Source organism: Anastrepha ludens, chromosome 6 (assembly GCF_028408465.1).
Source record: "Anastrepha ludens isolate Willacy chromosome 6, idAnaLude1.1, whole genome shotgun sequence".
NCBI classification, from domain to species: Eukaryota; Metazoa; Arthropoda; class Insecta; order Diptera; family Tephritidae; genus Anastrepha; species Anastrepha ludens.
Genome location: NC_071502.1, coordinates 46,778,264 through 46,850,352, shown reverse-complemented (window position 1 = coordinate 46,850,352; position 72,089 = coordinate 46,778,264). Strand labels below are relative to the sequence as shown.

The 72,089-nt window shown below is 34.9% G+C and overlaps 3 protein-coding genes and 4 non-coding genes across 8 annotated transcripts; 5 read left to right on the top strand and 2 right to left on the bottom strand.

Moving 5' to 3' along the window:
• The first annotated feature begins 14,881 nt into the window (after window positions 1-14,881).
• Window positions 14,882-14,955, top strand: Trnat-agu (transfer RNA threonine (anticodon AGU)). The gene has a single exon. It is a non-coding gene; the product is annotated as a tRNA-Thr (tRNA).
• A 4,750-nt stretch (window positions 14,956-19,705) lies between these two features.
• On the top strand, window positions 19,706-19,779 carry Trnat-agu (transfer RNA threonine (anticodon AGU)). Its single transcript has one exon. It is a non-coding gene; the product is annotated as a tRNA-Thr (tRNA).
• A 2,964-nt stretch (window positions 19,780-22,743) lies between these two features.
• Trnat-agu (transfer RNA threonine (anticodon AGU)) lies at window positions 22,744-22,817 on the top strand. The gene has a single exon. It is a non-coding gene; the product is annotated as a tRNA-Thr (tRNA).
• Window positions 22,818-23,734: 917 nt separating this feature from the next.
• Window positions 23,735-23,808, top strand: Trnat-agu (transfer RNA threonine (anticodon AGU)). Its single transcript has one exon. It is a non-coding gene; the product is annotated as a tRNA-Thr (tRNA).
• Window positions 23,809-26,118: 2,310 nt separating this feature from the next.
• Window positions 26,119-30,514, bottom strand: LOC128867982 (uncharacterized). The gene is made up of 3 exons (XM_054109649.1): window positions 30,365-30,514; window positions 29,890-30,219; window positions 26,119-26,429 (listed from the first exon to the last, which is right to left on the bottom strand). Exons 1-3 carry the CDS (start codon window positions 30,391-30,393, stop codon window positions 26,264-26,266), a joined length of 525 nt encoding a protein of 174 aa, XP_053965624.1. The 5' UTR covers window positions 30,394-30,514; the 3' UTR covers window positions 26,119-26,263.
• A 13,215-nt stretch (window positions 30,515-43,729) lies between these two features.
• Window positions 43,730-52,907, bottom strand: LOC128868075 (protein late bloomer-like). The gene is made up of 5 exons (XM_054109807.1): window positions 52,707-52,907; window positions 48,033-48,200; window positions 47,670-47,837; window positions 47,370-47,564; window positions 43,730-43,834 (listed from the first exon to the last, which is right to left on the bottom strand). The coding sequence occupies exons 1-5, from the start codon at window positions 52,800-52,802 to the stop codon at window positions 43,769-43,771; spliced, it is 693 nt and encodes a 230-aa protein (XP_053965782.1). The 5' UTR covers window positions 52,803-52,907; the 3' UTR covers window positions 43,730-43,768.
• A 9,320-nt stretch (window positions 52,908-62,227) lies between these two features.
• On the top strand, window positions 62,228-71,873 carry LOC128866642 (protein late bloomer). 2 transcript variants are annotated; one of them, XM_054107538.1, is made up of 5 exons: window positions 62,228-62,476; window positions 62,752-62,921; window positions 62,999-63,148; window positions 66,169-66,366; window positions 71,669-71,873. In XM_054107538.1, the coding sequence occupies exons 2-5, from the start codon at window positions 62,763-62,765 to the stop codon at window positions 71,738-71,740; spliced, it is 579 nt and encodes a 192-aa protein (XP_053963513.1). In that variant the 5' UTR covers window positions 62,228-62,476; window positions 62,752-62,762; the 3' UTR covers window positions 71,741-71,873. The 2 variants fall into 2 exon arrangements, with proteins under 2 accessions (XP_053963513.1, XP_053963512.1); XM_054107537.1 differs by having other exon boundaries at window positions 62,748-62,921.
• Window positions 71,874-72,089: the final 216 nt, after the last annotated feature.

Genomic DNA, 72,089 nt, shown 5'->3' with positions numbered 1-72,089 from the left:
TTCTTCAATGTTTTCCCAAACAACAGCGATATTTAAAATTGAATAAATCCGGGGGCGGTTAGAGAATCCCCTCATGTTTCTGTGTCTTTTATCGAGCCAGTCGACTCAAAAATTTTCAAATAAGTTTTCTTATTCCGGGCTCTTGTGGACGATTATAACGACCGAAAATATCACCCATTTTGTGAAGTTTAAGTTACATAGATATCCAATTTCCGTGGTGAATTTTGAATATTTTTATTTTGCATACGCGCTTGCCAAATTGAGCATCTGTAAAAAATTTAACATTCAAACAATAAATCGACCTTGAAAATCCGTTGGAAGCTGAAAGTTTGTTAGTAGTTTGGAACTAAAATCGATAGATGAGATATAAATATATAAGGCATGCCTGTTCTTTTTTCCAACAGTTCCAAACCAATTTTGAAAAAACAAATTAAATCTATGGGGGGGAAAAAAGTTATGCCAAAGTCAATGTATGCATCTTTTTCCGGAAAATACAAAAACTGTTTTCGCTTGTGAATTCAAGGGATGGGCATACCTGCTAAAGACCGATGCAATAATCGATAAGGTAGAGCGTTCGATTGTGCGAGCAATTAAAAGAGGACAAAGGAGGTAGGTATTGCGAGGAGAGTTTGCTCCCGTGAGGATGGGGTTTAGTTTACTTAGAATTGGTGTTATTTTTTTAATTCTTAAAATTATGAAATTAAGTATTATAAAATGTCTTCTCTTAAATATTTAGCATTGACCGTCGAGAACTAATTTTTGAAAAACCGAAAAGAAGAACATATCTTTTGAATGACTTGATGGACTTGGCTGAAATTTGCTTTAGTAAAGGGCAATCGACAATAGCTTACCAACTTGAAAAACATCATTTTTGATCGAATCACCAAATTTTTTGAATATATCTATTATTCTATTTTAATAACTAAAATATAAATAATTAGGAGGAAAAATTTTGTATTTAAAGAAAAAAAAAGTGTAAAGGTTTAAAAAAAAAATTGTATAGCTCAGATTTTTTTATATTATATTTTCATTTATAGTAGTTTTAAGTTTTCTATCTATATATTGTAATATTTAACACTAACGAGCAATTTGAAGTGAGTTTGTATAAAACAAGTTATTATTGGGATACTAAACTTAAATATTATGGAAGTAAATAAACAAGGTTAATTTTTTTTAATTGACCAAGTCTTGTGCCGTTTTGCGCTTAAGTCTTCTTCTCCATTTATTTGTGTCAGCAAGGATGTAAACCTCTGTGTTTATGAGTCTATTCAGTCTCTCTTTGGTTATCTTCTTTATTGTATCTGGAACTGAATCAAGAACGAAGTCACGTTCGAGATCAGAGTTACGGACATACCAAAGGGCACCAATTGCACATTTTAGCTCTTAAGTTTAACATCTTGGAATTAGTTGAATATTGCAATAGCCGGAACAACCCCATATCTGAGCTCCGTAAGGCCACACAGGTTTTAGTATTTGCTTATACAAACGTATCTTATTTCGAGCAAATAGCGGAGAATGCTTACGCATAAGCCAGTACATATTTCTATATTTAAACTCAAGCTCCTCGTTTTTGTTTCTTTACGCGTTCCCTGCATCTGAACTTACCATCCAATGTCATGCGTAAGTACTTTGCTGTATTTGACTACAGAATTTGAGCCCCATTTATGTATATAGGAGAACATAGAATTTTGTTTTCTGTAATGTACATATGACTTTGTTTCATTAAGTCGAATATGCCGTTTCTTTGTCCAACCGTAAGTGTTGTTAAAGAAAGATGTAAACAGTAAATACAGGAGTGAGCCAAGCACACTTCCTCGACTTCCTTGAGGAGCTCCAGCCTTTATTTTTTGAGGCCTGAATACGTATCTTCTTGTTTGACACAGAAGTAACGATCGGATAAATAAGAACGTAAAATATGATAGTACTGACTTGGTAATAGTGATTTTATTTTGTTTAGGACCCCAGAGTGGCATACTTCATGAAACGCATTTGACACGTCGAGGAATCCAACAAGCTGTAATTTTCTCTGGAATGGTTTCCAAATTTCATCAAATTTATACAAAATACCGTCAATTGTGGAAATGTTTTTTTTTTCACTGAGGCCTCATTCCTTTTCTTCTAAACAAGGCACACTTGCTCGAAGGTTTTGTATATGGAAGAAAAAGCTTTGCCCGTCAACTAAATTCAGCTTCAATCAGTAATGAGCCAGTAGCAAACTGCAAAGTCAGTTCATATTCGTACTGAATACGAAGAACCTCCCCCTTCCTTACATAGGCTTACTTTCTACTTTTCGACTTTGATAATGTTACACTTTGCAACAAGACGTTTCTAAAAAAGAAATGATTTGGAGCACTATTATAATACTAACACTAAAGCAGATTTTTTTCACTACTGTAAAACTTTTCCGGCAGGGCGTGCTCGTATAGTTAGTAAATGGAACGAACCAAAAGCCCACCAACTGACAATACCCGAATGAATCTTTCAGGCTTTAAACACTACAAATGATGGTATTCAAGCCCGTTTCACTAACTTCAGACGCACAGATAAATAGCTTTGCTAAGATTTTTATCATTGGTTAGAGGTCGTTTTGTGGTATGGAAATATTTGCTTTGTTTGTAAGTGTGTTGAAAGGTGTTGCAAGGCGCTGTCAAACCGCAAACTAAAACTGAAATTGAAATGGAAATGCGTACATAGAATTACCACAAACATTCATTCATGCTAATACTCATACATAGAGAAGTTATTTGCTTATTGCGGCGCCGTATTGGAATTTTCAGAAAACTAAAACCGCTTAGGCAGGGCTTAAATGAGAGATTTGTGGCACATTGAGAGGAAGTGAAAGGTATTTATCTGACTAAACAAAGACCTACATACCCTTATCTAAATATAAATATTTATGTGTATGTGTGTACGTGTATCTTTAATGCAGGTGTATACACTTTGCCGCCGCCATCAGTGTAGACTTTTGTAAACCTTCTGAGAATTTCGCAATGTGTGGCCTCAGAGGTTATCGGTATACATGGAATTGGATTTGAGTTAGTGAAAGTTTTTATTGTAGAAAAAAATTTTTCGATTTATTTTTTTCTGCAGAAAATTTTAGTGTCAAACTTTTCACCTTTATCCACTTGCTCTGTTTCGTTTATTTTATTTCTTATTTCAACGTTTTTCCAAGTCAACAACTTTCAATGCTGAGCTTAACTAAAAGCTAAAAACACAAATGGCGATATTCCCACCAGGATAAGCTGCGAGTAGGCGGAAATTCATACTCGTAGGCAGTTGAACGATGCTTGCGCACATTTACCATACAAGATTGCACTTATGTACGTTATATTTGTAAAATTCTATGTATCGAATAATCAAACATGAAATATTTTATACATATTTTTCGATGCACTCGATTATTAAAACAAATTCTTAAGGCCTATCTTCGGTCAGTTTTAGTCATTTTCGCTTCGCAAGCCTATTTAAACTGAGTTCGTTTGTCACATTAATGGAAGCCAAGCTCAGCTGCGCTAATCGGGCAACGAAATATTTTTTATATATTAACTGGATCAAAATTTCAACACAGACGATCCTCAGCATTCATCTTTTTTCCTTTGACCCTGCAGCTGCTTACTACTCGTTCGCAGAGAAGCCCAGTCGCTGATTATGTTTCACGATTAGTTGGGGCTTCGTTATAACACAGACAATTCTACTCTATAGAAAATCATTACAGTTAGATGAGTTCCTCAGATACAGTTTTGTCACCATCTGAATTCTGACTGATCAGGAAAATGTAAAAAGAATCTAACTTGAAAAAAAAAAAACGATAAAACATTGTTACATATAATAGGAAATATTTTGGAAAACAAAATTTAAGCCGAAAGGCTCGTTAACAAGACAATGTTCCCTTAGCGGCTCCTCTCCAAACATCACGATTTTGACTGGCCTCCTCGCTGGCCCGTTTTTACAACACCGGACCTTTTCCTGTGAGGCTACTTAAAGAGGAAGAGTACATTAATACATCTGAAACATTCGACTTTTTGAAGGCCAATATTCGCGACAAAATCGAAAATGCTTCGAAATGATAGGAAAAATTCAGAAAAAACAACTGAAATATACTGGGAATGGTGACCATCCTCTCGATATTGTTTACGGTCAACGACTCACATTGCCCGAAGTTAGAAGAGGAACAGCCCTTTTGTATCGTTACAACTTATCACTTAATCGTAATCTTACGAAACAGTTTAGTGTTTTTTTATTTTTATTAATCCCGAAATGTACCAATTTCTTTCGAGTGTATTCTCTGCATAGCAGCCCGTGTCAACTGTTATGCCTCAAAAGTGTGTTTAGCGAAACGCAAAAGCATATCTTCAATTACGCACAGACCAAAGGAAATCTGATAAAAAGAAAAACAACAAAGGCGCAATAACACTTGCTGAGCAAAAAAATCGCACAAAATAACAATAAATAAGACAACATAACCAAAGGTTACCAACAACAAGAATCTTCATAGCTGCACAGATAAAGACGTAGTAATATTGGCAGCATGTCAGCAAGAAAATACCAGCAACAACAATGTGCGAAATCGCATCACATTGCCGCGCTTAGCAGTGACAACAAACGAACGATTTGCCATTTTGTTCGAACCAATCGTTGCAGTGACACGCTGACGGCGAAGGCTAAGTGGAGAGATTCAAACGGCAGTTGGGAGCAGCATTAAGTAGAGGCTAAAAGTAGCAAACGACAGTGGAGAATTTATTGGTTGTTGCTGATAAGCAGTCAACAGGGCCAAATGTTTAAGTACATGCCTATAAACTGGCAGACACACGTACATGTGTACATATGCATGTGTATGTGTAAATTTACATATAATTCATACACCTGTGCTCACAATAATAGCAGCAAGGCATATGCAAAATTTTGACTATTTATTTTTTTTTATTTAATTTTTTTACACTCTTTTTTAGAAAAATGTAGTTAATTCTACAACAAAAGCCATGTAACTCAACGTTTCAAACTTTGTGCAGAATTCAAAAAAATTTAACAAATGTTTATTAAACATTTTCAAACTTTTAGATAGGATTTTAGAAAAAGTCTGGGTCCACATTTTTATAGTCCAATAATTTGGGTATAATAAAGTGTAAAATTCAAATGGCTCGCATTAATTTTTTAATTTTTTTGGCGGTATTGTGCATTTTATCACATATACGGAGTGCGGGAAACTTTTTATATAGACAAAATTAACGAGACTGCCAGTAAAATAAAATTTTCTAAAATCATAGTGATTATTTGCCCTTAACCAAAATTCAATGGGCTATAGAACTGCATACTCGAATTCTTTCTAAAAACTGTTATTAAAAAGTTTGAAATTTTGAGGGAAATTTGTTGGATTTTATTCAATATAAAATTTTTCATTTTTCTATTTAACAGAAGAAAATTTTTTAATTAAAAAAAAAAGTCAAATCTTTGTAAAATTTCAGATATATAGAGGAATTCGCAAAATCTGGAAGTTCTAATAACAAATTTTATATGAAAAATGCTAATTATTTATTTTGATTTTTTTGTTTTATATAAAAAGCCCTTATGGGTATTGAAATATTATTAATTTCTATCAAATTTGTATATCTCTCCCTAATAAATAATAATCGACTGGAAATACACTTAAAAACTGTAAAAAAAATTTCACGCTGCTTTTATTGTGAACACAGCTGTATGTGTGTGCATTTGTGTGAATAATTTTGATTGTATATGTATTCATGTACATATACATGTATCTACCCAAGTCCTTAGCATTACAAACAGGCGAACATGTGAAGATAAACATAAAAACGTATACAACAAAGTCAATCGTCCAAAAAACAAACAACAACAAATACAAAAGCCGAACAAGCATGAAAAAGTTGACTTAAAAAGAAATCACAAAGAGGAATGCGTACGCAGGAAACGCATGGCTACCAAGTCATTAAGATAAAGATGGGACGTGTATGAAGGCCACAACAGCAGCAGGCGCAGCAGCAGCAGAAAATGAAGAAACAACAAGAAAAACATCTGTACAAATAAATACGCACACAATGAATTGGCAAATTGTCGCACAAAACGTCGCAGATGTGTGTTGGCAATTAGATCGACAAACGCCGATAGGCGAACAAATGTACGCACACACATACACCCCGCGACAAAACGATGGTATATCAACATTTTAACCACTTTTATTATTCTGTTGGAATGTTCATTAGTTGTGTATAAAAGTATATCTCATTGATTAACAAAATCCATATAAATCCAAGTTTCAAACTTTATACAAAAATTAGAAAAATTCACAAACTTTCCAAACAAATTTCATCGTTTTTAGTTAGAGTTTCTTGAAAAATTTTTGGCACGCAGGTTTGTAGTTAATTTAAGTTTGGCTTAATTAAGCGGAAGTTTGAAGTTACTAGAAAATTTTTGTTTTAGAGTTTTTTCCTCTATATAACAAATGCACGATATTTTTTTGTTTTATGCAGAAAATGTGACATGAGATTCTGAGAGAAATGAGAGAATGAGAATTTTGAGGCGCTTCAGACTTGCACTTAATTATATTAAAATTCAATGGGCTATAAGATTGCATATTCGAAATTTTTTTAGCAATTTTAATTAAAAAGTTAGAAATTTTGTTGAAAATTTTTGGAGTATTTTTTTTATTTGGAAAAAATTAAAATTTTTAATTACACGTTATTTGTTAAAGAACGAGCTATATTTGTACTTCTTATTTATATATTTTTATATTTTAGCCAAAACTGGTCCAAACGTTCATGCCATCATATGTCGCGTGCTGTATAATTGCTTACGCGTGTGTGTATTTATATCTGCAAATGTACAAATTATTTGAATGTATTTCATTTGGATGATTATCTACAAGTATTTGCATCCTTTGGGCATTTTCTGCTTCTGACATAATGTTATTTCATGCTTCATCGACTAATCGAACAATACGAGGTAATTTTTATATTGTTGTTGTAGTGAACTACTTGATACAAATTGTATTTGCTTTGCCATCAAATAATGGCCAACTAGTTATTTTCCAGGTCAGGAAAGCTTTAATAAATCTTGTAGATTAATTCAAAGTGATAAAAAGAACGAATGAAAATTCATTAATTTCACTTTTTAAATTAGAAAATTTGTTCCTGTGCAGAGTATGAACGGTTTGATAAGCAAAGATTTGCAAAACTGATACATTTTTCGCAGACGTAGTGATTTCTTAGCATTTTATTTTTTATATAAAATGTCAAGCATTTGAGATATCTTCTAAATTGCCCTTAAATTTCATCTCATACCAAAATAAATGGAACTGCTTATACTCACATTCCAACCAACCCAGCCAAACCAACTCATAATACCATAATAAATAACTCTTTAGATTCCCATGGATGTATTTGCGGCATTGATTTTTGAAGCGCAATTAAAAAAAAATGTCTCAGACACCTCCTTAATGATTTCGCTCTTTTATAAGGAAGGATCAAACTTAATTAAAATATTGTTTTTTGTATTTTTTTTTTGCAAGAAAATCTATGTACAACCTTTAAAAAATATCGGGAATTTATTTAAAAAGCGCGCGTTGCACATATGTCTAGTTTTTTGAACGTTAAGTTTTGAACGGAATTTCATGTGCCGAATCGTCGAAAATGTTCCAGAAAGCCTATGGCGAGTGTGCTTTATCAAAAACACAGGTCTACTAGTGGTATACGACTTTTGCGGAAGGCTGAGAAGACGTGGAAGATTATCCCGATCTGGTCGCCCATCAACGTCTTCAACGGATGAAAACGTCGACAAAGTCAAGGAAATGGTGCTGGAAAACTGGTGTCTCACGAATCAATTCACAACATTTTACTCAATCAATTGGGCATGAGACGAATGGTTGCTCGACTCGTTCCAAGAGAGTTGAATTTCTTTCAAAAAATTCATCGGTAGAAGGTGGCTGAAGGCATGCTTGAGCAAGTGAATTCGAATCCAACGTTTATCCAGCGCATCATAACAGGTGATGCGTTTGACGGTATATGAGTTTGACATGCAAACCAGTCAACAGGGGGCTGAATGGGGCTATCCTCATGAAACGAAACCCAAAAACCCACGTCAAAGTCGGTCAAAAGTGAAAGTCATGCTACTCGTTTATTTGATTATTATAGCGTTGTGCACTCGAAATTCATTTCAAATGGTTCTACGGTAAATAAGGAATTTGATTGGAAGTCTCACCGTCTCACTAGGCTCATATTGATCAAAAACTCGACAAATATCATCGAACAACCACCCTATTCACCGGATTTAGCCCCCTATGACTTTTTCCTTTTCCCAAAACTTAAATTGTCACCGCGCGGACGCCGCTTTGAGTCGATGGAGGCCATTAAGTAGAATTCGCTGAAGACGCTGAAGAAGATCTCTTCAAACGCGTTTAGAAGGAGCTTTGATGACTCGACTAATCAGTGGCATATGTGTATTGCTTCGAATGGAGCCTATTTTGAAGGCGACAAGATAAATTTTGATGATTAAAAAATTATTTTGCGTTTTATTGAACAATTCCCGGCACTTTTTTAACAGAATGTATGTTGCCCGTAACATGATTATTGAACAATAAGAAAATAATTTGTTTACGCATACAACAAAAGATTAAAAAATAACTTTTTTTTTAATAATAATTTTATTCATATTTAATTTATTTTTAATATAATAAAAAAAAATTTTATTCATAATTTATTTTTTCTAATATAATAAAAATTTTTTTTTATTTATATATTATTTAATTTTCTTTTTTAACAATTATAAATTTGATATTATTTCTGAAAGCTTTTATAAATTGCTTTCTTTTCTTGGCCTAATATTTTTCGATTCAAAAAATTTTCAAGAAGGCATTTCTTTGAATTTTAACATTTTCAATTGTGAATACTTAACAAAAGGTACACAAATTTGCACCGCAAGTACTCCAAAACTACGAATTCTTAGAAAAATCTGTGATCTAATGTTTCTCTTTTCTATGAAATTGCCACGAAGTTTACTCAATATGATCCGGGCACAAGCCGGCTGGTGTTTGGATATGAGATTTCACAAAATGAAATTACACATTTCATTAAAACAAAGGCGATAATTCTAAATCGGCAATCGGCGCACTTTCACTTCCACTGCCACTTTCAACAAGGAATGTAGCTGTTGCAAGAAACAAGATAGGTACATACATTACTCTAGACTAGATTTCTCAGCGTATTTTACATTTTTCTATTAGTTTCCATTTTTTCCTTTTGATGATACTAAAAAGTTGGATCACATCAGTTTCGTTTGGGAATTTCTTAATTTTCTTCGAGTAAGCCCACTTGAAATGCATTTACCTTATCAGAAAATCCATTGTAAAAATCTGCCATTGGCATTTGTCGTTTTGCCAAAATGTTACAATTTACATTTGCATATGGTAAAGAACAATAGTAAAAGCAGTAAGCGGATTTCGCTATATTCGCGTATCTGATGGCACTTACGGGTAGCTGTAAAGATCTGAGTATATTATACACAGCAATGGAAATATAATGATAGAACGAACTTTAAGCCAGCTACCAACTTAGCAGTGCGGCTCAAAATAACAAGAAGAAAGCGATAGCTGCTGCTCCTACAACTGTGTCACAGATACCCGCACTGAGTATTTGCACAGAGATATTCATTCTTACTCCCCAAGTATACACACACAACTCGTTTATTGGTGCAACATACGACATTGCATTGTTGCTGTTGATATAACAACATAAATATTTTAAATGGCTTCTTATTACAATTTTTCATTATCACGCCAAATCTGACAACTAGCGAGGCAAAGTCAGCCAACAACAGCCAACCAACAAGTCAACAAGCTTTGCCAGTTACGCTCGATTCTCTTATTTTGATTCCGCTTGCCGCTTACCATAGCATTTTATAGCAATTTTCATAAAGCGAGAATCATTTCTTTATAACAACGAATGTTATCAATGAAATTTGCATTTTCATATTACCAAGCGCACAGCCAAGCGGCTACTGTTTGAGCCAGGAATACGAACTGACTAGAAAGAAAGCAACAGCAAAAAAGGTAGCAGTAGAAAACTAAAAGAAATAAATTACAGAAAGAGCCTGTGGCAAGAATGGGATAACAGTGTTCGTCGGTGATGGGAGCCAAGGCACGGAAACGACATTTCACGTTGCATAACTTTAAGCGAAATAATAAAATAAAATTGGAAAAAAATTCTCAAATGAGGCTAAAAACATGAATGCACACACACACATACACACGAGTATGCAGATACTGTAGTGCCAATAACAACAACTAAGCATATGCGCTTGTACAACACAGAATAAGTAGGTACGCTTACATATACCCGATACAGAGATACATTTGCTCTGATAAATGTGGCAAGTAGAAATTTTCTCGACTTGTGGGCTAAATAAAACAAAAGCAAGGAATTGTGAAGTCTTGAAAAATAAGAAATATCCAAAGCACCAACAATGGCACAACAAAGCTGGAGGCACACCAGCTACTGCTGCAGCCTCTGTAGAATTGTGGGACGTTGTTGTTGTGGCTTATAAATGCAAATGAACTGGCGAACATGGCAGGAAGACAGTGAATGTTGGCAAAGAAATGCAAAAATAAAAGAAAGTAGAAATAAAGTAAAAAGTTTGCCAAACGTAAGATATAAAAAACTTTTCGCAAAATTTGTTGCTCCAATTCTTTACTGTCGAAATGGTTTTTGCTGAGAACTGAGAAGATATTTCGTACATCGAACGGGAGTTTTTTGTTAGCTAAAATAAATTGCTTGGGGCTAATTGCATATCTGAGACCTAAGATGATGTACAAATTAAAAAAATATAATTAAAATTTAAGTAAACATAATGCAATTAAAATAAAGAGATTAAAATATATTAAAACAATTAAAAAAAACCATAAAGAAATTAAAATAAAGAGATTAAAATATATTAAAACAATTAAAAAAAACCATAAAGAAATTAAAATAAAGAGATTAAAATATATTAAAACAATTAAAAAAAAACCATAAAGAAATTAAAATAAAGAGATTAAAATATATTAAAACAATTAAAAAAAAAACCATTAAGAAATTTAAATAAAGAGATTAAAATATATTAAAGCAATTAAAAAAAAAAAGAATTAAGAAATTAAAAAAAGAAAATAAAATAAAATAAAATTAAATTAAATTAAATTAAATTAAATTAAATTAAATTAAATTAAATTAAATTAAATTAAATTAAATTAAATTAAATTAAATTAAATTAAATTAAATTAAATTAAATTAAATTAAATTAAATTAAATAGAATAAAATAAAATAAAGTAAAATAAAATAAAATAAAGTAAAATAAAATAAAATAAAATAAAATAAAATAAAATAAAATAAAATAAAATAAAATAAAATAAAATAAAATAAAATAAAATAAAATAAAATAAAGTAAAATATATTAAAATAAGCTCTTTATACTTGTAAGAAAGCTATAGGCAAAACCTGGGGTTTTTCACCTCGCATCATTTATTGGATATATACCTCGATCATCAAACCGATACTCTTCTACGGTGTGGTTGTATGATAGACAGCACTCGAAAAACGGTGTCGAGTAGCCACAATTGATCGAGTCCAAAGAACAGCCTGCCTCCTGATAACAGGATGCTTAAGTACAACATCTACTAAGGCTCTAAATACGTTGCTTCACTTGTTCCCTATCGATCTGGCTGGCAAAGCGATTGCAGCGAAAGCAACGACACGCATGAATGCTATATCGAAATGGAATAAGTATCATGGCCATTCGGCCATACTGAACAGGAACACTGTTATCTCTTCCGACATAGACTATCATGTAAGTCTTCCATCACCACCCCTGCTATTCTCCTGTTCACTCGCAACTAGGGAAGAATGGAAGACAAATCTTACCGAAATCGATGGCCCTCTTATTATATATACAGATGGTTCAAAACAAGACGGTAAAGTGGAATCTTTTCAAATTCCCCTCACATCAATCTATCATTTAGATTACCCGACTACTGTAGCGTATTCCAAGCGGAAGTATGCGCTATCTGGTATGCTGCGAAAACTCTCTTAGAAAATAGAATATCACTAGAGGATATCCGCTTTTTCACCGACAGTCAAGCGGCCGTTCGAGCACTCAGCTCCTCTTATACCCACTCAGATGTGGTTCGATCCTGTCTCTTATCTCTTAACGAGATGAGTGTTCAGAATTCTGTCCAAGTTATCTGGATACCGGGTCACAGTGGATTCGAAGGTAACTGCAAAGCTGATGAGCTCGCAAGAGCTGGAGCTGCGCAATCAAATGTTAGTAACTTACCCACAATCCACATTCCGCTCTCAACATGTAAAATGATCATTGATCGAGAATTTCACAGCATTGCTGATCGGAGGTGGCGAGTGGAAACTACTTGCATTACGACCAGACAAATCTGGCCATCCTACAATCTGAAACAGACAAAAACCCTTATAAGTCTTTCGAAACACGAACTAAGGCATATAACATCTCTTATCACCGGCCACTGCCTCTTGGGCACTCACGCACGTCGGCTCGGGGTTCCTCAAAACGACCTGTGCAGATACTGCGAGGACGAAGATGAGGAAGTATCGAGCAGACATTTGCTGTGCAGTTGTCCGGGTCTAGCCAGAAGTCGACTCGCTCTTCTAGGCTCTCAAACAATTGACAATCTTTCAGTACTCTTGAACCTGAAAATCGAATCTCTCATCAAATTCTCGAAACGAATTAATATCTTTGACCAAAATCTACAATAAAAATCTCGGTTAGGTGGGGAAATCATTTAAAATAATGAGCTCTAGGGCAACACAACGGACCCAACTTGCGGTCTATGTGGCACTCCGATGCGGGGTCACCCTTAAACCAACCAACCAACCAAGTTAAAACAATTTAAAATGAAACAAAAATAATAAAATTACGAAATATAAAATCGACTAAAATAAAATAAATTAAAACAATCTAAAATAAAAAAATTAAATAGTAAAGTAAAAATAATAAAATAACACAGTGCTACAAAAAAAAATCGAAAGAACTCTTCAAGTGATAATTCAAAACATCCTCAATTTTTTTATTTATTGTTAAAACCCGATTTATGGTGTTTCGGATGCAGTAAAAATACATAACTAACCCATTTTTCAACCGATTTTTTATTTCAATATGGGCTTGGGAAGGGGAGTGTATGTGCGTTATGAATGTATATAATTCTAAGATTGAACGATTGGAATTTTTTGGCCACTATTTCCCAACGGGCACCACAAACATATACATATGTAGTTTTAAACTCCAATAAAATATGCTCAAAACAAGCTATTTTTCATCTTTTTTCTTGTAACTGTAAAAGTTACGATTTTGTTTTTTAAGTTTTTTTCCACATTTTTAAAAATCCAGCTGAACCGAGACTGCGAGAAAATACCGCATCACCGATAGTGCTTTACTGCTCATTGTGGTTAATTTTAAAATACAGCAATAAGTTTACATAACTATGAATACATCTAACAAATCAAAACTCATTATAACCCAAGCTTACCTAATCCAAACTGACCAACCGAAGCTTACATGACACAGCAGAACCGTTTGCAATTTGCTGGTAAGCATGCACAATTTAATGAGTGTGAAAAATCATCACTCTTGAATGATCAAGAGATTGTCATTTTAATTTTTGAATTAAAAAAGTAACTTTTAATAAAAATTCAAAAATGTTTAATTTTTTAACAGTATATTGTGTTCAAATTTTAATTTTAGAATTAAGAAAGTAACTTTTAATAAAAATTCAAAAATGTTTAATTTTTTAACAGTATATTATGTTCAAATTAGCCACTCTTGTATTGCATGGAAAAAACTCAGCTCAGGTTGCGTTAGATTCGTTCAGATTAATGAAGTTTAGTTAGGATGATTTTAGTTACGAATTTCCTGTAAGGTTATGTTATTTTGTGTTATGCTAGGTAAAGTTACGTTTATTTATAGATGTTTTGAATCGAGTACACATAGAAGTACAATGCAGGTTGAATTGTGTTACGTAGGGTTCTATTTAGTGAAGTTTGGATAGGTTGGCATTGTAAAATAATCAAAATGACTTCCTTTTGCAATGCAGAAAAGCAGCACAATGGGTTCGATTGTCTCACATTGTGTACGGTTGGATTGATTTCGATAACGTTAGGTTAGGTGAGGTTTAGTTAGGTAATACTACATCCGGGTAAGTCAGAAAATTGCAAAAGTAAGTCAGCAAATTGCGTTATTTTTTGCATTATTATTATTTTTTATTTTTTTTTGACGTTGTAATACTCTTCTACGGTCTCTGTTCAACTCGAGAATCTTCTGTTTTTACTTTATTTCTACAAAAACGTTCTTCAGTTGGAAAATTTCTTATCAATTTTGATGAAATAATGCTTGCTAGATTCGGAATGGTCAATATACTTAATTATACATACATATTTCGCGAATAATAACGGAGAACCGCATTAAATTTGCAAATATGAAAGTAGTGAACAAAACTTTCAGTTTACTGATTTTTTTGTTTTATAAAAAAATCCGTTACTTCGACACATTTTGATCGATTTTTGAAATTAAATGTTTTTTACATACGGATTAAACACAGCTATAAGACTACTACCTACTAATAAATAAACCTTTCATTTCAATATTATCGACAACATCTCGTTAAACTCGCAAAAATTGGAAAAATTTACTACAGTTTAACAAAATATTTGCTTTATTTCATGTTGTTGTAGCATGCTATTACTTCATTAATTTGCTCAGTTGTTATTACTCACAAATCTATTCCTCTGACTGCTAGCAGAGAAATAAAAACAAATAATCACTTAAAGACAACAGCAAAAAACCATCGAACGCGAAATAAAAACGTTCAAAAGTAGTGGCGCCGTGGCTTAGTTGGTTAAAGCGCCTGTCTAGTAAACAGGAGATCGTGAGTTCGAATCTCGCCGGGGCCTTGAGTGCAGAGGTAGTTGCAGTGCACTACATTTCAGAACTTGTAAATATTTTTAAAATATTGTGACGAATTATTAGCATAAGTAAATTAAGAGCGTGAAGTGATTGATTGCGGAATAGAATAAGAGTGATGACTCGCAAGAGTAGATAGATATAGATAGATACACGCATATAAGTATACGAACATGTAAGGGGGGTGGCAGGTATATCTTATGGGTCCGAACTATTGCCTACCATTCAATCACATTTTCTTAAGTGTTTAAAAGATTTATAAGATTGTTATATTTAGATATATTTGGAGATTTATATCGTCATTCAAGGAATTCTTACGTAGAACAATGGATTTTCAAAGAAATATCACAAGAAAAATTACTTACCGGAAAATAACAGATAAAATTAAAAAGAAAAAATAAAATTGCTCTCAGCAAAATGTCGGTACTTGGAGCATGGCACATGGAGCAAGTATAGGGTTATTCAATAGGTGTGCTTCAACTTTTTTCCGATAGGGAGGGCGAACGACGCAATATTTTTTATTTTTCGCTTGTCATTTGTAAACTTCATTAGTATACATTTCATCATGGAACGCTACACACTTGAGCAACGATGGCAAATCCTGCAAATTTTTTATGAAAATAATCGTTCTATTGCTGCTACTTTAAGAGCATTACGGCCATTTTACGGTCGATTTAACTAGCCGTCCCGTTTTGGGGTTATGTGAAGTCATTGGCCTACAGTAACAAGCCGGCGACGATTTGTGAGCTCAGAGCCAATATTGAACGCGAAATTGCTGGAATTTCGACCGATTTATGCAAAAGAGTGGTCGAAAATTGGGTTCAACCATTGGACTTCGTAAAACGTGCACGCTGTGGTCATGCAAAAGAAATCGAATTTCATACTTAAATGTATATGTTCAAACTCGATAATAAAAAAAAAATTAGTTAAAAATGTCAAACCGTTTGTGTTTTATTCAAAAAAGTTCAAAAGTTGAAGCGCTCTTACTGAAAAACCCTATAGTTAGTAGTAGAGCAAAAACAACACGGGCAATGTATTTTGTTTTTGCTGTTGGACCCTAGAATGTCAAAATCTATAAGCAAATATTGACAGTTTATAGTAATTCAAACAAAATTTGACAATTTAGAGACCAAATAAATAGAAAACAATTAAATCAGCGGCTCTGCTGAGAAAAAAAGATGTAAATGCTCTCACATCAAAAATAGTCGAGTTGCCGCTTTGGATTTTCTTTCAAATATATTTAGTATTATTTGGCGCTTTTTTTTTTAAATTCATACAAATCAAAGAAAGTGAGTCGTAAATTAATTAAATAAAATTCATTTAATTGCTTTCTTTACCGACGGCTCGGCTTATTTCGTCAATGTGGGCTGATAGTCTTAGCTACTAGTACCTTTCGTAATGTAATAAAATTATTTGTATTATTTATAATTATATTTTCAATAAATAAATTAATAAAATAAGTATTTCCTTAATAAGTTGTTTTTATTTTCATACCATAGCGTATTTAGGCACAATTGTAATGTAGCGTATTTAGGCACAAAAAATGTAATCCATTAACATAAATAAAGTTATTTTATTGGTTTTTAAAATAACAAGTGAGGGAGGACTGAATTCGGACCACTCCGAACTCTATATCTAAACATTTAGTAAAATTGTATTTGGGTCTGGCTGTTAATTTTTGTAACCAAACAAGTTCAAAAAGAATGAGAGTTAACTTCAGAAGGATGGACAGAAACTTAGTCTTAGCATATAAAAAGTGGGCGTGATTTTTACCCGATCTCATTATTATTTATGTTGCATCTAAATGAGGTAGAGAGCAATTTGTGTATCAAGCATCTTCTTCTTGGTTAAGGCGATAACGGCCTAACCGAGTTTACCAAAGTCAGCCAGTCGTTTCTTTCCCAAGCTAATCGGCACCTGTTGAACACACCAAGTGAAACGAAGTCCTTCTCCACCTGATCTTTCCAACGCAGGAGAGGCCTTCCTCTTCCTCTGCTACCACCAGCTGGTATCGCATATACTTTCAGAGCCGGAACGTTTGCATTCATTAGGACGACATGACCTAGCCCGCGGAGTTACTGGATCTTTACTCGCTGCGCTGTGTCCATGTTGTTGTAAAGCTCGTACAGGTCATTGTTCCATTGTCTACGACACTCGCCGTGACCAATGTGAAAATTTCCAAAAAATCCTTCACTCCCTTCTCATCGGATTTTGTCATTGCCCATGCTTCGGCGACATGCGATAGGACAGGCATGATGGGAGACTTTAAAATGTTAGTTTTGTTAGTCGAGAGAGGACTTTACTACTCGATTCCTTAGGCTGTAGATTTCAAGGCTGGCATTGTTATCGATGTTAATGCTCTTTGCTAAATACACGAAGTCTCATACAGAGTGCGAAGACTGTTTGTTTGATGACAAGAGATGCTTCGTCATGTTCTCGTTCACTATCTGTATTCCAGTTTCGATGAGGTTTATTAAATCGTTATTAAGATACACGCATTTATACAAAAGTGGGCGTGGCTTAGTCGTTTTTTTTTTAATTTACAAATGGTATTTTTTTTTTGGCTCATTATTTGTACCAGATGTTAGTAATTTTGCTTAATACTTCTGCTCTTTCTTTTTGAAAATTACCGTTATATGGGAAGTGTCTGCGATTATTGATCGATTTCACTGATTTTCAATGCCAACCTACCTCGTAATATGTAGTCAATTTTCATTGACCTATAAAAACAAAATTATACTTGGCGTGTACACTTCTGCTAGGTGTTTCGCCGAGCTCCTTCTCCTATTTTTCCTGTCTGTATTGATACTGTTCTACAAATCCAGAGACCTACAGTTTTAAACACACTACGAACGGCAAATGGTTTTCTATGAGGAGCTTTTCTATGACCGAAATACACTCGGAGGTTTGTCATTCCTTGCCAAGGGGCGACCGCTATTAGAAAAAACTTTTACCATTATTTGATGTTCATGCAAGCACCCCTGAATGGGAGTCCCGCACCAACACATTGGGCTACGGCGGCTCTATACTTTACTGAAATATATTTGTAATATTAATTTTTATTCTAGTTATCGGGCGTACGAAGAGAATTGGCTAAATGGATTCCTTTCATCATTCTGAGTATTTTCGTGTATGTCTATAAATGCCATGATTATTTACGCTATTACAAATAACTGTTATGTGAACAGAAATATACGACCGCTGGGCATGTTTTTCATATAAAATACTTCCGAACATGTGTTTTATATAGGAGAAAACTCAACGCCGATAATTTTAATTTAAAATTTAAACTCCATACCAGGAATGTTTCAAAAAATTCTGTTTTTGTCAATTTTGATGATAATTTTTTGAAATTTGTTCAATTTTTGAGAACTTTTGTAGAAAGTTTGAAACTTTCATTTGTAAAATTTTTGTTATGCAATGCGTGAATTAAATTTTTATAAAAACTTAACGAAAAAAATTTAGCATGACAAATTTTGCGAATATTGTAAAAAAAATGCCTTATATACGTGAGCACAAGTGTATGTGAATTAATTAAAAATATACTGATATTAACGTATGATATAGGCTGACCAGCCTATTAAGAAGCTGCAGTAAACAACTACCAAGTCACAGCTTACATACTCGTATTGCCATCCAAATGCGCTCAACAATAAATAGCAAATTTTCATAATGAACCAACTACACCCACCGTTTTTGCAAAAAATCGGAAGTCGACAGCAGCAAAAAATCTATCCACTCATAAAAATAACAATAAAGTTGGTACTTGAATTTTAATCTGAGTCCCAAGTACTTCACTGCCTGCGCACCAGTCTTCTGCACAGCAATAAAATAAACCACGCGACAGCATTTAACGCCGAGCCGAACTACGACGTACTAAATAGACTACCACTCAGCGTGCGGACGTACGTATATATGTATGTACATACTTATATACATACAAAAACATACACACGTATTCGCTTGTTCTCACACTCGCTACCGCCTGACTGCCTCTTTCCTGTTGTTAGCAATAAGTACCTACATACAATTTTGGTTGTTGGTCGTATTTGATGTTTGCTGTTTGCTGCTTATGCGAAACGCAAAACGACACTCCAAGCCAACTGACGCTTTTGTTGCTGAAGCAGCAGCACTTAACATGTTGCAATTGCCTCAATAATTGTTTCAATAATCGTAAAAATCACGAAAATGGCGAATACTCCATGGACTCAAAATGGGCTGGCTAAGCGTGGCGGAAAAGTAAGTATTAACTGATGTTACGTATACGCAACCTAAAATCCGCAATGGCATTAGGAATAGGGGATTTTTTGATGCGTCACAAGGCTACTAACATATGAATGTATGTGTGTATATCCACTGGCAATGGTGGGTTACTGAAGGGGAAAATGAAATAGAAACTTGCCCTTCCTACCTGTTTGGATAACTTATACAAGTAACGACGCAAATAAATTTACTCTCTATTAACTTTAAATGACTTTCCTTAAATATTTCAGTATTCGGTGTATTCTAGAAAACCCGAAAAATTGTTGATATCTCGCAAAAACTTTACTCATTAACGGGCACTAGTTCGTTATAAAAATTACCTGCAAGGTCATGTTATCTCTTGATAGCAATTTAGTTGTGATTTATGAATCTTCCTGAAATTTTGATTTATATATCTTCGATATTATTTGAAAACATTTTTTTGCTTTATGTCGGCAATTTACTTTTGTTATCAAATTCGCGCGAATGTGTCAACTGGGCGCCGTGGCTTAGTTGGTTAAAGCGCCTGTCTAGTAAACAGGAGATCGTGAGTTCGAATCTCGCCGGGGCCTACGGTGATCGATGGGTTGAAAGTCACTGATAAGAATTTTTTAAAAGTTCATTTTTAATAAAACATAAATAATTTTTAATTAGTTCAAATCGAAAGTAAAAGTTTCAAGTTAATGCCAATTTTCATCTAAATATTTTTTATTCTAACTTAGCCGTGCGACAAATGTTAATAATGCTAAAACAGAGTCAAATAATTAAAACAAAAATTGTGAAATATTTTACTTTAAGTATTGTAGATAATTATGGCATCAGAGACTATAATAAAAACAATTTAGAACATAAAATGGAAATAAAATTTTGCATCTTTATTGTCCAGTGGAGTTTCACGGTATATCATACCCCACAACTAGCGAGCCAATTGGTAATTGGGGAACGTTTTTAGCGTAAACGTATTTTAAAATTAAAAATAATAAAAAGTATTAAATGTTACCACATTAGGCGATTCTTAAATCATTTCCAGCTTTTATCGATTTTTTTATACTCGTTATCGATTTTTTTTAGTAATGTTTTGAGTACATTATTATTCAGTAGTATAAACCTATTCTAAAATTATTAAACACTTCCATACAAATCGATTTTTTATTATTCTCAATTTGTATGGATTTTTTATTTTTATTATCGATTTTTTTCTGATAACGTTTTGAGCATATTTCCATACAAATCGATTTTTTACTTATTCTCAATTTTTATCGATATTTTTTTTGAGGAACGTTTTGAGTACATTATTATTAAGTAGTATAAACCTCTTCTAAAATTATTAAGTATTTCCATACAAACCGTTTTTTTATTTATTCTCAATTTTTATCGATTTTTTTATTTTTATTATCGATTTTTTCTGATAACGTTTTGAGCATATTTCCATACAAATCGATTTTTTACTTATTCTCAATTTTAATCGATTTTTTATTTTTACTATCGATTTTTTTTTTGGGAACGTTTGGAGCATATTCATATCGAGTAGTATGAACCTATTTTAAAATTATTAAACCTTTCCATACAAATCGATTTTTTTTTATTTTTTCTCATTTTTTATCCAACTTTTATTTTTATTATCGATTTTTTTTTTTTTTGGGGAATGGTTTGAACATATTAATAGTGAGTAGCATAAACCTATTTTAAAATAATTAACATTTCCAAACCAAACGATTTTTTAGTTATTCTCAATTTGTATCGATTTTTTTAATTTTTCATCGATTTTTTTCCAGGAACTTTTGCGTATATTAATATCGAGTAGAATGAACCTATTGTAAAAATCGATTTTTCACTTAGTTTAAATTTGTATCGATTTTTTTCATTTTGCTATCGATTTTTTTCGGGGATCGTTTTGAGTATACTAATATCGAGTAGTATAAACCTATTCTAAACTTATTAAACATTTCCATACAAATCGAATTTTTTATTTATTCTCAATTTGTATCGATTTTTTTTCTTCGCGCACATTTTTATAATAAATTATCCAAAATAATAAACATTGTTCTCTACTTTTATCCATTTATTTGTTATAGTTTTTCTCTTGTTATCGATTCTTCGGTCGATTATTAATTTTGAACGATCTATAATTCCTTTCAGTCGATTTTCCGGAATGCGAATCACCTTCACTTTCGCCTATATATTTTTATCCTCAGTAATCGCTACTTTCAGTCAAAAATAACTAAACAATTTTACATTTACTACTAAGCATTCCCTAATTTTCTTTCTTTATAATCTGTAAGAAATACTACATTTTCTACATTAAGACGTAAAAGTACAGGTTTAAACTATTTTTAATGAACTGTTAAAATAATACTTAATAATCCATTAATCTGTTGTTCTTGGTCTGCAAGAAATACTGCATTTCTAGATATTTATTAATTAAAATATTGGCTATGGGAATAAGTTTTTGCCCTCGTAAAAGAGGTGCCGCTGCTGATACTATTTTTGTGATCGATCTAGTAATATAATATGCCCATACCTACTAAAACAATGTGTAACATAAATTCTCCTTTTAATTTTGGTAGTCTTTGTCAACTGAAGACTTATTTTTGCAATTACAATTTTTAAAACTCTGAAATGCTGTTTTTTTCTTCTAATATTAAGGGGGTAGTATGGTATTTTTTTTCATTTTTTTTTTTTTTTTTTTTTTAAATTATTCTATAACATCTTAAGATTATTGTGTGAAAGTTTGAAGTGCATTAGAGTAAAATTGACAAAGACACAAAGGATTAAGTATCTACCTCTCCAACCGGATTTCACGCTGTAAAAATCTTCACAAATCTTTAAACGCGTTTTTCTCACACTTGCCTTTTTTACGGTCGGTGTCCACTGTAGATTCATATCTACTGCACCGATTCTTTTCAAATTTCGTTTTTTTGTTTCTTTACTTTATTCACGAGGTAATGACGTCGAGTTTTTTTTTTTTAAATTTTGTCATATTTTAAAACAACAAAGTTTTCAAGTTTTTTTTATGAAAAATCGGTGTTTTGACTTCAAAGCGCTTTAAAAAATTAAAAAAAAAAAAAAAAAAAAAAAAATTCGACGTTGTTACCTGCGAAACTTTATTAGCTGATGAAATCAATTTGGTTTTTTGATTTTAGTTGATCCAGTAATGAGTTCTGAGGGACACCGCAATAAAACTTTTTTATGAGACGTCCGCGAAGATTCGCTGCCACCAACTCATTTCTTCATAAAAATCAATGAAAATTTCACACAATATTCCTTAAATATGACTTTATAATGAAGTAATTTTAAAATTTTGAATAAATCAACTGTGTCGACAAAAAAAATTTCGAAAAATATGCTTGTTTTACACCGAATTAACCATACTACCCCCTTAAAGTTCCCTTACCTTTTAAACAATTCAATTTAAAAAGTTAATATTTGATAAGTAAGTATGTATAATTCAAGGTAACACTTGTAGAAATATAAGTTTGAAGATTTCTTGGCGTCGATTCTCTTTCGTCATCATATTCGGGGAAATGTGTCAACCGGGCGCCGTGGCTTAGTTGGTTAAAGCGCCTGTCTAGTAAACAGGAGATCGTGAGTTCGAATCTCGCCGGGGCCTACAGTAATTGGTTAGTTGAAGATTACTGAAGAAGAATTTTTTAAACATAAAATATATTTGATTTTTATAATTTAAAAAAATGTAATATAGGAGAATTGAGGCACTTTCCGATCTTTAGGCTTCAGGCCCGAAATACGCGTACCTAATTTCAATTTCCATCTAACTACTCAACCCTGAAAAAAGTCATGTTTTTTGCCTACTCGGAAAAGAGCTCAAAACACGACAAGTGTGTATCTCGATTTGTCTGGCATACACACCGGGACCGTCAAATCGTGCTCTTATCTGACAGAGATGACACAATCCAGATTTGGTTGTGTCATTTCAAAGGGAATCCGTACTCCACTTCAATAAAAAAAATACGCAGTCAAATCAGGGACTGAGACTCAAACTCGTTTCTTCAGTTAAATGTTGGGAAATGGTGTTCATTATTGCCATGACAGCTGGTTCTATGGTATAGTATTTAAGAGGGTGTTTAGTTAAGGGGGTGGGGCACCGCCCATAGTCGTTAACTATAAAGGTAAATCAGTTACTTCAAGCAAATAAGAATTGAATAGTAATAGACTTGCCCTTTAGACTGAACTTTTCGTTTGACATGTAAAGTTAGCGGCACTTAACCCGGTAGAAGTGTGTTGAAAAATTGTTGCAAAGAGTAAGTGGCAATGTATGACGTACCCGCATACAAAATATACTGAGACATGTATGTATATACCTTAGAGTTGGTGGTAAATATTTGGCAGTTAAACATTTTTTATATTATATTATATTTTAATAAATACACATTTAATGAACTACATAAAAAAGTTACTCATATAAGTAACAGACTGGGTATGTCATATCTCTCTCTCCGGGTTAAATTTACTTTTTGATTTTCACAACTGGTTCGCTCATGCTATTGCATCCAAGCAGGGTTACCAACTGGCGCCGTGGCTTAGTTGGTTAAAGCGCCTGTCTAGTAAACAGGAGATCGTGAGTTCGAATCTCGCCGGGGCCTTCAGTGATTCTTACTGATAACAACTTTTTAGTTTTTTTTAGATACATGTAAATAGTTTTTCCTAAACTAGTACAAAAAAACAACAAGAAATAAGAATGAATTGGCAACCATTTTTTTTTTCTTATTCAATTTAGCTAGCAGAAGGAACCGGAAGGCAAGAAATAGAATTGAGAAATTCTGCATTGCGCAATTATTTATGCTAAGAAATATAAAGAGGAATATGAAAATTTAGAAAAAAGTAGAAAATCTTTATATATAAAAATGAATGTTTGTCTGTATGTCATCGATGAACTCAAAAACTACCGGACCGATTATTATAAAAATTTATATATATATATATTTTTCCACGCAGAAGGTTTGTCGAATATGCTCGTTGATACCACTCGCCATCAGGTGGCGCTGCAGAGTATCAACTTCTACCCCGTTCAATCGATTGTCATAAAAATTAGTATGACCATGTATTTTTACACAGAGGAAACGCATATGACATGTTCATAGATGGAAGCGCTTGATCATACACTGCGAGATTTGAGAGGAAACAGACGGATCTTCCGTGGCGCACTCATTTTATTGTCTGGTGATGCGTGCTATATTAGCAGCCAAAAACATCGATGTCAATACCATCAACTTCACCATTCAGCATGGAATACCCAGTGAAACGTCAACATATAAGTCCATCGATACTGTGGAAAATCAAGACGAGGTTGTCAGCTATCTAACTGAATTCTTGCATTCGTTTGATATGCCTGGCATGCCGCCACACATTCTTATATTGAAAATTGGCGTACCCATCATTCTTCTTCGAAACTTAAATCCACCACGACTTTGCAACGGAACCAGACTCTCAGTCAAGAAAATGATGAACAATGCTATCGAGACAACAATTTTGGCTGGAAAATTCAAAGGTGAAGACGTACTGTTGCCACGTATCCCAATGATCCCATTCGAATTCAAACTTGTACAGTTTCCGGTGCGACTAGCTTTCGCAATGACTATTAGCAAAGCACAAAGACAATCGTTACAAGTGTGGTGATTAAATTTGGAGAATCCATGCTTCTCACATGGACAGCTCCATCTGGCTGGCACACGTGTCGGAAAACCTTCTGCTTTATACGTCTACGCACCAGATGAAAAAACATCCCTTGTGTATTCCACAGCACTTCAATAAACATCAAATTGAAACTCTAACTTTGTAATGACACAATTTTTTCGAAATAAACAAAATTAATAAAATGGTTTAGAATGAACTGAATATTTGTGTACTTATTTATCTTTAAAGTTATTTTTCTTAAATTTATTTTATTGTTGGCGTAGCAACGGGCGCCGGGTACAGCTAGTACATACATATATAAAATATGCTTTTAAGATAGCGTATCTTAATAACTCAAAACCAAAGCGTACTTAATAAATTCACATGGAATCATTTATGAATTTAAATTTATTTGTGTACATTAGTGTGGGCCAATTTGCATGGATCGATTTTTTCCGACATGGTATCTACGAAACGGATTCTGTGTGATATTATATGAAAAAAAGTATATTAGAGGAGATTCATTTCGATTCCCCTAATTTTTAAAGAAGCTGTATTTAATTAATACAAAAATTGAGAGAGGGTTATGTCAATCAAAAGAGAAAGTAGAAGATAGTAAGAAAGATATAAAACCAAAATGATTGTAAATATATTACATTGCTAATTGTGACAAAAAAATGTATGATTAGAAAAAAATTTTAAAAATAAATTTTTGAAATATTGCAAAATTTAATACATTTTTGTGTAAATCTCATTTTGAATTACATGTAAATAAAATTATATTATATTACTTTTCCTATTACATTATCCCAAAATTTCATATAATTGGCTTCGAAGTGCCATCATAGGGTTATTTAAAGAAAAAAAAAGAGATACAAAATAATTTCTTTTAAAAAAATATAGAGATAAAAAATAAATTTTTCTTATTTTATTTATCTAGAAACTCCCAAGTGCAAGCTTGTATTAAAAAAAAAAACTAAATTCATAATACTTTGGTTAATATCTTCATATGAAATTGGGACTCGAAATTGACTATAGAGATATATTCTAGTGCACTTTTTTTCTTAGAATTATATGCACACGTAATCTGAATTTGGTAGGAATAGTGTCGAAAGAAAAAATTTACCCGCTCTAATGTACCATATATAAATATTAATTTGCAAACAAACAAAGTGGGTTCCAAGCACGAATGCCCCTTAAGAAACTTACTGTGAGTTTGCTCATAATTTTTTCCCAATTTTTTTACTTTATTTATTTTATTAAAACTTAAATATTACACATTGGTTGTGAACTATGCTAGGCAAAATCTCTACAATACAGGTACATTCAACAATGAAAGCATTCGTGCTCATTCATGCACTACACACATCCTCCAACAACAACACGCAAAAGCTTACAGAAAAAGCTTCGGCCATAACTGTGTATTTAGTCCTTATACACTAAAAACAAAGTCACCACCATATAGTAGGATGGCCGTTCATATACTAAATTAGTGAAGTTATCCATTTTCTCATCCAATAAATGACGCATGCGGAAACTGAGGCCTTGGTCTTGTTTTTCGACAATTGATAACAAGCAAACGATACGATGCCTGTAAATATGAGTAATAAAAATAAAACAGAAAGTTTAATGAAAATTCCATTCAACTTCTAATAGAAAATAGAAAAGTTCTGTTTTTACTTTCAATTTAATTTTCAATATTTAAAGTTAGTAATATATACTAATAATTTCGAAGCCCATAATTTGAGCATTTACTTAATATTCTATGCCATAGTAAAAGTTCATTGCATAACTACATAAAACCAGGAGTACTAATAAAAAAATGCTAGTAAAATAATTTATGGAATGGTCGTTGGTGCATAAGTTTTGCAATTTTTATCATATCGGCTTTTCATCATTGGGATAAACTTTTGCGTTTCATTAAATATGCCTCTCGATACAGAGATTACATAATAAAAGGGTTTAACTGGTTTGAAAAACTGTAAGCCGAATAATTGTTTTCTACGAAAAATAAATTGACAGACGGCTCATGCCATTGTCGTTAAATTATTGTAAATATTTATTTTTTTCTTAATATTACAATAAGTAAATTTCAAATTTTGTATATTTTACTTTTATTTGCAATAAATACTACTACTACTACAACTACTACTACTACTACTACTACTATATCGGCTTTTCAAAAAATAAGTCAATGAATGGATAAATCTCTCCAGATATATGTATTCTCTACGTGCAACTTGTAGGGCCAAACATGATTCATTGACTACAAGATAGAATCAGTGCTGATAAGCACCTGGAGGTTAGTTGAGAATGATTGCCTTCGCCGTACTCAATAATTACGCCACATCTACAGCTTACATATTACATTTATGTTAAAAAAGTTCTGTTAAAATAAAAATGTTAAGTGGAGGCTGCGAATTCCACTGTTTAAACATATCTGTGTCACAATTACTGTCTTAACACCAGCTGGCATTTCGTAGTTTGACAGCTCAATTTTTATTTTACCCCTTCATTTGCATGCGCGAATACAGTGATCCAATTTGGTTGCTGCCATTTTCAAACTGAAGGGGTATAACAGAAAGGTGCCCACATGAGAAATCGGCATAAAGTCAAAACAGAAATTTGACAGATGTAAGAGACACTTAGTAGAAGATGGAAATGTAAGCCTACAGCTGTATTGTGACCCTATTACCTTTTTGATGGCATGTTGCTGATACTCAGCGGATTAGCTGCCGTGATATTGCAAATTATTTCCCGCCAAACTTTTGAAAATATCAAAATTTGGATCAATAACTTCGTTTCATTTGAACTTAATTGTATGCTTAAATCAATAACAAAACCATACTAAACTTCAAAGTAGTATTTATTTGATAAAAAATCCTTTTATCTCTTCCATTTCAACTCCGTAATGCAAATTTTTATTGATTGATTAGCTAGTGATGAACATGAGATTGTCGACATTTTACTGACGCGGGACGTTGACATTTTTGCAGAGATCACAAGACAGCACCTGATTATATCTCATAAAAAGTAACACTACTCCAATTACTACAGCACTAACACACCCAATACATTCATTTACGCTTAAACTACAAGAGTCCCCTAGAGAAAAGAGTCGAAAAGGCATTGAATGTGTAGTTACGCTTAATCGCTGGTATAAATAAACATATGTTGATAGTGTTGGAAAAGTGCTACCAAAAATTGCATTTGTTTGGAAGCACTTAATGGGTGATCTTATGATCTATCAACACCCTTTGTGCTCTCTTTCTTCTCAATGCTGTTGTTGACTGTATACTAAAAACTAAGAACTGTAGGGTGTATGCACACGACGGGCAAAACCAAAAAAGAATTCGCAATGTTGAAGCAGCAAAAGTCTCTCGCTAATGAAACTCTCTTGAAAGGGAGTTAGCAGCATTAGAAATAGTGAGAATATCAGTTTCATGAGTTATATCATACTCGCTAGTGGCAAATCTTGCTCGATAACTTTGCTTGCTTTGACATGCAAAATTTGTCGTCAAGTGAGCAGAGCCCAGAGATAGCGAGCAGGGAAGTGGTGAATCGAAGGCGCCTTATATTTTGTTTGATATTGAAATCGTAGTGCCCGAATGGACTATGCGTGAATATCATTGAGTAGGATCAGATTTCAAAACCCATTAGAAGCATGAAACACCTTATCCAAGAAAGGTATTTTTTAATAATTTCTCAGCACCGCATGCAAAAAAAAAAAAATTTAAAAATTAACGCGATTCTTAAGCGACTTCAAGTCTGCACTTTTTTATAGTAGAAGTGAATGGGCAATAAAGCTGCATAGTCGGAAATTTTCTTATGATTGTAATTGAAAAGGTGAAGGTTTTAATGGGATATTTTTAAAATTCTCAAATTTAACATTTAACTGTAGGTGACTCACAATCTAACGATGCCGCAAAATGTATGCTTTAGTGTAGTTTGTACCCAACTGTATCATTAGATCAAAATTTTCCAAATTGCTTCCGTAAATGGTATTCACTACAGGAAAGTAATTCCAATTGTTGATTGATGATTCAAGACAAATTATAAAATAACCCATATAGCGCGTGAAAATATCCCCATCATTTTGTTCTTATGAATATTTGTCACCAAATCATCTCAAAAGAATGTATGGGTTATGGTCACAAGCCAGCTATGATAATCGCCTTTGAAGATAGCATTCGGCGCCTTTGTAGCTGGTTAAGTTGCATAAAATCAGACCGACTTGAATGCCTTCATAAAACCCTGTTGAAGTAATAGTATGCCCGAAATTCTTTTAAACACTTGAAAACGTTTAACATAGTTATTTACAAACCAAACCGCTTCATCCCTTTTGTTTTGCTTTATGTAAAGTTCTATGAAATATAGTTCAATCAAATCGAAAGACGACTTCCCAATTTGAAGTTTGCAGTTACGTAATTGGCACTAACCCCCTTATTGGGTGTTTGGCCCAGATCCTCCAACTATATTGTGCGGTTTAATTTTTCCCACAAATGGAAGGTCCTACTGATTAACGTCACTTCCGAACAGCAGCTGGTTTTTTGTGAGGATCTTTTTAATGGCAGAAATACATTCGGAGGTTAGCGATGGTCTGCCGAGGAGCGACCGTCATTCGAAAAATACATTTTCTATCGTTTCGTTTGGCGTTTCATGGCCGGGATTTCGAACTTGATTGCTCCCGAATGGTTACCATGCAGCATCCATTCGACTGCGGCGAAATAGTAGTTATTAGTTTTATAGATTTTTAAAGTATCACCAATTCATTCGCCTGGCACTTTTTTTGGTGTTTTTTTTTTTATTTAGCAAAATAAATAAAATTGTAAATCATAAAATTTTTGCAAAATATTTTGGCGGTGGTCTTAGAATATGATAAGTTCCATAATTTCTACGGAAAAATTGGACCCATTGAACAAACTGGAACTTTAACGGCTAGTAGACCGTTTTTATCATTTTTTCTCATCGGGAATTCAATTTTGCTTAAACCTAATTTAATAAATATCGCTAGTGGTGTAACCTTCAAGGTTCGCACGCATATTTGTCACCTTTTGTGTTGCAAACGCTTCACACGATCTCGTATATCCGCAGCCAACGTTTCGGCCATTTGCAGCGAACGCCATGAATCGTAAGAGCGACCAAAGCGATCCCATGTCAAGCGCTCCTCAATAGCCGTTTCGATTAGCTTATAAACAGTCTCCATGCTAAAATTATTGCGAAAGTATTCCCAATCACGTTTCGGCTTTTCCACAGCACATTCGACATCTTCGCCCTCACCAGCGTTGGAATGTAGTTTTTGCAGAGCGCGCTTTTTGCCCAACATCGATTCCATAAGCAAAGCATTCATGCGGTTGGTGGTGCGCACAGAGGCGGTGATGCTGTGTAGAGCCAAAAACAAAAAACAAAAAAAGAGTTGAAAGAGTTAAAAGAGTATACTTATGCATTGTTGAGGATTAGTAATTTATTAAGTCACACTTTCACACATTTTCAAGCATTTTCATAGACCCTTAATTTCAATTTTACCGTGTTCGCACGCCATTCCAAGTGGACATTTCGGGTAATCAATCAATCAATAACTTTATATTTTCACTTTATTTATTTGTATTTTCTTTTTTTTGCTGAAGGTTATCATTTATTCTAAGCCACCGGAACTGCCACTTGACGAGCCATCAGAAATGCAACGCGCATGCAACTGAATCGTTGAATTGACGCCGCACTGCGCCAAACCCACAATAACGCGCCAAATGCCCGCCACCGGCAATTGACTTGTTCGACGATACGCTTATTCTATTCATAACGGTATTATGTGATGGCATGTGAATATATATAGACATGTTTATATTGTTTATGTAGGTATTCGTGCAGCTCTGATAGCAGATAGTTTTCAATGCCAAGCATTTGTCGCCCCCTTCCTTTGGTTGCATAGAAGTTGCGATTGTTTCGACAACGTTGTGACATTTGAGGTTTGCTATTTTTCGCTGTTGGCGTGTTGCAAGTCGTAAATCATCACTATTACATGTGACTATGACAGCACCCACTCGCAGGTGCGCTGATGAGCCAATGAGCCGCATGAAGCGATCAGCTTGCAAAAATCTCATTGAGCTGCAAGCGCAATAGCACGACAGGAGTAGCAGTAAACTGAAAGGCCTTCACTCTAATGGTGTTGGCATATGTTCATTATATTATGCCAAAGTATTTGTTTATTTACATATATCTGCATTAGCACAACCTGGTCGCTCCAGGCTTCGCTAGGGATGCTAAGTGAAAATTTACGAACGTCATTTTCGGTTTTATAATGGCTTGGTTTAAGAACCTTATAGCGCAAAAATGTAAAAAAAAACTGCATTCTGCAGTGCATGAAAGAGCGTGAAGCGACAAATGGGTCAGGCTTGTAGGGCCAGTTACCGTATAAACTTGAATAAATCTTATTATTAAATCTTAATATACGGAAATACATTAAGTGAAATATGTCAGCTTGTGATATTATTCACATCAGTAGCCGAATGGGTTGGTGCGTGATTACCATTCGGAATTCACCGAGAGGTCGTTAGTTCGAATCTCGGTGAAGGCAAAATTAATAAAAAAAAAAAACATTTTTCTAATAGCGGTCGCCCCTCGGCAGGCAATGGCAAACCTCCGAGAGTATTTCTGCCATGAAAAAGCTCCTCATAAAAATATCTGCCGTTCGGAGTCGGCTTGAAACTGTAGGTCCCTCCATTTGTGGAACAACATCAAGACGCACACCACAAATAGGAGGAAGAGCTCGGTCAAACACCTAACAGAAGTGTACGCGCCAATTATTTATTTTATTTTTAAAGATATATTGAACTGGTAGTAGCAGTAGAGCAGCTGATTCAATGTTTTTGTGTCCTGACATCAACTGAAATTGACTTGCCTAGCAATACAAAATCTATATAGGCACATAACCCGTCCTTGCTGATTTTGACCACCCTTTAGAAATTCACTTGCTAACAAAATCATTTTAAGATTTTAATTCCACTGAGCTGATGACAACCGTACCAATTTACCGATTAGGTGAGTTTTCGAAATGCGTTCCTCTAATTAAAGGAATAATTTTAGAATCCTCTCCAAATTTCTTGTTAAACAAAACTTGCATTTTACTGTTATAAAAATTTTACAAAAATTATGAAACATGTAAATTTAATCCCTTTTTAAGAGACAGTTGGCTCGAGAGTATTTCTCCACATAATAATTTTTAATCTTTTCACAAATATATATTAGGGTGGTCCTTAAATGTAGGAAGAAACTTTTTACATTCGATTTCCTAAACTCCAACCCCTACATCGATACTTCTTTAGTCAAAAAAAAATAATAATAATTTTCGTCCCGCGGTGAAATGAAAAGCGCGAAAGAAAAAATTCTGCCTCATTTTGAACATTCTTACTCAAAGCTTCCTCAAAATGTTCTGGATGCTATCAAGCCAATTTACCAAGACTTATCTAAAGGCGATTAATTTTACAATGCGTTGGCGGCTTTACGTAAAACAATGCATAATGAAAGCTACAACCAACTCATTTAGAAAATTTCTCCGAAGCACCTTCCAGAAGGATCCGTACCAGTTGAAATTACAGCATATTCATCAGCTTGTATTTTCAATGAAGGAAAAAAAGCTTTGCTGAAGATTTTTGAAGCTTTTGGGGTGCCCTGTGACACTTATTCTCATGAATTCATCGAGAGTGAGGACGAGAGGCACGTCTCGATATCTGTACTGCGCGCACAAAATGTGTCCAAGGAAGGAAGAATGGCTCGAAGACAACACCAGATCGACCTTTTGGAAGCTGACACGAGTGCAGAAGAGTCCTACTATGGTTCTGGTGTCGATAGTGACTTGTAAGTTTGACTGAATAAAAATTATCCATTAATGAAGTGCACGCATAATTTTAGACGCGATTACCTCGAAGCCGTGTTTTTTGAAAATTACCGTCGCGGTGATCATTCATTACATATTTATCAAGAGCTATTTGACCGATTTGCATAGACTTTTTTTTTTAATTATTCGAAGTTACAACCTCGTGAATCTGAACGGTTCACTTTTTATAGATATTTGCATAGTTCACTGGAATTATTTTTTTTTTTGATTTTTCAACCCCTCAAAAATCGTTTTTTGGTGCAAAGCGGTTTTCATATCGAGAAAAATTTTTTTGGGTAAGCCTCTTCTAAAAAGTGGCGTTTTGGGGGAGGAGCGATATCAACAATAAATAATAACATTTTTAAAAATAAAAATACCAAAATGTATTCTTCGAGAGTTACCCTTCAGTATGATAAATGCCTCATTTCAATAAAAGTTCTAGAACATATTTTAAAAAAATTATGACAGTCGTCCATTTTTTCTGGCTCACAAGGTATATAACTCCTTAAAGCATGTCGCAGAAGTGGCAAAATTTAGATTCATCCAAGGAGGATCAAAAAATTAAATCTAGATGAAAATAAAAAAGTTTTCTTATTTAAAATTAAATTTATTACAATATAATATATTGAACTGATTGGGGCCAAAATACACACGTGATATCGATTTCGGATGTTAGATTAAACATAATTCTTTTTAGTTTTTGCGCCTTCATAGCATAATCTGAATTTTTACCCCTGTGTTACATGCCATAATTGTCAATAATTATTACCGATTAACATAATGTCACTTATGGCAACCATGTTAAGAAAAAACCAATTCGTGTAAATATGTCTACACTACAGATACGATCAATTAAAAGTATATTGCTTCCAAACACTACTAAATTTCAACATCCACATATTTCTTCTTGCTGACCTTTTTAACACGCACTAGTCTTTGGCAAAAAAATGCAAATTAAGCCTCAGAGTTTATTGTTTTCTCAGTTTGCAATTAATCCACAAACTAGATTAATTTTGTATCCCCAAAAAAATTATGATGATGACACCTTTTTGGCCGATTTTTGGACACAAACTCGTTTCGGAACTGAAGAACCAGGTTCGTACCACCATTTCAGGGCTTATTTTCATTTAGCATCATGGTGATAGACCCAAGTCTCATCGATAGTGATGAAGCGATGCACAAAATGCACTTTATCCTTTCGAAAACGCTCTAAATGTTGCTGAGAAAATCGCATTCGAATGCCAAATTTTGTGGACACAGCTTTTTGAATCCCAATACTTCAATCAAAATATTGCTTACTCTGCCCAATGAGTGACTACATTTGTGTCCCTTCTAAGCATCCTTTCAGGTATAAATATTGCTCTAGCGAAGCACTGGCATACATACTCGTATATTAGCATATGGACTGAAAAGTCCCGGGCCTAACACACACTTGGGACCATTTCCATTGATGTTTCATTTCTGATAGATATCAGTGGAATGCAGAAGCTAACATTTCTCTATGAACTGCATCCCAAGCAAAGACTTTTTCTCAAGTTTGTTCTAACTATGCTTACGCCTCCGGTCCTAATTCATAAAATATATTTTAATGTGCAGCATATTATTAATCCGTATGCAAAGATCTCGATGATTTTTCAATACGATATTTTGTATTTTTTCTAAAATGCCTCGTGTTATTACTGTTGTTGGGCGTCCTTGACGTGGATCGTCTTCCAGACTTGTACGAACACGTTTAAATTCAGTAATCCATCTTTCGACTGTACTACTTCATGGCGAAGAGTACTTATACACTTCCAACATTCGTTCATAAATTTCCTTTAAGCCTTCCAAAAATAAAAATTCAATCACTGCACGATACTTGATTTTTTCCATTGTAGAAAATACTGTATGGCTTGTAAACAAACAATGAATTGGCTTGTAAACAAAGAATGAATTGACAGATTCATATCAAACTTCACATACGTTCATTGAGGAGTGTATCAACATAACAAAAAAAAATTTTGGCTAGTCGCAAAGCCCTCTCTTTCCAGACCGCAAAATTTATTGAACAACCTCGATCTTAACTCTAAACATGGTCTCTTGCTCTCCCTCAGCTAAATACAAAATAGATATGTTTAGTATCCTGGACGTAATAATTTTGCATCTTACTGCATAGGTATTTCTTAAAGACGCCACATCAAATAAATTTCTGAAAAATCTAAAATCACATACAAATTTTTGAAGTCAAATTGACCGCCGTAGCCGAATGGGTTGATGCGTATCTACCACTCAAGAGTGCGTAGGTTCGAATCTCCGAGGATGATACACCAAAATGACAGAAAAAGGTTTTCTATTAGCGGTCGCCGCTCGGCAGGTGTCAAACTTTGAAATATGTTTCTGTCATGGAAAAGATCTTCCTAAAAACACCATGTGCCGTTCAGAGTGGGCTTAAGGCTTGTAGGTCTTTCCATTTGTGGAACAACATCCAGACGCACGCCACAAGTAGGAAGAGGAGCTCGGCCAGATACCTAGCAGAAGTGTACGCGCTAATTATTTATTTATTTTGTATTTAAATTAAAAATAAATTCATCATATGGTAGTATTATTATCTCTCCCTGCTTTCAATTTACGTAACTTAAGCAAACATAAAATATTAGGTTTGGCCAATAATTATGGTAAAAAACAAAGTTGTGAAGAGAACTTGGGCTGCCTTATCACGGAAGTGAGTCGCCAGGCGAATTGTACATGATCATCTCAAATGTATTCACACACTCGTCAAATCAATTGTTGTTCAGACGGTAACGAAGTGACATTGTATTAATTGTTTTCGTATATCACTAAAACAGGACTAGTTTTTTCTTAAACAAATCGGGGTAATGACGCTTGGTACTTCAGCCCATCAACTGATTCTGTCAAATTCACTGAGAGTGGGCTAACGGTTTGATTTTGGTCAAACCATTAAAAATCTTTTCTAAGAATTTCAAAATATCGATTTTTCGTTTTTTCAATATTTCGAAAGTATATTATCTTGAGAATATACTGTGAAATTTTCATGCGGATATTCCCAATATTATAGCTTCTACAGCCCATTAACTATGTAGACAGCGGCCCGCGCGTTCCTGTACCTCGAACTTTAAACTCTTTTACCTCGAAACTACTTTTTTCGGCCTGGTGTTGTAAAAAAAAACTATTCAGCCGAATCGTCTGAAATTTTAATATGTTGTTCACACCGTCAATGGCTATCGTACTAAAATCCAAATATCATTTTCGTTATTTCGTATTTTTTAATTAAAAAACTGAAAACCCCCCGATTTTTAGAGCGTAAAAATCAAAACCGCGCTGTTTTGTAATTTTTTTTTTTTAATCTCATCCCGGGACATATGTACATACATAGCTAGAGTCATACCGATTAATAATTTTTGTTGGTTTTTTGTTTCAGATAAATAGAAGCACCAAAATAGACAACACCGTGCAGGTACAATTTTTTGGGAAAGTCAACGTCCGGCCACCGGGACCCCTTGCGAGTCCCATTTCCCAGGTTGCTCCCAAGTTTGTTAGGTTGCGTATGCGCCTAGGGTAATTTTACTACAAAATTTGTAGGAAAGTCTCGCTGGATGAATGTAACCGCGGTGCAGCTTCAGTCTATAATTGTTCAATTCAGTTGATTTCTTGCCACTTACAGGAATTGGTAATCATTCAGTCTATAATGTGGCCTACTCCATAGCAAATGGTATTAACTCAACAAGTGGCGCCGCTTGTGCTCTTCAAGCGCCGAAACTAATCTGATTGAGGTCTGCAAAAATTATGTAAATATAGGTCCTTCTTCTCCAAATTGTCGGTGGCATCTTAATATAGTTCTACAAATGTAGTGACGTTAGAACAGTAGATGATTTCAAGAAAAACGTCTACATGCCATTACTTGCGGCTGCTTTTATTTGCAAACTTATTCGATAATCTGATATCTCATTCCCCCGGCATCGAAGCGGAAATCTGCCGAATGGGAGTTGAAAGTATCACTTGCTTTATTGTTTTAAGAATACAAAGAGGAGACGTAAAGCAAATAACAATTATTTTTTCGAAATCACTCCAAAAAAAAAAACTTTTTATATGAAAACAATTTTCACATTTTTTCAAAAACATCAAAAATCATCTTTAAATAGAAGACTGTAAATTTCATCAAAAACCCAGAAGTTGATACTAAATCGCAAACCGCATGCGAACACGGTAATTTCATTGAAAATATCCTATTAAGGTATTTGTTTACAAGTTGCCATTGTTGCTTGAAATTTCTAAATTATTATTGATTCACTAACGCGAGATACTATATATACATACATACATACATACTCACACCTGCATATCTGCACTTCTCTGTGACTACCTTCTGCATTAAGGCTGGCTGCTATGCAAGTTTGATTAAATACACATTCACACATTTGTATATGCGAGTAGTGTACAGATAGAAGCGCTGCTGTTCGCCATGGCGTATGAGTACCCACAAACCGATGAAATCCAATACAAACCAGATAGGCGAATTCACCTTGCCGCTTACATGCCAATTTTCAATAATACCACAACTTTTAATTTGCAATTAAATTGTTGAGAAAACTTTTTGCGCTCTTCTCACTGCCTGACTGCCTCCCACCTCCACTTGTTTTCAGCTATTGCAAAACGAAGTAATCAACTCAACGCTCAGTAGCCTTCAACACCAACTACAACAGTAGAACTCTTACAAGTTTTGTTGGTTTTCCGTAACTTTTCACACATTAACCGCGAAAATTTTACGATGTGATACACGTGCGCATATACAAAAGCTATGTATATATACACAGGTAACACAAAATCAACAGATTTACATCCAAACACTTGAATATTTTTTAGTCCTAATATTGCAAGATGGCTGGAGGCGTCATGACACTGCTACGCCTTCCAGCGAAATAGTTTTTTTTTTTCGAATTCATTCAACGCTTTTTATATTTTCCGCAATTATTCTTTATATTTTGCTCTACACCTTAACTCATCTTATTTGTTTATCTACTTTTCGAAAAATTCTATTTATATTTTAATTTGTGTTGCTATTTTCTTTCTACATTCACTACACCTCCCATTACTTACGCCTTCACTCGATCCATTCGGCGGCGTTTGTTGCTTGTTACTCCTACGTTTGTTGATCCCACTGTCGTAAATTGTACTGAATTGCTGCGCTGACAGAAAAGCGCATTTTGGCCACTTATTTCGCGAAGCCATTGTTTTCTATTGTGCAAACCTCACTGCATGTACAACCGTACATATGTACATTCGCTTTTATCCTTCTATTGAAATCTAATTCCATTATAGGCGTATTCGATTCTCGAATATTTTCCATTAGCCTATCCATTTTCAACGCTTCTAATATTCTTTCATTCTTCAATCCTTCATTGTTTTGTAAGTGTATGTATGCACGTTTGTGTGACTGGGTAATTTGGCACGTTTGCAAGTGCCAAAAGTGCAATTTTTTCATTGACTTATTGCTTACAGGGTGATTATTGGAAGTATTCTTAAGATAATATCTTTAAATTTTGAAATTCTACCAAAATCAATGCACCTGCAATAAAGGTAGAACTGACAGCGCAGTCAATGCTTATCGTCAGGTGTTTTCATTTACAAATAGAAGTGAACTGGCATCACTCTTTTTTTTAAGTAGTAGTAAAAATTATATTCGGAAGTATCACCCAATAATAATATACACATAATTTGCGCTTACATGTGTTTTCACAAACGGAGGGGCCCACAGCTTAAGGCCGACTCCAACAGGCAAATCGTTTTTTTTAATGCATATGGAGCTTTTTCAGAGCCGAAATACACTCGGAGGTTTGCATTGCCTGCCGAAGGGCGACGTATTCTATCCTTTGATGTTTCATGCCCAAAGATGCAAACCAGGTCACTTCCCAATTTGGTTATGGGGGTTAAATAATTAATCTGTCCGAATCAGCATAGACTTGAGTCCTGCCGTTCGCCATTTTCTAGCCTTGTGTTTTTAGTGAATTTTGTTCATCTTGATTTTCGACAAGACACCAAGTCGATTGCATTGAGCCCATTGCGATTTTTTAAAAGCATTTCATGGAGTATTCTACAAGATCCTAATAAATAAGTTAGCTTGTTTAGTTTTTCATTATTCGTTCTTCGAATGGATTAAATCGTATTTAATGCATAGATGTCATACTTGACTATTATGTCAAAAAGAAGTGAACTAACATATCAGCCCTTTCTGAGACGTGCACCATTTTGGCTAAAGCTCAATATCATTTAAAATTAAAGTGTTTGCAAGTAAGAAAATATTTAAGATTTTCTTTCCCTTCTCTATTTTATTGTATTTTCATTTTAATGTATACGTGCAAGTGCATACTTCTTAAGATAATTTATTTATTTATTTAGTAATTATAAGAATAATAATTATGAATAAAAAACAATAAGGCACTACTATGGCCTTCGGCTAGCTAAAAAAAATGTGTAGTAGTAGTAGTAAAGTTAAGCACATTCATTTCTTATATCATTTTGGAAATTTTCTTATGCTCGACCATTTAATTTGTTATTCAAATTCTTAGTTCTAAAATATATTCGACATTAGTAAAAAATTTTTTAGATTCATTCTTCTAAATTTACATCAGAACTTAATCTCAATTATTTAGTTATTAAATTTTTTTCGGTACATTATTTTTGAGTTAAAAAACTAGCTTTAACCCGCGGCCCCGCTCGCGTAGGAGTAGTTTTGAAGAATTTAGGATATGTATACAAAAGAATTACAAAGAATAATTTCATAGAAAATAATTTTTTATTAATAACCATAATATTACAATACCCGGCATCTGTTGCTATGCCTCGTTAAAATCAAAACAACCAATCAGAAAAATATCAAGCAAAATTATTTTTATTAATTTTCTATCTCAAACCGTTTTTGAACTTTGCATTTGGGTCATAGTTGAACAGCTTATGCGAATTATGAAGTCTAGAGTGTGCTATAAATAGTGGGGAATAGGAAAAACTAAGATTTTTTAGATTAAGTTTAAGCAAATATGAATGTATGAAACTTTTCACGTCATTTGGTGTTGTCGTTTCGTAGTGATGCGCGGACAACGTACAGACATTCACCTTTATAGTATAGATTTCTTTCATAAATTTTGTATTCACCAGGAATTATGATTCGGGTTTTATCAGACTACCATTTGAAATTCGGGCTATCCATATGTAAGAAGAGGATATTTCCTTTTCATATTCAGATCTAATGGATAATTTCCATATAATAAGCGCTCATGAAGAGTCTACTTTCAAAGCAACGCAGCTATTTGTCCAACGTTTTCGTCTGAGTAGACAGTTAAAAGGCTTAAAATGCTGCCAGAATTGACTGCACTGGCTCTTACCACGCACGGCACACCGCTTGTACTTCCTTTTCATTTTATTATTTTAAAACACAGTCTGGAATTGCCATCACAAAAAATTTAATTATGAATTGTGACATTTGAGGCGCCGTTCCAAGGGAAGAAATAGAATATGGTTGAGTGTGCATTGACCAAAAAATACTCTCACTGTATACCGATGATTGAAAACTAACTTTGCGGAGTAGCTTTTAAGGTAGTTAGGTCAAATGGTTGAACTACCACACTGGTAGTGCATTATGATTATATCATTATGATGGTTAATTCCACTAAAAATATGCACTTATTTATGAATTTTTTTTGGAAAGATGATTCATGTAAATTTATTTATCCAATTAGTATACTGTAAACTCATATTTCAAAAATATTTTCAAAAATTTTCACAAGAAAATATACAAAATTGAGCCGTTGACAGCAGATCTACGCAGACGTCTCGAAAAAAAGGCAATTTGCCGTGGACAGTTTTTCTCAACATTGGATCATCTGAAATCAAAAAAGCAAAGAGTTTTCATTAGGTAATCAATTGTCCGAGGTAACCCTGTCGAGTTTTTATTATAAAAAATTTTTTTTCAATTTTTTTTAACAAATTATGAATTAAATTAAATTTGGGATATACTCACAAACTGAACTGTAAAATATTATTTAGAAGGTCAGAATGTACGTTAGAAACATCTACGTACCTGTGAAGGTTTTTTCAAGACGAAAATAATGCAAAGGGACCGAGACAGCTGCGTAGATGGGTGTGTATGTGTGCCGCGCGTCGATACACGTGGTGTTCGACCATAGCAGGTAGCCGAGTCGGAACGGCCAACGGTTATAATGCTCTAACTTTGTGAGTTTTGCACAGATTGACTTAAAATTTGGACACAACATTCTTGAGATTATGTACATTCATTTTCTCAAATAAACCAAAATCGATTTTTTGACCCTAAAAACCATAGCCCCCCCTTAAGCATTATGCATGCCTACAGGATGGCAAAGATTTAAACCTGAAAAACACCTATAGTTTTCGGCAGTTTTAAGCAAATCGATATATTGGCTAATTTAGAGAAAACCACTGCTCCGACTCTAGATTCCGTCTTGGTGCCATCAATGAAGACAGAGGTACCAGCAACGGTACAGATCTTTCCCTAGTTCCAATCTTGGAAAGATTACCCTGGCACGACCCTCAAACTATAGTTTACAGATAGAGAGGTCTGCACGAAGTTCAGAGAAATATGGTGTTAACTGTCTAAAAATGCTTCGATGTCTCCTGGGAGATTGCCTCTAGGAGACCAATCTCCTTTAACCGGATTGCACTTTGATTGCGATGGAAATAACGGGAAAGTCGATGAAAGTAAGTGCAAAACGACATTAAAGGCAGCACTGGGACAAGTGCTATATGCTGCAGTGGTGCCAATACAAGCTGAACATTGCACATTTCCGATACCATTAGGACCAAGTCTTTGCCACTACCTTAACCCCACTCTAGTTTAACTTAGTCAGAACTTCGTCGATAGCCACTATCCAAATAGAAGCGAAGGAACAGCATCCTGCGGCGTCCCCCTGTGCACAAATCTAGTGACTTTAGCCCCTCTTGCCACCGCATTTACTTCCCTACAACCTAGCAGGGAATAGATCAAGAGACAGACAGGTCTCTTCACCTAGTCTATCTAACGCAGTGACAATTGACTCCGCTCTAATGTTATTAAGGCCTCATTTCAAATGGTGTTTTTTGGGTGTTTCTTTAAAAGCGTGTAAAACGGAAACGAAAGATTTTTTATTTTAGTTTTGAGTATTTTATTTTTGGTCTACTGTTAAAAAATAAAAAAATTTTTTTGGCCATAAAAGGTGCGTTCAAAAAGTTGTGAGCCTTCAAAAATGGTCTTCCAAAAACAGGTATGACGCTGGCGACACGGATTCCGGGACTCACAGGCGTCTGAAATAAAAAAAAACAAAACGGTTCTTGTTCAGTTTGAATGAAGTTATCCTGTGAACTGCGATCTTAAAAAAAATTGACAAAATGACCGACGTTCAAAGATGAAAACCCGTTTTAAATTCTTGTTTTTGGTCCGAATACTTGACTTTAAAGGTCCAAAAATACTAAAAAAAAATTGTTTTAATAAATTTTCATTTAAATTTTATTTCATTAAAATCGCTTAAATAGAGCCGCCTATATCTGTGCCCATTGTCTATGTGACGACCATTTTTGGAAGGCTAACAATTTTTCGAACGCACCTCTTATAGCCAAAAAAAAATTTTGTTCTTTAACAATGAGCTAAGAAATAAATACTGAAAACAAAGATAGAAAATGTGTTTTCCTTTCCGTTTTCCACGCTTTTAAAAAAACATCCAAAAAACATCATTTCAAATAAGGCGAGTGCCTTAAAAGCATCCGCTATACTATAAAGGACGCCGCAGTGAATTGCTTGCCCTCCAGAGATTTTTAAGGGACGGTAATGTCAAAAATTATAGATAAACTAACTAAAATGGGTAAACTTTCATATTTCAATTTGAAATTACAGTATATTTTTTAAATTTCAGTTACAAATTATTAAGTATCATACATTTCGGTACTAGCGGTACTGATTTGAAAATTTTGTTCGAATTACCCGAAACTGTTAAGTTTTATTCACTGATTCTGACATTTTAGGGATCAAAAGCAGAAACAAAATATTTTACTCTTGTTGTTTTTGTCTACTGCTACTACCTGTTCGATGTGTCTGTATGCAAGCTAATGCAATTAACCCTTAAACACATTTCTGTTTTTTACTTATTTCTAGAGTTGAAGTTGAATTTTGCGCGTTGGCGGATTAAAAGACGTATAATAGAATATTTTAGCATAAGAATGTGCAAAAGGGTGAAAACCTAATAATATCGCAAAGCAACCACGCTCATATAACATAAGTTTTACTTTCCATTCACTCGTCAAGAGGAAAACGATGTAATTCAAATGAAGCCAAGTAGATTGCAACACTTTTTGACATGATTTCGCATTTACACGTCGCAGAGGTGTTACACTAAACAAATTGTCTGCCCTTTCAACTGGATGACAGCTTTATTGTACAAAAAAGCGTAATAAAATGTATAATTTGTAAATGAAGTAATGAAGTAATATGACATATGTAGTTTCTCAGCTAATACAAATAAAAGTAACTTCTTATACACCAAAAAGACAACACAATATTTACGTTGCGGATGTACAGTAGCTCACATAAGTATTGTGCGTGTGAAGGCGATTAGTTAAATCTTTAAGTTTTTGTAATTTTTTTTTTTTAGTTTATTTATGCAAGGTGACGTAGAATTAATCACTCAATTGGGTTTTGGAACAACTTTTTTACTAAATACAAAAAAATGATTTTGAGTGATGGAAATCTTTATTTTGACCTCCATTACTTGTCTGTTTGTATATTGCAGCTGTCCGGTGCACAAATGTCAAATATGATTGATGTACGTCGACGTTTGCAAAAATTATAAATCTTGCGATAGGCTAGTTAATTTTTCGCCACCTTGTATGTATCATAATCGTCATTATCATTGATTAGTCTCCGTTGTGGAGCATAGGGCCAAACCTTGTGTTGTGTAAGCTTTAATAAAATATATATTTTAAGGAACATTTTATTAATTTTTATTATCTTAGATAAAATTTACAATAGCTTTAGTAATATACATGTAAGTAGATTAATTTTAAATGTTGAAAGATACACGTTTGATGCTAATTGGCAAGAAAAGAGCACCGAATAAAGCAATGATCTGCAATAAAAGCATAAAACAAAAAAAATTATTATACGTTCAAATCAGAAAGGGTATTTTTTTAAATGAATAAGATTTAATGTGAATTAAAAAATAAAATAAATTGAAATTTCGGTAGCTAGTATTAATAATAGAAAGTAAGTTAGCGCAAGCGACTAAAGGCACGTTATTCTGAAGCACCATATTTATTCTTATGGCATTTTTGGTTGAGTGTGAGGACTGGTGTGCTCACTGTTGGTTTTTAAAGCTGTAGTAAGTTTTTTCTGTTAAGATGAGTATACACAGCTCCGATTCTAGAGATAATATTATCACCCAACATTTCTTTCAAAAATCTGCAGCACCAAACAGATGCGATCATTCAAGGGTTCCCGGTGGTCTAGAATTTTCAAAAAATCGATATTTTGTTTATTATTTCGAAAGTATAGGCTTTTAAGAACATACTGTAAAATTTTTGGAAGGATATTTCCAGTATTTTCGATTCTACAGCCGTTTTAGCAGGTAGAGTCAGATTCGTCATGCGGTCACTCTCAAAACTTTCAATTCAATTATCTCAATATTACTTTTTTCGGCCTGGTGTTGTCAAAAACTAAAAAAAAAAGCTATCAACCGAATCGTCTGAAATTTTAATATGTTGTTCACAACATTAATGGCTATCGCCCGTACTAGAATCATGTTATAATATCAATTATTTCGTATTTGATTAAAAAACTGAAAAAATTCCGACTTTTAGAGTGTCAAATTCAAAACCGCGACATTTTGTCAATTTTTTTTTTATTCTAATACGGAACATAGCTACAATATATTGATTAATATTTTTTTTTTTGGTTTTTGTATGTCAGATATATAGAAGAGCCAAAATGGACAACACCGTCCAGGTCAATTTTTCGGGAGCGTTAACTTTAGCGCCATTTTTAAAATTATTAAAATTAAAAAAAAAAAATTGTTTCATTTTGGTATGTAAAAAAGTTAAGTAAAAGGCCTAAAAAATTTAAATATCACTTTTCATTCTTTTATTGTAAAAAAAATTCCTAAAATACCCTAAATTTTCGAGCTCTAAGTCACCGGGAGCCCCTAACTTATCCACATAGTGACACGCAAGAGAAAGTGCGCCTTATCACTTCATAGATATACATACATACGCGAATCGCTCTATAAGAATTTTTACTGCACATTGGTTAAGGAAAATGCCCAAGTTTATAATGTTTGTCCGTCATCGTATCAAAGCTGAACGCTCAAAATAAAACGCTTTAAAAATAAGCTTAAAAAATCGTAACAGTGTTTTTGAAAAGTTAGTATATAACTCATATTAAGTATCTTATAAAAAACAGATTATAATTCATTAAAACTGCGTTAAACCTTTTATTTCAAAATACCGCAATACCACTTCCACAAAAATGTAAACTGCATTAAAAAACTATTGCAAGTCTTAGCAATTTACTTCAGTTTTAAATTAAATATATTTTTTTTAAATGAAAGTTCATTCTCCGAAAAAAAGTAGCAATAAAAATTTCAAACTAAAATGAAAATAGAAAACAAATTTAACAAATTTCCATTAAAATTTTAAACTTTTTAATTCGATTTTCTAAACAAATTACGAATACCCAGTAATATAGTCTATTGAATTTTCTTACAATAAAGTGCAAATTTGAAGTGGCGAAAAAACACGCAGTAATTTTAGGTGACTTTTTTTATCAATGCGATTTTTTAATCACTTCAAGCTGGAATTTTGTTACACCTGAATTGATTGAACTATAAAACTGGATACCCAAAGTTTGTCTAAAAATTCTGATTAAAAAGTGTTAAATTCTGATGAAAAATAAATTTGTGTTTTTGGGAAATTTTCACAAAGATTAAGATTTGGTTTTATGTAGTTTCTATAGGAGAATACTCTTAATATATTTACTGATGCCTCGAAAATATTAGTCGGAGTTGAGGTAGGGATATATTGTGCAGAGCTAGGCATTAGGCAGCGATTTAAGCTCACCGACCACTGCAGTATCTTTCGAGCAGAAGTATTTGCTGTAGGTAAGACTGCGGAAATAGCATTCGCAAAAACATCAAGCAGCGCCAAAATAAATATATACGTGGCCAGCTCAGCGGTGATAAAAGCAATAAACTCATATGAAATTTCATCTAAAAATGTTCTTAGGACCAGGGAAGCTATAGAGAAACTAACCGCCGACAGACGGTTGCACATCTATTGGGTACCCGGACATAAGAGCATTGTAGGAAACGAAATTGTAGATGAGATTGCCAAGAGCGCTATTGACATACTATTTGAACAAGAAAACGACATACTGAAATCTTTAAATACGATATACAATGACGTCGCTGCCGACATGAAAATACGGATAGACAGGAGGTGGGATAACCTTGCCACTTGCAAAACCGCGAAAATCATGGGTACACAAAATGCAGATAAATACGTCCGAAGCAGAACTATCGTGGGTATGTTGACAGGCCACAATTTGCTAGCGGCGCACGCATACAAGATAGGAATTACAAACAACGATAGTTGCAGATTTTGCAATGAACTAGAAGAGAGGGAAACGCTAGAACACCTTCTATGTTCTTGCCCTGCGTTAGCTAGAACAAGATTAAAATGCTTAGGAGTTCTACAATATGAGAAGCTAGAATGCCTTTCGGGGTTTACTTAGATTCGCAAAAGACGCAGGTTTATTACAAGAAGCCTACTATAAGGAAACGTAAAGGTTTAGCTCCATCTGGTAGCACTAAGCACCAATAGGTCTATGTGATGGATTTCAGCCATCCAGGTTAAGCTAACCTAACCTATAGGAGAATTGATTGTGTTTTCAATAAAAAAAATTCAAATTAAGTTAGAAAAAAACAAAATGTCAAAGCTTGTCGATAAGCCCTAGTCCTATCGTTATTTAACGTACAATGTTTATATTTTTTTTTTCAAACTTTCATAAATCTGAAATATTTAAAAATATATTTGTAATATTCCTTCTTGTATTATATAATATAAAATTAATAAATACAATTGTCCCAATTATACGTATGCCTGTGTGTATGTATATATGTATGTGTGTAAGCCAAAGCCACTATAAAAAATAAAACCGATAGCACAGTAAATGGTTTTTCGTTTATACGATCTCTATCTTTCTTCTTGTGTACCAAGAAACAGTACATGATTTTCAAAGCAATCAACCCTCGTCATTAAAGATACAACTAAAACGTGAAAAGTTATCGTGAACTCGTACAGAAAGTTCGCAAAGGAAAAGGTCTGCAATCATATAAGGTATCCTTGAAACGGAGTATGAACGATAAACAAAATACAACCACTAAATTCACACTTCGACACTATGATTTCAGTAGGAGCGCTCGAAATTTTGTAGTCTTCATAGCTAACCATGCATTGAAATATTTATAATTTGTTTCGATCGGGACGAAAATCATCCTGAGTGTTAGGCTCATGTCAGATAAGTAGGAACGTCATGTTCTAAATCTTTCTTATAGTATTTAATACATATACCATTATTTATTACCATCATATTCTCTATTAAACACTCACCTCAAGCCCTAATGTGGCCCAAGTAAAGCCTATCGTAAGTGATCCGCATATCGTGGTGCTCATTTTGATCGTTTCCTCACACCCCTTACTGAACAATTCACCTGCATGGGTCTTCTTGCCCTCATAACAGCTTAGTGGTATGTGTTGCTTAGCTTTTTTATAGTCTTCTGAGCTTTCTTTGCCGCAGCATCGATGCTGTATATAATTAAAATGGAAAAATACTCACTTATATTTTATAGTTAGTTTTTATGTTTTATCTCTCGTGCCCTTCATTTATTTTTTAGCGAAAACTTCACGAACCTTGCTCTGCAATTCATTTATAAGATTATCATCGCCATTTAAATGTGACTGCCATGCTTCGTCAAAATGTTGCTGCGCTCTCTTTTCGATATCAGCACTGTTTTTGATAGTAGAGCAAAGAAGGATAAGCAAGTGGCCAATAATAGTTACGATTAGGATTATGATATACTAAAAAGAGCAATAAATTAAAATTGGTTTGCTTCTACAAGGTGGCGCAAAATTAACTATCTTATCGGAAGCTTTGTAATTTTTCTATCACTAAACATCTTTTTAAGAATAGTAAAAAAGTTGCTGAATAACAAAATCGGATGATTAATTTTGCGTAGCTTAAAAATTTTATTAAATTTATTTTATGCCATTTACCGTCCACATAAACCATTCTTTCTCTTTGTGTGCACTGTACCAACCAAATATTGCGAGGAGGAGTTCAAACAAGGACAAAATAAGTAGATAAGTACAAATTAACTTGAGATCATCGGGAATTACATTCAAAATCCCAACATATAAAGCAATTGTTGAAAAAGCAAGTAGCTGTAATAATTAATGTGGTTAATGCAGAAAAAATGGATTAATACTAAAATTTCAGTACAAAAAAGGCAATTAGTATCAATAAGGAATTATAATTTTGTTTAAAAGTCAACTTATTCCAAAAAATAATTATATAAGCCAGCTAAGTGGTTATATGCATTACTACCATTAGATTCGTCCTGATCCTGAAGTCCTCATTAGCCCAATATACTCGTATTAATACTGGCAACTGATGCTTTCCATTTCAATCCAACCGGGCTATTCGGGTCATGTTTTTCGATTTCGCTGTAACCGAAATATGTTGCTCTTTGGTCAAAATAATGAGATACGTATTTTTTTGTTCGCCCGAAAAAAATTTTTTTCAAGAGTTATCGGCAATTTTGTTTTTCGGCTCAATCTCGATTTTTTCTAATTATATCAGAAAATTTTTTTTTAAATGCCCATAACTTAGTCAAAAATGAACCGATTTTAATAATTCTGGGTTCAAAATGATCGTAATTACTTACACGAGCGACTTCATGTAGAAACAATGGCAAAAAAGTAGTTAAAAATTTTTTATTTAGCAAAAAAGAAAAAAAATTGAAATTTTTTCGAAATTCAATATTTCAAAAAGTGTATTTTTTTTTTTATAACGTTTTCCAAATCAAAAAGACATCTCAAACTTTAATTGAGCTGAATGCCTAGTAGCTAAAATGCGTTGTTTTTGAGTAATGAATTTTTGAGTGAAACCCTGTTTCGCACTTTTTGTTTTTTGCAAAATAAAAAATTTTCAACTACTTTTTTGCAACTATTTCTACATGAAATCGCTCTACATAAAATCGGTTCATTTTTGACTAAGTTATGGGCATTTAAAAAAAAATGTTCTTATATAATTAAAAAAAATCGAGTTTGAGCCGAAAAACCAAATTGCCGATAACTCTTGAAAAAAATTTTTTTCGGCCGAACAAAAAAATACGTATCTGATTATTTTGACCAGAGACAAACATATTTAAGTTACATCGAAATCGAAGAACATGACCCGAATAGCCCGGTTGAATTGAAATGGAAAGCATCAACTGTGTTCACAATAATAGCAATACGATATACATATTGCAAGTTTTTACTATTTATACGAGTATTTTATCTCATTTATTTTATTTCCTTATACAAATATATTTATTATTACGGCCCTATATTTCAAGGTTTCAAATCTTTTGCAAAATTTTAAAACATTTACAAAACTTTTAAAATTTCAAACTTTTTAGTCAGAACTGTGTGTGTTTTGTAGTGAATTCTGCCCATTTCCCCAGAAGTCCTTGGATATTCTTCAAAAATCAATAGGCCAAGATACATTAGTTTTATTAATAGATAACCTAATACCTGATCGAAGCTCTTGTTTTTGACGTAATAACGGCTTATAATTCGATGTAGCCGGCTGCACGCACAGAAAAATGCGTCGTTATCTTGCTCAGGTGTCGTTATCTTGCTCATGCGTCGTTATCTTACTTGAACTGCAAGCGAGAGCGCGGAACGAACGACAAAGAGGCACAATCGGCCCCATGTTCGGCAACGTTCGACATCTGGCTCTCTCCTACTTGAGTGAGCAGATATATGTATGTATATGCGCATATGTATATAAATTCACATATTTGTATTTGTATATGCCTTCTTCCTGTGTGTATGGTAATGAACCATTTCTCTGTTGAGAATGGGGCGATGATAGGAGAAGTAGGAAATGAAAGGGAGTGTTTCGAGTGTAATGTGTCTCGAAAAAGTCAAATCGTTGATGGTGCCTCTTAGTGTTGTTGACTTATTGACGTCTGATGCACAATCGAAATTGAACATATCTTTAATGAATTTGATAAATGTTTCGTAATTGCTCACGTTTGTGTAAATGTAACTCGATCAATTCCATTTACCTCCTTCTTTATGTCCATACAAAATATCTATCAAACAAATAAAATTAAAATTTTCTTTTGAAAAATGCAATCATTTTATCAGTATTTTCTTATGACGTTGTCACGTTAAACGATCGTCAGTAAACCGACTTTACAGACAATCTCTTTTTTAATTAAAAATATGGTGGCATCAGTTTTAAGTTAAAGTGATAACCAGTTCCAAAAGCGCATTTAATGTTTTTCTGCTGCTTGCTGCTTTCTCTCGATCACTCCAGAGCGTCCGAGCTAAAAAAAATTGCAAAAAACAAAATCCAATTTTTTTTTAATTCTGACTACCCTTTACTAGAAAGTTTGAAATTTTGATGAAGATTTGTTAATTTTTTTAAAATATTCTACAAAGTTTGGAATTTTAATAAAAAAACTAAAGTAAATTGGATTAAAAAATAAAATTTTAAAAATTTTAAAAGTCAAAAATTTCCAATATGTTGTGCTGCTGTATTGGGCTAGCTATTTAAATATTCTATGAAGTTGTTCGAGAAATATGACTATGTTGCTTAAAAGTTTACCAACAAGTAAATATTTTATTCAAAGCTAAATTGGCATGAGCTTATAATAGAAAGTACAGTGATGCATTTATGCGTATTTATGTTTAATGCACTTCCAACCCTAACGAAGGCTAGAAAAACGTTTCATATAATTTGGCTTTTAGAATTGTATACAAAGTTTAAAACTTTAAGTTAAATGGAGAAAGTTAAATAAAAAATGAATAAATAGTCGAAACTTTGCAATTGCGCTGCTGTTATTCAAAACTAAAGTGTACATTTAAATTGAAATAACGTGACTGACGCTACCATAGAAAAAGTTCGCTAGCAAAAGTCGGCTACTTAGCGTGAAGTTTTCTCTTTCGAAAGGCTTCCTTACCATCAAAGTGGTTTTTTTTGCAGTCATCATAAAATGTTTTAGTTTTTCCAAAGAAATCTGAGTAGATCTTCTGGTGCAGGGAGCCAAAATGGTCACATCAGTACCAAAGATCCCAAGTCTGTTTCGAGCGAAGGCCGGGTAGACGCACAAGAAGTGGCCCGGCGTCTCATCCTTCTCTCCACATGCTGGGTAGAGTGCACTGTCTGAGATGTCAGCATTTTCAATGCACTTCGCCCATAGAAAGTGGCCCGTCAGCAGTCCGACCAACTACCTACCGGACATGACACGTAACATAAGTTTTGTCTATCTACTTCCTCTCTCAGCCTGCCAAGCTCGCGTGTGCTAACCGTGGCTTTGATGGCTGCAGAAGGAAGTGGCAGAGGTTTCGCTAAAGAGTCAGAGGTCTCGTTACCTGCAATACCCACGTGTCCCGGGACTCATGTTTGCATCAGGATATTATGTCTACCGACATAGTTCAGCCGGAACTTATAGGACTCATCTACCCGTGGAGTGGTTGGAGGGCTGTCTAAGGCCATAAGCGCAGCTTTGCTGTCGCTGCAAACACATACCTACAGATCTGTCTTTCATTGCTCAAGAGTAACAGAGTTCGAATCCAATATCAAGTATAGTTAAATTATTAAATATAAAAGTATTATTTGATTTCTGAGTGGTTGAGGTTCTTTTTGTGGTTGAAGTTTATAAATTAAAACAATGGCTTGCTATTTTAAAGGATATGTTTACGATATCCAAATCTGAAGTAAATCAAATTTAAAGTTTGCAACATGAAGCAATAATTAAAGATGATGTACTTTGCCAAATTTTCACCCTGTTTCGGCATCTTGAGGTACTTAATAAATCCGTAATGCCCTCTTGGAAAAGCTACTTTTTATTTCAGAGCAAATTATAAAGAAAACGTACACAAAAGCATAGAAATGATAATTTTTCCTAAAACGCCTATTTTGAGGCAAAAGATAAATCGTCCTAAAAAAGTGGTGTTAAAATGTTAGAGCATTGTTCTTTATGGAAATTTTGTTGATGAATAAAGCTAATTTTGAACAAAACAACGCGTGTTTTCTTTGTTAGGCTTGGGCCTTTCCACCCCATGTGTTCGATTGACAAAGCTTTTGTGGAACATACCGGAAAATACAGACGTTGTTAAATCCTACAATTAAGTTTTATTTTCTGATTTTTGTTATCACAATTGTTTGATATTCAGTTTTCTTAAACATGAAAAATACTTATAGCGAATTAGCGAAAAGTTGCTAAATCATAGCTACAGAATATATGTATGTAAAAACTCGGTCACTAGGCACATAGAGATACCAATCGCACGTATTGGCAATTGATATGTGCCGAATTCCCGCGAATAATTCAGTTAAGAATATAAAAATAAAATAAACATGCAATTATTCTCAACCTTTTTCTAATTTTTCGCTACCTTTTCAGAAAGGGGATAAACTTGTGCCCCTTTTTTTCTCACTTCCTAATTGCATCAATGGATTAATCAGTTGTCAAACTAACACAACCTTTTATTTTTGAATCATAGATTTGCAATTGCTTTTACTCAAAACAAATATTTTCAAAAACAAACTTCCTTAATTAATTTATACATTTTCGGTATGCATGCATATATATACAATATAAATGTGTAAGTGTGAAAATACATACATACATATGTACATGAAATATTGCATGGAACGAAATTACTCACTGCATATATAATGTTAATGATTATTACGAAGGGCTTGATTAACCCTAGTGATAAATCCATTGAGCTTGAGTCACAGAAATTCAGGTATGTATACATATGTATGTAGATGCAAATAAACTTTTAAATCTCGATTTAAACACATCGATTATTTCCGTTTTCCTATCACCAATAATAAATTTGTACTGATTCGAACACATCAAATTGAATTGATTTCTTACACAATATTTTCAAAAATGAAAATAAAGAAACTTCAAATGTGCGCACATCAAACTGGCAGGCACACTTTTTATTATTACATTATGTTTTGAAGGTGCCGGAAGCAAGAATGATAGTTATATTTTCTGTATTCCATACGCCTTGTGCCGGAAGTGTAATCGTCTGTCACATACGTTTTAAACAAACACATTGTGGTGTGATCAAGGCGAATCTATTTAGCTGATATCAGTAGAACAGCTGATTTATTTATTTTTATTTTTCTTCTTAATTTCTTGGCCTTGTAATTTTTGAAATGTGAAATAATATTTACATTTTATTTGTTTGCACTTGTAAATTGAATTGTTAGCAAGGCGAATTCATTAAAGGTGGCGCCACTCGGCGAACAAACTAATTTATACTTTAGAAAGTCACGTAAAAGTAGAAAACTAAAAAGTGATTTACCTGTGAAGGCAACATAGAAAAATATAATCATGTTGGAACTATTTTAAAATGTTCATAATAACTTTTGAATTTAGATTCATTACAATATTCCAATTTTCTAGTTACAAATTTTAATGCAAATAATACGTTTCGTAATTCAAATTTGTGCTGGCATACGAATTTATCCGGCGAAAGAAAAAAAAAAAAAACAAATCACCTGACCTACTGCTCCCACCTTTAATACAATAGATTTGCTTTGATTTTGACCAATTATGTCGGCATACTATATTTTTAAGAAAATTGGCTTTCCAAAAAAGAAACAAATATAATTTAAACTTGAGATAGTTAGTTTTGGAACGGGAACGGAACATTTTGCTCTATGTATTCACTTATAACGCAATAAGGTTAGTAAGCAATCTTGTGGATAGTTTTCCATACAGCCATATAAATTACTCTTATATCTGGTGATGTATCCCTCATGAACCTCAATGAATTTTTCAGTAATTTTGCGATTTCCAGATATTAGATTAAAATTGCAGTAGGTATTAAAAAAATTGTATTAGACCAACTAAAACATAATTACGATTTTATTTGTGTCAATCATCAGTAATGCTCTGAAAATAAATTATTTCTATCAAAGCGAATTCAGCCTGCACACAAATACATAAATAGCGCCAACGAATGTCCAGACGTTAAAAGGCTCCAAATAAAGGGCAAACGCAATCGAGATTTAGTTCATCGATTGCATTCCATGAAAAATGTAGAACGAAATGTTGCACAATCATTTGGAAATTTTCATGGATATAAACGAATAAGCAAAATTAATGGAACAGTTTTAAGAACTTTTAAATAAATTCTAGCCTTAAATAAATGAAATTAAAATAGAATGGATTCTGTAAAAGATATGTACATATATTGAAATGCATAAAGAAAGATCATGGCGCCAATTTTTCGGGATGTGAACGGCGTCATCCGCATAGATTTTTTATTAAAAAGGAACAACAATCACTGCCGCACCCCCCGTATTGACCCGATCGGGCTCTCTACGACTTTTTCGTGTACGCTAACGGGACCGCGGCCAAACACCTAACAGAAGTGTACGCGCCAATTATTTATTTATTTTTTTTATTTTTAACGCGAAGAAAAGGCTCGCGGGAAAATAGCTCGCGTATTTTAGATAGTTCGACAAATCCTTTTTCTTTTTTGATGGGCTAATGGGGATGTATGTAGACTTTTGTTCATTACTCTATATCAAAAAGTTATCGGAAAAACTGAAAAAGTAGACTTGTGTGTTTTTTAGCTAAAATAAGTTCAAATATTTTTTAATCTCGTAAAATTTAAGCGGAATAAGAGGAAAAGTGGGATTTAATGGAGATAAATTTATGTTAAAATAAAAAATCAAGTAAATAAGAATTAAATAAAATACCAAGTAATTCAATGCAGCTTTTTACGGCAGAAATATATCTATGCCTATATTGCTTTTTGGATTAAAAGGAAGGCAAAAACAAAAACGTTCAAATAAATCCATATTTGCTAAAAAGGCGAAGTCAATGTTACTCTGGTGCCATAAAAAAATGGATTTTTCTGCCTCTATGTCATATATATAACTCACAAGAAATTACAAATTATTTGCGGAACTTAAAGGGACCTGTAAAATTTGGAAAACATTTTTTTTTTTATAAAATGTTAATATAATGCTTTAAGAATATGTCAACAAATTTTGGAACGTAAATTTAAGTATTTCTTATATTATTGGTCGTTAACCGTGACAACTCTATTCTTTGCGTTCGGGCGCTAGGAGCGGTATAGTTATATTATGTTGTATTCAAACTTTAGACGCCTTTTTCTCAAAACTATATTTTTCGAATTGGCGTGCACGTTAACTCGAAAAGTTATTGACCGATATTTCTGAAAATTTGCACACATCTTTTTTATGATATTACTTTTTATGTGAATTTTCAAGTTTTCGAAAATTTTTCGAAAAAATGATTTTTTCGAAGCAAAAACAGTAGGACAATTCGGCCCAAAATTTATTTTTTCCCTTTAGGCATTTTATTCCGCAAATTTTTTTTCCATTTTTTTTTTAATTCATATAGAAATTATGACATTAATAAACAAAGAAATTTATGTTTTTGGTATTCAGGTCACTGATGCCGATGCTACAATGCCCGCCGATTGAGAAGCCCCGCTGTGACCTTCCTGCCAGAATTGAGTGTACATCCGCCATTTTAAATGATTAAAATAAAAAAAAATGTATATTATTTTAATGTATAAATAAACTATATGCCAATTTTGAAAAAAAATAAATTGACTTCTTCATTTTAAATAATTTTAATGAAAGTCAGGGAAAATATGGCCGTTTACAGGTATCTGTCCCCTTAAAATAGATGGGCTCATTCTAATGCGTGCTACCTCGGCAAACTACCTCGAACTAAAAGTTAAATTAGAGGGGCCAAACCCGAACGCCGTATCTTAGCCATAGCAATATTTACCGTTATCTTACTTACGTATATTGACATTCTTTTGTTCATTTCGAAATACCACAATTATTCTTGGCTATTAACAATATGGCAACGCAACATGCCAGCAACATGAGTTTGGCTTAGTGATATTAATAACGAAATAAATAAATAATGAATAAAAATAAAAAATGAATAAAAAATAAAAATTGCCAAGTTTATTTATAAAACTAGGAAGCTTCAAAAATCTCTTCATGCATAAAAAAATGTACATGCATATCTTGTACAGAACTCTTAATTCCTGATAAACGTTCGTTAGATTTTTTATTTCTATATTACATTAAATTTTGGAAATTCTTCTCAATTAAAAATGTCCATCACTGAAATATTGTTCATCAAAAATAATTGTGTTGTAATCTTCACCGATATGAGAAGTAAAGTGGGGCATTGTCAACATACAAGTTTTTAGTGATCGTGAAAAAACATAAGAAGCAGCGACAAGAAGTTTTTTTAAGTGGGCGTGTGCTCACTAAAATGAATGCTTGTTTGATATATACATATTTACATTAGGGTGTACCACTACCTATACAAAAGAAATCTGTATTGCTTTTCTATGGGAATTATAAAATTTATTATATAATATTTTAAAACTTCTCCCTAATATTTCAGAAAGTATTTAGATTTACGTTAGCGGAACTTCCGTTGGGAAAATGTTGAAACATTTTTAGCAGACATTTTAAGCTTAAACTCTTCAATCATCTGAGTAGATTTTTTGGAAAAAATAATTTAAAAAATTAATTTTGTTATAAAAAAAATCGGTTTGACTCACGTAAATTTTAAAGCTAATATAATTGAATATTAACAAATTAAAATGCGCAATAATAAACATTACGAGTCCGGTAGAAAACCTGCAGCTTTTGTTGGTGAGATGCCCTAATAATCATACATATGCGAGAACTATGAGATCTAGTTCTTGTAATACGATTTGTTTAGCACAAAAACAAACAAAAACAAGAAAAAACAAACAAAAAAATAGTGAGTGTGAATATGCGTGCGTAAAAATACTAGTTGGGTCGTTAAATATGTACAAATATTTACATGCACATAACTGTGTTCAAAATCATAGCACTGATGACGGTGATAATCTTAAAAATTAAATAGTAGCGATCATACAATTTTTTTACTATCAAGGCATACATCAAGTAATGAGGCTTATTTTTTAAGCAATTTTATTAAACCTTTTGGCTTATGCAACTAATATTCTTTAAATTAGGACCCTTGAGCGTCAATACAACGCTAGTAGCGGTCCTTCCACTGCAGGAAACATTTTTTAAACTCATCCGCCGGAATCGCGTTCAATTTGGCTGTCACAGTTTCTTGGATCGCCTCGATGGAGTCGAAACGCCTCCCCTTCAGCTTTCTTTTCAGGCGCGGGAACAATAAGAAGTCCGGAGGGGACAGGTCTGGGCTGTAGGGAGGGTGCGGAAGCACCGGAACCCCCATCTTGGCCAATGCAGAGGTGCAGAGGAAGGCGGTGTGCGCCGGCGCATTGTCGTGATGAAGGGTCCAATTGTTGACGAGGTCGGGCCGAACCCAGGCGACGCGGTTTTTCAGCCAAAGAAGCACTTCTTTGTAAAATGCCGCGTTTACAGTGCTTCCTGGTTCACATCTTCTTCTGTTTGCGTCGTCGAAGGCCTTCCGGATCGCTGTTCATCTTCGACGTCTCCCGGCCTTCCTTGAACGACTTGTGCCGTCGTTTTACCAGGGCACTGAACAGAGATTGGTCACCGTAAGCCTCCTTGAATAGCGCAATGGTTTCGGTATTCGTTTTGTTTAGCTTTACGCAAAATTTGATCGATTAACGTTGCTCCAACGATCGCTGCATTTTCGCCACTGCAAAATCCTAACACACTTTTAAAACAGCTTTCACGCGCGGAGCGATGTTGACTGCACCGCTGTTGCCAGCAAACTGGGACCGGTTTTTAGTGGAAGGAGAAGGTCCAATGATAATTTTCCCCCACCAGCCGATTCGGTTGATCGCTTGGCAGAGGCTCCGCGCAGGAAGGCTCATTACTTTTCAATCAAACCCTGTAGACAGCAAAGATAATTTTGTTTAATACTTTTGTTTCTAATTTAGTAAATTTTCATTAACCGTTAAGCTGCGAACACAGCAAAAGCTATAACGCTACTTAAAAATCGATCTTCCGTAGCTGCAACCAAAATGAATGCATGACCTTGAACTCCACTTAGCTTCAGTATATAATAAAATATTATAGCCTAATTACGGAAAGCTTAATCTGATGGCGTGTGGTCCCTCATAACCTCGACAACTCCCTATTTGAAAAAATAATGTAATTGTACAATGCAACTCAAGTAGGAAGTTTTTATCAAGAGTGGTCTTGGACTCAGCTAATGATGACGCCAAGGTCTTTGGACTGAAAAACTGGAGGATGTCTGCAAAAGATCGAGATTCTTGGTCGAAGCTACTGGGGAAAGCCAAGGCGAACCATCAGGCCAACAATGATGATGATGGTCTGGGCTCGACTATATTTGGAACAAACCAACATCAAGAGATGAGCGCCTCAAATTAAAAAAAGAAAACAATAATTTTTATTTTCATAGCAGGAGAAGAGAAAGGCATTTTACAAATGATACTCCTATCAGCAATCGATGTGTCCGGAGCGTGGTGACAACATATAATATGTAAGAAAATTGTCGCCAACCATGAAGACCGCTGAGAAGAAAACATTTTTCGTGTGTTTTTGTACCTGAATGAGAACTATCGATATCGGTAACGATGTTTTGACAGCTGAGATGAAAAACTGTGTTGGCACTTTTCAAGTTGAGAGGCCGCAATCGCAAGATTTTATGGTATGACAAGATGAAAATAGTCTTATTTAGATGGGTGAAGTACAAAAATTATCCGTAAGGTCTTTGATCCTCTCCGCGTTGGTGTGGAGTATCGTGTACGGTAAAACAGTGATCTGTATGAGCTATATTAGGGTATGGATATAGTTAAGCTTCTAAAAATACAGTGACTACGCTGGCTTGGCCATGTCACCCATATGAACGAAGATGCTCCCGAAAATCGAATCTATGACACGGTACCCCAAAAAAGAAAACGAGGAAGTTAGTGCTTGGAATTTTTATCTGGCATGAATAGCTGGCGAGGTATTTTGGACACCTGAAATTTAGCACGGCATTTCGGAGCTTCCTAGACTGGTGGAATATGCACTCATGCCTACACTTGCCATTACAACGTTTACGACCCTCCTACCTTCAGAGGGAAGAGTGGGAATGAGACGATGTAAGACAGGGCGAGCCCATACTTGTTTACACAAACAGCTCAATGCACGAGGGCTGAGTGGGCGGAGGTGTATACTCGGAGTATCTGGGGATCTTTAGTGTCTTTCAGGCTGAACTGATAGCAATAATAAAAGCCGCGATACTGGTATAGTGTGATGTGATACCTGGAGATGATATCTACATTTTCACTGATAGCCAGGCGGCGATAAAATCCCTCTCAAAGCAGTCGACAACCTCCATGAAATGTCGAACATCTCTTAAGGAGATGGCTGAGTCATTTTATCTAAAGGTAGCATGGATGTCTGGCTATTGTGAGATTGAGGGTAACTGCTGAGCCAATGAACTACCAAGACTCGGAACCAAATTGGCCGATGAGTGCACAGACAATCACACAAACATACCCCTAGAAACATGTAAGCTACTTATCTTTGAAGGAATCGTAAGAGCAGTGAATTAAACAACCTGCAGAATCGCCCGGAATCACACTGGTTTTAGGTGAGATAGGGACATGTTCCCCACGCGGTATCACAATAGGCTCGGAGCCTGAGCGTGTCACTCAGAACAGCCGCTTTAAACTAACCTATTTTGGATTTGACCAAAACCGGCACACGGTTGTAGCGCCACCTAAGTAAGTAAGTAAGAAACGCAGAGGTATTAAAATAAGCTTTTTAGACTGTGTATCCTGACAATAATACAGTCAATTATCTACATAGCAATATGCATCAGGAATGAATTACTCATCTAATCAACACTACTGCGATCAGTACTCATTTCTCTTTCTGAAATCACAATTATAAACTTTGAGTTATCGCAAATTCATCAATGTTCATCAATGAAAGTGCACTTTGCGATACCTCGTTTATGGAGTTTCTGATAAAACCACTTATTTTATTTTAGTGGTTTTTACTTTTATATTAATAAATCTCGATATTCTATAGAAAAAACTCTTATTCAAATTCAATGTTTATTTAAACGAATTGTTGGCTACAGCGGAGAATGAATAAAAGTTTAAATACAGGTATTAACTAAAAATTCAGCAGTTTAATGTTTGACCGATAGAAATTGCTAATCTAGGTTGTAAAGCTAAAAATTTTACGTAAAGGAGGAGAGAAATCTTGTGTCTAGGTATAAAATTATTGGTTCGATTATTTTTATTTTTATTTTTATTTTAGTGCCGAATTAGATACCGAATTTTCGGGACTGTTATCAACAATACTAGAATACAATTATTGACAAAGATCGCCAATATTGTCATCATTGTTAAACATACATTTGTCAATCTTAAAGCAATAAATGAACTGCGCGCGTAGACTTTTTCTAATAATAAAGTTTTTGTTGTTTTAGTTTTTACTTTTCGTATTTACTTATACTTGCGTTTTGCTTTTGTCTCACTCGCTATGCAAAAATATTCTCTTGGCACATGTTTTGCTACGAATTCAAAGTCAATGAGCGTTTCTCAAACAATACGATTTGTTGCTGTTTTGTTTTTTTTTTTGTTTGTTCTCTTACTTGGTTGTCTTATCAGCGCCGCTATTGATAACTCATGTGCGAATTTAAGCACTACAATTTAAGCAAATGACTGTAAAGATAAAGATTTTGTTCATATAAATATATGTATGTGCATGCCAGTGTTGCCGTTTTAGCGTTTTTTTAACAAAATTAATGGGCTTTTTCTATTTGTGAGATTGGCAATTTAGAACGGAATTTAGTAGGTTTTGGTAATAAGTTTGTTGCACTATTTTAGTTTTTTTTGCTACATATACGGAATTTTTAGGTAAACAGCATTTTAATTAAAGTCATGAATGAGTATTTAGGCAACATTACAAGCGTCATCAATAATGAAAGCGCGGTAAAATAATAATGAAAATAGCTTTATTGTATTTCGAAATATTCTACTTGGAAGTCAATACACTCTGCATTAGCTTGCCCTGATTTTCAAAGCACGTTTGCCACTCAGAAGTATATAGGTGCCTCCAAAACGAGCTGTTCAACCCCTTGCCGTGCCATTTAGCTCGACGAAACTCGGACCAAGTGTTACGCGTCAACGCGTGGTAAACAAATGAGAATAATATAAATTACTTTGTACTAGCAACTATGAGACTCGTGAATACCTCTGATGGATAAAAACTACAATAACATTCATTCACGACCCAGGCTCGTGATGTGTATGTTTGATCCGACTATCTGTGAACGATCGCGGCTCATAACATTTACGTTTGGCCTGACGATCTATTCACGAGCCTGGCTCATCATATGCATGTTTAAACCAAAATTTTCATCATGAGTCAGACGCGTTAAAGCACGGCAAGGGATTAAAGGCTTCAACAGCTTCTTCACGCATTGCAGAACGTTGGACTCGCATATTATTTTTGATATTCGAGAACAAAAAAAATCATTGGGTGCCTAATCAGCGCTGTAAGACAGATGACCCATTAATTCTATAATTTGAATTTTTAAAAACTCTCTTTCGTCATCCGATAAGTGAGAGTTCGCATTATCTTGGTAAAAAATGATTCATCTTCGGCGGTTGGTTTTACTTAATTATCCGAAAATTTCTGACAAACAAATGGTTGTGTACCACTCAGAATTGACTGGTTTAAGTTTCTTTAGTAGCATAGTTACGTCAAAACCAGATTTTATGAAAAAACAGACGGCCATTTGCTTTAAGGTGCTTCTTCTGCTAACAACTTTTGTTGGATTAAGCTCGTCTTGGCACACCCATATTGTTGATTGCTGTTTAAGACTTATACGCATAAATCCATGACTCGTAATCTGTTACGATGTCAGCTGTCTTTGCACTTATACCTTCCGCCCACCAATGTAATCATAGTTGCTTTTATGAAAGAAACTTGGAAATTTTAATTTAATTTCAATAACTCGAATTTATGTTTAAAAACCACTTTTTGTAATATTTTTTTTCTAATATTAGTTAAAGGCTGGTAATAGGAAAGTTCTTTCATTTTCCACAGGTTTTGATCTGCTTTGGAAGGAATTTTGGTGGGAAAAAACATATTTGAGTGGCAACACTTATCTTTATTTATTTTTATATATGTATATAAATTGACATGTGAAAGTAGTACTCTACATCTCTTTGATTTCAGTGTTATTTAGTCTATTAGATACTACAGTGCAAAGTGGACGTAAGCGAAGAACAGACATTTTTGAATAGTGAAAAGGGGTGACAGGTGTGTGGGTGGCGCTTACTAATGTAATAACTTTATAGAAACAGACAACAAACAACAACAAAATTTAACCTAATTAATTGCGTATCTTCCATTGGAGACAATTTTGCAACAAATTTACAGCAAAATGACTTGTGCAACATCCACAATAAAATTTTTAGCCTTCCTAATGAATATATTCTGCTGTGTGAGTAATACTCCATAAATCACTCTGTGTGCCACTTACTTATGTATGTATGTAGATATTGATATATCATCGATTGTGTGCCCAATTTCATATTTACATTTATTACTAATATTTATTTATATTCGATACCATTTTCACTCACCAACTAACTGCAGTGCCATTATTGTTCTTGTTTTTATTTTTCATGCCTACGTACATACATACAACCGTATATCGTATCGTTGGAATTTGGAAAATATATACAAACATGCATGCATACATATGGATGTAGATAGGGGGTGCTCTGATGCTATCAGCAAGCGCTTATACCTTAGTGCAGTTCAATGCCACTGACTCAATTAAGCTACCTTGCATAATGGGCGTGGTGTTGGGCGGTTTGCTCTTCGGCACCACAATAGTCGGTTGTTGCGGCACAATACGCGAATCGCCACGCACTATTTTGATTGTAAGTATATTAGTTTTCAAATTTACAAAAATAAATACTCACATATGTTATATATTTTGTCTTATTTTTATAATTAGTATGTCATATTTTTACTACTTCTACTGGGCGCTCAAATTGCTGTTATTTTTGTACTGCCGATAGATTTCAACAAATTGGCCAAAGAGACTATACAGAATGCTTGGAATCGCCAGTTGAGTGAGAGCAGCATGGATCACTACCAAATTAGGGTAAGTAAGTACAAATATTTCGATTTGAATGCGGTGGAAAAAAGGCGGATTTTTAAAATATGTTTTGTTTTGCTCTATAGATAGTGTAATTCACTAGTAGTAATTTATTCAGTCAATTTCCATATATGAATCCAACATTTGAGCCATATGTTTCTAAATTTGTACATCCTAACTCGCAACAGAATCATCTGGAAGAAGAAAACCAATAGACATTTGTTTCAGGGGATGTTTCTCGAGGTATCTCTGAAAGGCTTTTTTCTCGATTTTTTTTTTAATTTTTGGAGCACTTTAAAGCCGTTTCAAAAACATAAAAGACTAATTTGTTGCTGTAAGATTAAAAACACGAATATACGAATGTTTTCTTAAACATTTTTACCTGGTTTATAAAGTATTTTTAGACGAATTTTGATTCCCTGAACACGAGAATTAGTTTAATTAATTTTTTCAAACAAACCTTTCCGAAATAAAGGCAAAAATCTGTTTTCCAGATAGTTTCTGTTGTCGTAGCAGTTCATCAAATCCTGCTACTACGGCGTAGTGACCTGTCGTAGTAGTCTATATCTCGTTTAACGCTAGGCCAAGGAAACATGATTTTTCGACGGGTTGTGTACGAGGTGTTTGAAAAATTGTTTATTTATTCATTAATATCTATTTTGTCCACTTCAAAGTAATCCCCATGAGATATTATGCACTTGTGCCAACATTTTCTCCAATCTTCGAAGCACTTCAAAAAATTATTTTTTTATCTTGTTCAGCTCCTCCTTCGATGCCGTCTTTATCTTGTCAATCTTAGCGTAGCGTCGTCCCTTCATGGGCCTCTTCAGTTTCGGGAACAAGAAAAAGTCACAGGGGGCCAGATCTGGGGAATACGATGTCTGTGGCATCATTAGTGTGTTGTTTTTGACCAAAAAGTCGCGCACAAGCAACGATGTGTGAGCAGGGGCGTTATCGTGATGCAAGAGCCAATTTTCGTTCTCCCACAAATCCGGGCGTTTCTGGCGGATCGCTTCGTGCAAATTGCGCATAACTTGCAGGTAATATTCTTTATTGACCGTTTTACCCTGTGGCAAGAACTCATGATGCACAACGCCCCTGCAATCGAATGGAAGAAAACGGTAAGCAAAACGTTTACATTCGACCGAGCTTGGCACGCTTTTTTCGGTCTTGGTTCGTGCGGCAGCTTCCATTGAGATGATTGAGCTTTGGTTTCCACGTAATAACCATAAAACCACGATTCGTCACCAGTTATGACTCTCTGGAGCAAATTTGGGTCCTCGCGGACAGAGTCCAACATCTCATTAGCAATGTTCATGCGATGCTGCTTTTGGTCAAAATTGAGCAGTTTTGGTACGAATTTTGCGGCGACTCGTCTCATTTGTCCTCGTCTCATTAGGTCCTCAGCAATTTCTCTAACGGTGATTTTCTTCACTTCATCAATTTTTTCGTCTGTTGTTGAAGTGATCGGTTGTCCGACACCCTTTTCGTCGTTCGCATCTTCTCCGCCTTCTAAGAACATTTTGTACCACCGATAAACGTTGCTTTGGTCCAAAGTAGCTTCTCCGTATGACACAGTCAACATTCGGAATGCATCCGCGCACTTAATTTCGTTTTTCACACAAAATTTTATACGGGTTCTTTGATCCATCTTTTTGAATAGGTGAAAATCGAAAACGAGCGGAAACACGTGCAAGCAAAGCAGCTGTCAACAATTAACTGAACATTCAAAATGGCCGAACTCGTCGGGAAGAGTGAGAGACATGAGTACCGACATATCGCCACAAAAAAATCGAAATTCGTATATACGAATTATTCAAAATTCGCGATACTTTTTGAACACACCTCGTATACCTATGCTAACACCTTTTCCTATCCTCGATCAAGGCCGCCAGCAAAAAATAAATTAAAACATCATCGCAATTTTTAAGCGACTTGAAACCTAGACTTGGAATTCAAAGGGCTACAAAACTGGGTACTCAAAATTTGCCTGTGATGAAAATTAGTTAAATTGTTTTTAAATTTGCCTTAAGTTTGAAACTTTTATTTATTTGGTTTTGGTTATGGAATGAACTATATTGTCTTAAAAGACTATTAAAATCAAATAGGAAACAAATAAATTCTCAAAACTTGTTAATGAATTTGCTATGGATATATAAAACAGTATACGCATATTAGGCCGGGTCGATTTGTGGGGAGGCAAAAAAATCGCCCATTGCTCTGTGCAAATTATATTTTAGGGATCAAAATAAGAAACTTTTCCGAAGGAACCATACCTCTAAAACGAATTCTGATGTCCCCCAATTTGTGTCGAACTTTTTAATTTCTTTTCTCATGTAAAGGCCAAAAATGGTGATATTTTGAAATGATTGTATGAGGAACCCCCCAGGGGAGTTCCAGGGGGTGTGCCACTGGCATGGGTGGATCGGCCGTCCAAAGTTAGTGGGGGTCGGTCATTCATTTGGACTCGATTGGAGCACTCTAAATGGGTCAAAGTGGGACTTTTCGTTCGACCCAAATTGGGGAACATCAGAATTCGTTTTAGAGGTATGGTTCCTTCGGCAAAGTTTCTTATTTTGATCCCTAGAATACGATTTTCACAGAGCAATGAGCGATTTTTAAATCAACCCGCCCTAACGCATATATTCAGGATATGTACCTATACCAACACAAAAGAAAAACAAAACAAAAAAAATTCGAAATCGAATCTACGTCTCTCGCAAAATTTGAAAAGTCATATAACTTTTTTAACACACCTCGTATCTAGTAAATAGCAGTTAATTTATTCCACTGCCTATTTTAAAACTTAATTCGCCATAATTTATGATTCAAAGAAAGCAAAGAAAAAATTAAAACTTTGTTTTATTGTAAAATATTTCAATACTAGTATCATTGTTAATTTTAATCCAACCCTCTAGATAAATTTTAAATTAGGCTCTGAATCAAATAAGTTGTTACAAATCTTGTTACTGATCTGCTCTGAAAACATTTAACTCACAAAATTAATTCTTTGCTTTTTACAATAGTACGACTGCTGTGGTAAAAATGGGCCCAACGATTACATCGACAGTGGCCTAAGTATACCAACAAGCTGTTATCTCAATCGCAAACCCTCCATTCCAAATGATCTCTACACTTCGGGTTGTGTTGAGATGTTAACAAAAGCCTTCGTAAGTGCTGCACGCATCGAAGTGATCAGCGATTGGACATTGGTGGGCGTTGAGGTGAGTAAAGTGAAATATACGCACAGAAAAAAGGTGCCAAGAAAAAAGGTCCATATTTATGAATTACACACACATATACATTCTGTTAAAAAATATCGGAATTTCTTCATTTAAAAAGCGCGCGTTACACATATCGCACCCTAAATACAAAAGGGTCACAACTCAAAATACTAAGATTTTCCGGAGAGACGAAAAACGTTTTATGTAAAAATTATCGTAATATTTAAAGAAAATATTGTTCCATCATGAAAATATACAACATTGAAGAAGGTTCTACTATATTTTTTTTTTCAATTTTATATTATGTTTGCGAAAATAAAACAAAATTTTGATTTATGACTCTTTAACTGAAATTTTTTCGATTAACTAGTGATATTATCTTAAGTTGTGCCTTTTTAACTAATAAAATGTTTTAATTTTATAAGTTTCCTAACCTAATTGAACTCACTTTTCACAACTAAAGAGGCACAATGCAAAATAATATACCACGAAATTTATCACTTTTTACAGTTATAGAGGCAGAACTCAAAATAAAACTCTTTATGTGTAATAAAAGTAATTAGCTGTTCTTGAGCCCATTAACGTAACTAAAAATAGTTCTCTTTAGTTGATCGTGCAAAAGCAACACACTTGACATAAAAATAGACATAACTGTATTCTCCAGTTAAAGAAGATAGTTGGTTGGTTGGTAGTGGTAGAAATGTGTACTCTGAATTAATTTATGCAAAAAACTGAGTTTTGGAAAATTTTGAGTTGTGACCCTTTTGCATTTAGGGTGCGATATGTCTAAATTTTTTTGCTGGAATGTTGGTACACCTGTTTTCTATAGTATAGCAGAGTTTGAGCGATAATTATGGCAGTCAACCTCAGGTGTGCTCTGGAATTTTCACTATGGATAAAAATATCGAATAAAGAATTTGTCTTAAATTTTGTGTTTTGAACGGAATTTCGTGTGCCGAATGGTTGAAAATGTTGCAGAAAGCCTATGGGCGAAGAAGTCGTGGAAGATTTGCCCCGATCTGGTCGCCCATTAACGTCTTCAAAGGATGGAAACGTCGACAAAGTCAAGGAAATGGTGCTGGAAAACCATCATTTAAGTTTGAGGCGCGTGGCTGCTCGACTCATTGCATGAGAGTTGAATTTCTTTCAAGATATGCTTGAGCAAGTGAATTCGGGCCCAACGTTTATCCAGCGCATCATAAGAGGTGATAAGACGTGGGTATATGAGTTTGACATGCAAACCAGTCAACATGCGGCTGAAACACATCAAAGTCGGTCAAAACTGAAAGTCATGCTACTCATTTTCTTTGATTAACATGGTTTTGTGCACTCGGTATTCATTCCAAATGGTTCTACGGTAAATAAAGAATATTATTTGATAGTTATGCGACGTTTGAAAGAGAATGTGCTTAGCAAACAGCCTAATTTGTGGAACTCATGGATCTTGCACCATGAGAAGAAGGTATGCCGTTAATAGTGGAAAATAATATGAGGCAAATGACCCCCACGACTTACAGGACAATATTCTTTTCTTGAAATTATCCATAACCGAATTGCAAAGTGGCTGCCCTATGTCCTCGACAGCCTCACGAATTCCATCCTCTAGACCTTCTTTTTTACGTGGTTCCAAAGAAAACAGTCACAAGATCCTCGATGGCCAATTGTGTTCACCTCTTCGAGAGATAACACGGTCCGTAAACTTTTCCCCGTAAAAGATCAATGGTTTCGTGACATGCAGCGCCGGCTTGTTGAAAATAAACGTTGTCCAGATCAATACCGTCCAATTCTCTTCTTCTTCTTAATTGGCGCTATAACCGCTTACGCGATTTTGGCCGAGTTTAACAAAGCGCGCCAGTCGTTTCTTTCTCGTGCTAACCGGCGCCAGTTGGACACACCAAGTGAAGCCAAGTCCTTCTCCACCTGATCTTTCCAACGCAGAGGAGGCCGCCCTCTTCCTCTGCTACCACCAGCTGGTACCGCATCGAATACTTTCAAAGCCGGAGCGTTTGTATCCATTCGGACGACATGACCCAGCCAACGTAGCCGCTGGATCTTTATTCGCTGCGCTATGTCTATGTCGTCGTAAAGCTCATACAGCTCATCGTTCCATCGTCTGCGATATTCGCTGTTGCCAACGTGCAAAGGTCCAAAAATCTTACGCAGAATCTTTCTCTCGAACACTCCAAGCGTCGCTTCATCGGATGTTGTCATCGTCCACGCTTCTGCGCCATACGTTAGGACGGGCATGATGAGAGTCTTGTAGAGTGTTAGTTTTGTTCGTCGAGAGAGGACTTTACTACTCAATTGCCTACTTAGTCCAAAGTAGCACTTGTTGGCAAGAGAGATTCTACGTTGGATTTCAAGGCTGACATTGTTATCGGTGTTAATGCTGGTTCCTAAATAGACGAAGTCTTTTACAACCTCAAAATTATAACTGTCAACAGTGACGTGGGTGCCGATACGCGAGTGCGCCGACTGTTTGTTTGAAGACAGGAGGTACTTCGTTTTGTCCTCGTTCACCACCAGACCCATTCGCTTTGCCTCTTTATCCAGTTTGGAGAAGGCAGAACTAACAGCGCGGTTGTTAAGGCCGATGATGTCAATATCATCGGCATACGCCAGCAATTGTACGCTCTTATAAAAAATTGTGCCTGAGCGATTAAGTTCTGCGGCTCGCACGATGCTCTCCAACATCAGGTTAAAGAAGTCACACGACAGGGAGTCACCCTGTCTGAAACCTCGTTTGGTATCAAACGGCTCGGAGAGGTCCTTTCCAATTCTGACGGCGCTGTTGGTGTTGAGCAACGTCATCTTACATAGCCGTATTAGTTTTGCGGGGATACCAAATTCAGACATCGCGGCATTCAGGTAACTCCTTTCCGTACTGTCGAATGCAGCTTTGAAGTCGACGAAAAGATGGTGTGTGTCGATTCTCCTTTCATGGGTCTTTTCCAAGATTTGGCGTATTGAGAATATTTGGTCGATGGTAGACTTTCCAGGTCTGAAGCCACACTGATAAGGTCCAATCAGTTGGTTGACGGTGGGCTTCAGCCTTTCACACAATACGCTCGCTAGAACCTTATAGGCGATATTTAGAAGACTAATCCCGCGGTAATTGGCACAAATTGCAGGATCGCCCTTCTTATGGATTGGGCAGAGCACACTTAAATTCCAATCGGCAGGCATGCTTTCATCCGACCATATTTTGCATAGGAGCTGATGCATGCACCTTACCAGCTCCTCGCCGCCATGTTTGAATAGCTCAGCCGGCAGTCCGTCGGCGCCCGCGGCTTTGTTGTTCTTTAGACGCGTTATCGCTATTCTCACCTCGTCATGGTCGGGTAGCGGAACGACAATTCCGTCGTCAACGATTGGGGTATCGGGATCTTCACATTCTCTGTGACATGCGCAGCTGTCACTGTTTAATAGGTTCGAGAAGTGTTCCCTCCATAATTTAAGATTGCTCTGTACGTCGGTCACCAGTTCGCCGTCTTTGTTCTTACAGGAAAACGCCCCGGTCTTAAAACCTTCTGTAAGCCGCCGAACTTTCTGGTAGAATTTTCGGGCGTTGTTCCTGTTGGCCAGCATCTCAAGCTCTTCGCACTCACGTATTTCGGCCTCTCGTTTCTTCTGTCGGATAATACGTCTCTCTTCCTTTTTCAGCTCTCTGTAGCGATCCCACATGGCTCGCGTTGCGCCCGATCGCAGCGTAGCTCTATAGGCGGCATCCTTTCTTTCTGCGGCAGCATGACATTCCTCGTCGTACCAATTGTTTTTTCGGGCTCGCCGGAATCCGATTTCTTCTTCGGCGGCGGTACGTAGAGAACGAGAAATGTTGCTCCATTGTTCGTGGATGCCGGTTTGTTGGGCAGTACTCTCTGAGAGCAGGAGTGAGAGTCGAGTGGCGAATCTTCTGGCTGTCTGTTGTGATTGCAGCTTTTCGAGGTCGAACATTCTTTGCGTAGGTAGATGCACGTTTTTTGCTGCACAGAGGCGCGTGCGCAGTTTGGCTGCAACAAGGTAGTGATTCGAGTCAATGTTGGGTCCTCGGATCGTACGTACATCTAATACACTAGAAGCGTGTCTTCCATCTATCACAACATGATCGATCTGGTTTCGCGTTTTTCGATCAGGGGACAGCCAGGTAGCTTGGTGTATCTTTTTATGCTGGAATCTGGTGCTGCAGACTACCATGTTTCGGGCCCCGGCGAAGTCGATCAGCCTCTGTCCGTTACCGGATGTTTCGTTGTGTAGGCTGAATTTTCCGACTGTGGGACCAAAAATTCCCTCCTTGCCCACCCTGGCGTTGAAGTCGCCAAGCACGATTTTTATGTCGTGGCGGGGGCAGCGCTCATAGGAACGTTCCAGGCGCTCATAGAAAGAATCTTTGGTCGCATCGTCCTTCTCTTCCGTCGGGGCGTGTGCGCAAATTAGCGATATGTTAAAAAAACGGGCTTTGATGCGGATTGTTGCGAGACGCTCGTCCACCGGAGTGAACGACAGTACTTGGCGACGAAGTCTCTCTCCCACAACAAATCCGACACCGAATTTGCGCTCCTTTACATGGCAGCTGTAGTAGACGTCGCAAGGTCCTATGGTTTTCTTTCCTTGCCCCGTCCATCGCATCTCTTGGATGGCAGTGATGTCAGCCTTTACTCTCACGAGGACATCAACCAGCCGGGCAGAGGCACCCTCCCCATTAAGGGACCGGACATTCCAGGTGCATGCCCTCAAATCATAGTCCTTAGTTCGTTTGCAGGGGTCGTCATCAGTATAGGGAGGTCTCATCCGAGGCTTTTTTAAAGTTTTCATTGGGGGCGATTTTTAAGTGGCGGGTCCCAAACCCAACGCACAACCAGCTATCCTGGAATGTTTCGCCTTCTCACTTTAGCTCACTCCCGAACGGGTGTTCGGAAGCTACCCAGAGGATACGTGGGCTAATCCCGGCCGTTGTGAGCTGCTTGAACCATATGTAGAAGAATCGTCCTGGCCACTCCCAAGTGAATGGCGATCAGTAACTTTCCCCACTTGCGTGGACTTCTACACATGGAACCATCGTCCAATTCCGCTCATACAAAATCGTTAATCATCTCTCGATAGCGCAATCGTTTCACCTGTAACATATGTTATATTGCTTCGAATGGAGCCTATTTTGAAGGCGACAAAATAAGTTTTGATGATTAAACAATTATTTTCCATTTTATTGAACAATTCCCGGTACTTTTTTGGCAGAATGTACAATATTTTGAGGTTTTTTTTTTTAATATTTTCTATTAACTTTTTGAGCTCATTTCTCTTTCAGGGTGTCACCATTATTGTCGCTTGTATTTTGGGCATCACCTTCAAGAATATGGAGAGAAGGCGATACTATTAGTACAACTGCGACTTTTTACAAAATAGCAGTTTACAGTATTTCAAATAGGCAATTTTAAACGTACATACAAATATTAATGTTGTTATTTTGTTGTAAGCATTTGAGAGAATAAAAACTACAAGTAAATATTAAGCTAATACGAAATATCGATTTACGGGGTTGTAAAGTTAGTGAAAAATAGCATTTCTTTTTAAGGCATTTTAAAGCATTTCTTTTAAGGCTTGCCGTCGCAGCAATGGTATGTTCGGAGACTAAAAAACTTCCCCTCGTTTGCAACCGTCGACCACCCTGAAACCGCTTTCGCATTACCTCAGAGTGGCGTTCCATCGTCCTCATTACAAAGTCTGTA

What these genes read in the sequence shown, in the direction of transcription:
- LOC128867982 (XM_054109649.1), bottom strand. Translation starts at nt 30,393, where the DNA reads ATGTCCACTTGGAATGGCGTGCGAACACG. An exon ending in TGGAATGGCGTGCGAACACG is followed by an intron (nt 30,220 to 30,364) that starts GTAAAATTGAAA and finishes GGCTCTACACAG; the next exon opens with CATCACCGCCTCTGTGCGCA. An exon ending in AAGCGTTTGCAACACAAAAG is followed by an intron (nt 26,430 to 29,889) that starts GTGACAAATATG and finishes TCATATTTACAG; the next exon opens with GCATCGTATCGTTTGCTTGT.
- LOC128868075 (XM_054109807.1), bottom strand. Translation starts at nt 52,802, where the DNA reads ATGTATACATACCTGAATTTCTGTGACTCAAGCTCAATGGATTTATCA. An exon ending in TAAATGAATTGCAGAGCAAG is followed by an intron (nt 47,565 to 47,669) that starts GTTCGTGAAGTT and finishes AATTATATACAG; the next exon opens with CATCGATGCTGCGGCAAAGA. An exon ending in GGGCCACATTAGGGCTTGAG is followed by an intron (nt 43,835 to 47,369) that starts GTGAGTGTTTAA and finishes CTTTTATTGCAG; the next exon opens with ATCATTGCTTTATTCGGTGC.
- LOC128866642 (XM_054107537.1), top strand. Translation starts at nt 62,417, where the DNA reads ATGACTTGTGCAACATCCACAATAAAATTTTTAGCCTTCCTAATGAAT. An exon ending in TAATGAATATATTCTGCTGT is followed by an intron (nt 62,477 to 62,747) that starts GTGAGTAATACT and finishes ATATGGATGTAG; the next exon opens with ATAGGGGGTGCTCTGATGCT. An exon ending in TGGATCACTACCAAATTAGG is followed by an intron (nt 63,149 to 66,168) that starts GTAAGTAAGTAC and finishes TTTTTACAATAG; the next exon opens with TACGACTGCTGTGGTAAAAA.